Source organism: Parasteatoda tepidariorum, chromosome 3 (assembly GCF_982258835.1).
Source record: "Parasteatoda tepidariorum strain Cologne lab strain chromosome 3, Ptep-v5.0, whole genome shotgun sequence".
Classification (NCBI taxonomy): Eukaryota; Metazoa; Arthropoda; class Arachnida; order Araneae; family Theridiidae; genus Parasteatoda; species Parasteatoda tepidariorum.
The window spans coordinates 2,305,246-2,358,819 of record NC_141757.1 but is presented as its reverse complement, the minus strand read 5'-3'; the positions used below and the strand labels follow the sequence as shown (position 1 = coordinate 2,358,819).

The 53,574-nt window shown below is 27.9% G+C and overlaps 2 long non-coding RNA genes across 2 annotated transcripts; both read left to right on the top strand.

The window, feature by feature from the left end:
* Positions 1 to 5,274: 5,274 nt before the first annotated feature.
* Positions 5,275 to 8,741, top strand: LOC147812701 (uncharacterized). Its single transcript, XR_015432247.1, has 3 exons — positions 5,275 to 6,280; positions 7,600 to 7,725; positions 7,899 to 8,741. It is a non-coding gene; the product is annotated as an uncharacterized LOC147812701 (long non-coding RNA).
* A 1,930-nt stretch (positions 8,742 to 10,671) lies between these two features.
* LOC147812700 (uncharacterized) lies at positions 10,672 to 33,998 on the top strand. Its single transcript, XR_015432315.1, has 4 exons — positions 10,672 to 10,883; positions 15,444 to 15,521; positions 24,944 to 25,043; positions 33,866 to 33,998. It is a non-coding gene; the product is annotated as an uncharacterized LOC147812700 (long non-coding RNA).
* The last annotated feature ends 19,576 nt before the right edge of the window (positions 33,999 to 53,574 follow it).

Below are 53,574 nucleotides of genomic sequence, written 5' to 3'. Positions count from 1 at the left end.
CTTGGCTAGAAACTAAATCTGTATATCATGTTGCAAAATTTTAAAATCTTTAATACAAGTTAATCAATTTCTAACAATAACAATTTCTGCAATAACAATTTAATTACAAGAGAATGTATCATTAAAAATATTCACTCTAAAATATAGTTCCATCAGTAGACCAGAGTTCATCAGTAGTCTACTGATCTTGACTGATAATTGTCTCAATTAAATTACAATTATTACAATAATGAAAACCAGTGTTTGTTTTTTTGTTAATTTAATTTGTATATTAAAATAAAATACGTTGAATAAAATTTATTTTAAAATTAATGATAGCTAACTTATAATTGATGTGACTAATTTATCAATCCCATTTGTTTTATTAGATTCTGACGCCCATGTAATTACTGGCAGTTTTTAATTTGTGATTAATTACATAAATAAATTAGTTCATATTAACTTTCTTATAAATTTTAATCAAAGTGTTTTCCCCAATTTACATTTTAATAAGAATTGTGCACAGCTTTCTCTTAGCTTCTTAATATAAAGTTTTATATTAGTAAAATTAATGTTGATAAAAGTTTAGAAATGTTTGTTGCATTATTTCAAAATATCTTGTTGAAACAGACTTTATTAGTTTTCATGCTTTGAAAATTTAATTTCCATTTTTGTAATATTTTTTCTATGTTTTTAAGCTATATTTAATGTCCATTATTTTTTATTATTTTTTTAAACTTTTGTTATACTCTAAAAAAGATGAAAATAAGCATAAACTTATGAATCACAAAGTAGTTGGTTGATTTTGATTTACTTATTAACATAAAGTTTTAAGAAATTTTGTTTCAAAAGAAACTTTTTACTTCCATTCCAAATAATAGTTTTTCCCTAGATAAGAAAAAGAATGTTGGATATTTTTCGACAAAAGGTATATTTACTGAGTTTATTTAACTAAAGACTAGAAAATTTATGGAAGTGGAGAAAAATTTCTAATTTCTTAAGAAGTATTATGATTAAGTGAAAATTTGATTCAATAAAGAAGAAGAAAAAAACTAGTGAAGTATTAACATTATACATTATTACATGTTATTTTTATTCATGTTATATTACATGTTACTTTTTAAAAGCTTCTTTTTGGCCTTTTTTATGAATTTTTTCGAACAAAATATGAATTTACTGCATTTTGACCTCAAAAGAATAAGAAAAATACTAAAATATAAGAAATGATTATTTCGTGCTATATATGAATGAATAAAGCTAAACAATACAGAAAAACTTATGATTTTATTTCAAAAGTCCTTTAGGAATTTTTGTTTGTTTAATTATATTTTTTGTGATCCTAAACAATTGGAAATATTTCAGTGAAAAGTGAGTTAAAGATGATATGTATTTGATACCTTTCACTATGACTGAATTGACATTATTATCTGACTCTAAATAATTTTCTTTAATAAATTTATGTCTATATGCATAAATTTATAGATATTTTTTAAAAATAATGCTAACCCGTTATTTTAGTGTGTTATTCAGGATCTCCTAGTGCTTAAAAAATTTCAACATTTTAGTAAATGCCCTGCTTAGCATGTTGGATTAAAGAATACATGTCTGAATGAGACTTTTGCATGCACCAACATCTCTTCTTAATGCCCATTTAAAATATATGAATGTACCAGTTATTAATATGTTAAAAAGATAACATTATTGTATTTATTTCGGTATAAATCAGAAATATCAAGCATTGTTATCAAGGAATTATTTGACATGAATAGGTATTGAAAAAGAAAAATTATAATTTAAACCACTTGGATTTTTTTTTAAAAATGTCACTGATTTAAATTAAAATTTTTTTTTAATCTAATATTATCATTTTTGAGTAAAATTTAATGCTTCTTAAACCTATTTATCGTTTATATAAAATCTGTATTTATAAGTTTATATATTTTTGGAAGGTAGGGGAAACCATTTTCAAATTTTTTATGTTCAGCGGCAACAAAATACCTTTCTCTTCATGTGTTCTATTCCAGCAGTGCCAGAATTGTTCCTTTTCATTTGTTGTTAACATACCAGAACTGCTCTTCACTGCATATAAAAAAGAAAAAGTGATAGGACTTCTATTTCTTAGCCTTTTATTATAATTATTATAATTAGTTTACATTTCAGAATTAAAAGGAAAAATTTTTTTTTAACTAAGTTCACAAGAAATATTTTAGTAATTTCATGACATTAATTATGAAATCACAATAACATTTATTATACAGATCTTTTCTATGAATATTTCTGAGGATGTTGTTGCATCTCAGATGCTTCCACTTTAATGATGAACCATATACACTGGTTATCATAAATTAAGGAAAATTCACAAAAATCGCGATAACTCAAGAAATTACACATGGAATTTTATGAAACTTACCCACAATATACAACACATAGTAAGGTATTAAACAACATAAAAAGAAATTATCAGACATTAATAGTAGTATAGAAATTAGCACATGTATAAAATAAACAAATTGGAAGTATCGGTTTGCAATAGAAAAAGTACCTTTAATATGGAATATGATTGCCTCTAGAAGCAATACAGCACAAACAGCGATGTGTGATGCTTTCAATTATGCGGTCTATCAGTTCAATAGGAAGTGAGAGCCATTGCTCTTGTAAAGCAGTTGCAAGCGTGGCAAGGGTCTGAGGGGGCGGATTGATGGCAGATACACGCCTCCCTAGAGCATCCCAAACGTGCTCGATAGGATTCAAGTCCGGGGATCGAGCTGGCCACTCCATGCGAGTAATTGTTTCCTGTTGAAGATAATCATCAACAATGCGAGCTCTGTGTGGTCTTGCATTATCGTCCTGTAACAGGAAGCAATCACCAATTGCCCCGGCATATGGGCGCACATAAGCATCAAGGATGTTGTCTCGATAAACCTGAGCATTCACGGTTCCCCTTGGAAAGACATGGAGGTATGTGCGCCCTCCTAAGGATATGCCTCCCCAAACACAGACACTGCCTCTTCCGTATGCATCTCTTTCACGGATGTTTGATGGATGATAACGGGTCCCAGGTTCTCTCCATATCAAATAACGTCTACTGTCACTTTCTAGACTAAACCTGGACTCATCCGTAAAGAGAACAGGCCTCCATTGATCTGACGTCCAGTGGACATGTTGTCGGGCCCACTGCAAACGGTCTCTCCTATGGCGTGATGTGAGCGGCACGCAAATGGCTGGTCGTCTCGCATACAGACCACCTTCGTGGAGCCTTCTGCGCACAGTTGACGTTGACACCAACCTTCCGGTGGCTGCAGCAAGAGAGGATCTAAGATGTGTCGGAGTAGCGGTTCTATTCCTGCGTGCACTTAATGTCAAATATCGGTCATCGGCACTGGTCGTAACAGTTGGCCGTCCTTGACTGAACCTCCTAGATGCCGAATCTGTGGTTTGAAATTGCCTCCAAAGTCTATGAACCACAGATGGACTCACATTTAGCCATCTGGCCACTTCTGATTGACTCTGCCCTGCCTCTAGTCTCCCGATGGCTCTCCATCGTAGTTCTTCAGGCAAATGATGCCTAGAGGTCATTATTACGAATTGGCTATCTCAGATTTTCAATGTCGCAATCACAGTAAAATTTGTGTGCTTTCTCTCAAACTTGGACTTTTATGCTCCAGGCAGATGACGTAAGCCGAGTGCAGCGCCACTAATTTGCATATTGCAATTTTACTCAGCTACTCTTAGTGGACAACATATGCAAATTTTGCACGGTTTGGCTTACTTTTGAAAGAGTTATCGCTATTTTTGTGATTTTTCCTTAATTTATGATAACCAGTGTATTTAGCCATCTAATATTGAACAGATAACAGAAGAAAAGCTTACTTATGTCTTTGTGAGAGGCTTGCTTTTTTAATTTTGGTGACTGTCCTAGTATACTCAAATGAAAAATAAAGTGGAAAAGGAAAAAGCCAGGAAGTTAATATTTTTAATTTAAAGTCCACTCCTTAATTATTTTTAGAATAAACTAAATACATCTGAATTATTTGATTTGCTATGAAATTTTTATTAGTTTTAATCAATATTGCAAATGACATATTGGACAATAATTATTATTATCAAATAGTTAATTTTATAATGTGATATTAAAATTGTTTTAATACATCCATATTTAAAAGAAATATTATTTCTGAGACTGTTAGGTAATACTTGAAATTTTAGTCAAATATTTCTATTGCATTTAAAATACATTTATTCTTTTGTGTTCATTACTTTACATTTCAATCACATGCTTTATGTCTGCAAAAAAATTAAATATTTTTAAGGGGTCAGAATGCCCAAAAAATGACCAAAATATCGAATTTTTTTTTATTGCTTATAATAAAACTTAAAACTATTTCAAATTCACTGAAAAAAAATCATCACTCTGTCTACATTTTTAAAAAAGTTATGAATGATTTTAGATTGTCCTAATACAGAAACTTGCACAGCAGACAGATTTTAGAGTGCTTTTTCTCATCGATGATAATTTTGTGTTTTAATCTTAATTAAATCCCTAAGGAATTTTTTCTATTTAAGATAAAGCTTTGAAGTAAACTTATTTATCTTACGTGTAATACATTTATTTTAACTGTGCATGAAATAAGCATTTTATGAGGTATTAAAATTTTTACAGCATGTTATATATACCTAACAGGAATTTTTCACCTTTTTTTCTACATTTTTACAAAATAATCTATCCAAAATATGCTAATTGATATATCAACAAATGAATTCACAAAATTGTTAAGATGAATATTGTAAGCACTAAGAAAAAAATGTTTTTGAAAATATGTTCAAATAAAAAAGCCTTAGGGATTTAAAAATTTTGAATTTTTCAAAATGTTAAAAAAATTACAGTTTAATTACTTTTTGAAGATAATTTATTGATTACAAGTTAAATGAGCATGTAAAGCATCCACAAAATGAATGATTATACCTTTATTTAAAAGAATTGTTGCAAAGGTACTGTGACCCCTTAAAAACATACTAGATATCTAATAAAAATTAAAAAAATAATATCCGGCTTAAATAAAAAAAAATCTGATTTGAATAAAATTAATCTGACTTTTTTGATTTTTCAAGCCAATTGCAATTTAATTTGAAGAAAATGCATTTGTCAACAATACTTGATAATTCTGATAACAGTGAGTTTTGAATTCTGCTATCAGAATTATCTAGTATTATCAAGCATAGTAGAAAGTATAGCGTAAAGAAATGTGTGAAACATTAAGAAATGTGGAAAGCAGATAAACTGAAAATTTAAGTGAAGCGTGTATTATGCAGTAATGTGTTAAATATAAAACAAAATGTAGAATAATATAAAGCAAAAAATTTTATAAAAGTGTGTCATGTAAAATATAGAATAATTAAGCTTGAATTATACAGTAACTTGTAAAGCAGAAAGTATAAAAAAGTGTAAAATATAGTAAAAATAAAGTGTAAAGTAAAGAAGACACCAAAATAAAATATTGTAAAAAGCACAGCCTAGTTTAAAGTTTAAGCGTCAAGTAAGCTAAGCATAAAGTAAAGTATGAAGTAAAATAAAATGTGGAGTATAAATTAAATCAAAAAATGTAAAGTAAAAAAACAGCTAGTAATGTAAAGCTTAAAGAAAAAAGTGGAAATCATAATGTAAAAATTGTGTTAATTAAACAGTAAGCGTAGAATTAAATGTAAAGAAAATGCGTGTCAATTTGAAATTACAGTCAACCATAGAATATAAATTATAGAGTAAATTAAAGCATAATGTAAGTTTTGACTAAAAATAATAAAAGATCAAGACTAAACTAAAATTAAAATAACGTGAGAAATATAAGGGCCACTTTTTTAAAATTTAAAACTATTGAAATAGCTATCCGTATAATTTATATACCTACCAACATATTCTGGAAAATTTTGGTGGCGCAAACTACTTCTTGGAGTTAATATTTGCTACTGCAAGTAGTATTTACTAGCTATTCTGGTGGCGCGAACTACTTGGAGTTAGTATTTGCTAGCTATTCTGGTGGCGCAAACTACTTGGAGTTATTATTTGATGCTCCAAATAGTATTTGCTAGCTATTCTGGTGGCACAAACTACTTGGAGTTAGTTAGTAATAAAATGTTTCTTCGAACAAATAAGTAATAGTGACCACATATCCATATGTGTCATAAATTTATTATTATATTAAAATGCTGATATTTTATGCATATCTTATTGATTGATTTGAATTTTATAGAACAGGATGTTGTCTTTATGATGGAGAATAGTATTGTGTGATTCATCATGGCTCTGGTAAGAATTGTATTGTAGTGCTTTAATAAATTTTTGGGCCGTTCAAATGTAACGAAAGCACTAAAGGCATTACAGCTATATATTACTTTGAATACCTAAAACTCTCCTAAAAATTTTTATATCCCTCTTTGAAAAATATATTTTTTTATATATTGTGTATTACATGATTGCGATTATTTAAAAATTGAAATATAAAATTTATGATTGATATTGTAAAAAATTGAGAATTTTATGTAAAAGTAAAAATAATTTTTAAACTCCATAACATTGGTATATATTACAAATGAGAAAAAAATACTTCAAATATAAAATGCTTGTTTATTAAAGTAATTGATTTACAGAACTGTTAATAGAATGTCTTATTTTCAACCAGAAGCTTGATAAATTCATTAAATTACTATTATTTATATGTTTTGCATTTTTTATAAAGAAGGAATTTGGGACAATATAGTAATAAGTTACGCTTTTTTTATCTTCCAAATATGATATTTTTGCTGTTCCTGTTAACTGTTCCAAAAGATACTTTCAGCATGCTTGCTGCAGTTCCATTAAATGATAAACATTCATGATTTTCTATAATTTAAGCTGAAAATTACGAGAAAATAAATAATGAAACCTTTTCTTTTTCAAAATTTTTTCAATACCTTTTTTTTTTTAAAAAAGTTACTGGAAAAATAACTTTAGAATTTAAAATCCTTTAAAAAATTCATCAATTATACCCTTCAAAAAAAAGAGAAAATTATAAAAATTTAACCAGTTGCAAATTATCCTGACAAAAGTAATCAGAATTAAACCTATGTATGCAGATAATTTTACCTGTGTAAAATTATTGTTTAAACAGTGGACAATGTTTTTAAGCGATGATGGCTTATTATAAAAGGTCAAGGAGGGCGCATGAAAGGATAGGTAGGCTAGGGTGCCCTTCTCAAAAGACTTAGGGCAAACACTGTATACATGAAAGAATACTTTGAGGACTAATAAATGGCTTCTTCGTCCTTAAAATTTTGATGATCATTTGATTTTTATGTTTATTTATTTTTGAAACACCAATTTTACTGACTATGCTGAAGTGTTTTAGTTTAAATATAATTATTTATGTTTAATATTTATGTTTGCAAACGTGAACTATTCCATTAAAAAATATTTGAATATTTCTAAATTTTCAAATGTTTAAATTTATTGATATTGTAATTAAAAAACTGTTTTATTTTTAGTTTAAATTTTATGTTTTTGTATTCTAGAGATAATACCGTATTTCCAATGCATTCTAACTTGCAAGCTAGGTTTTTCTAATTTTCTTCTTTTATCTTTTTGCAAAGATTAATAACAAAGAATATGGAGAAGCATTGGCTCTTGTTCAAACCTATAATTTAGATACTGATCTTGTGTACCAGCGTCAGTGGAGAAAAATGCCAGCTACTGTTGAGACTATTCATAATTATTTAGTAAGACTGGTATTATTTACCTTCAATTTGTTTCTCTATTTAACACATTATAAGTATTTATCATTATGTTTTACAGGAATCGAACAATAAGATTTTAAATCTAGAATGTATAAATCTAACATTTCAGTACTGAGTACTCTTCTAAGGATGTAGATCAGCTTTTTCTCTTTCAGAAAACTTGATCTGTTAAAAAGTTTTGAAGAGTGCAGAAGAAAGTTTTTCATTGGATCATAACAGCTTGGGGTTATGCTAGAAAATAGAATTAGAGAAGACATTAATGTTATATGCTAAAATTGGAAATTTTGACTGACTGTAGATGAGTCGAACAGTTGCAGCACAAAATCTATGGAACTTTTATACTGTTTCCCCTGCTCAGTAACTCTTTCCAGGGTTAGCTGTTTTTAAACCACAGTTTAAAATCAACTCTTTTTTCTAAAAAGAAACCAAGATTAGTTTTTTTATAGAAATAATTTAAAATAAGTGATAATATAAGTAACTTAATTTTCTATTACTTATAAAAATACTTTAATTTAAATTTCATCTAATGAAAAAATAGTAAGTATTCCAAAAATATATTTTATAATGAGTTTATTGCTAATATAAGTTTAATAAACAATTGTGGTTTCTTAATGTTTACGTATTATTGCTCTACTACAAAAATATATTTATAAAATAAATTAACGTGTGTAAATTTAAAGCTAAGTCATAATGCTTCTAAAAAGTCTTAAAATAATACAGACCATGAACAACTGCATGTTCTGATAGTTTTTAAAATTATTTAAGAAATGTAATTATAGAATGAGTTATATTTTTTTTCAATCTTGTTAAATAATTCATTTGTATTCTACAATCCAAGGAAAAGAGGTCCCTTTCTGAATTTTATGTTTTTTATTTTTCAGATTTTTTAAACTTTTTCTGTTACCAGTGTAAACAAATTCTTATTGTATGTATGCTGTATTATTTTATTTATGATTCTAATATTTTCAAAATAAAATACTTTTATAAAAGAGTATAATTCTGGAAGATTAAAAAATATTTCAAATTAATTTATATTAACAGTATATATTTCTTTAATATTATATTACTTATAAGCATTTTTAAGGTTAAAGCTTGATTGTGTTAAAATTAATTCTCAAAAAGTAGTTTATTATTAAATCATTAGTGCTAAAACATATTTATTGCTTCAGTATTTTATATTTATGCTACTATGACGTTAATAATAGTTAATTATGCTTATTAAGCAATAAAGCATTGAAATGCAGTTAATAATTAATTAATAATGCTTAATAAGTAATGTTCATCAAACTGACTCACATGAAGATCTCATTCATTATTAATATCATCTTTTATGCTAAAGAAATGAATGAATAATGATATAATTATGATACTTTGATATCAATATTTTTATATGTTTAGTTGAAATGTCATTAAAATTTTGATTGAATTATAATAATTTGGTATTATTGTTCTTCGTTCTCTTGAATTTATAATGCATGATTAAATTTTGGATAGTTAAAAAGAGGTTAATAAATACTTTATCATGTTTCAAAATTTGTTAGTTTTTCGTGTTTTTAATGACGCAAAAACAGTGTATTGATAAACATATATTATTTAATATTATATTCTTTGGCAAATGAACTATTTACTTTGGATTTGAAATATGTTTTATAATACTGTTACTCTTAATAAATTTAGGTTAAAATCTTTTAAATGTTCTAAAAATTAATTTTTGTTGAGAATGTTAGATAATTTTATAAAAAATATATTGTTACATCTCCTACAACAGTTTTTAAATCAAAAAAGGTTTCTTTAAACGCAGATTTTTGGCATCATTGTCTTATTTATCATTGTTTATTCATCATTGTTATCATTGTTTTATTAATTTTTTCAAAGTGATAGTTTCAATAATTGCATTTGTAGAGTAAAATCAAAAAGCTATCCTGGGTTCTCCATCAATGCCTACAAAGAGTGTCGTAGAATTTTGAAGCTGCCAAAGAACTTATTGACTATGGTATGAGAGGCACAGATGTAAAAGCACTCGTTGCCATTGGCAGATGCGAGGATCAAAAAAGATATTAATTGTACTTTAAATCACATAGTATGTTACTATACTCTGGGGTTTGTAAAATCTCAAAATATTTCCTTTCCTTTCTAAAAATCACATAGTATGTCACTTTTCTCTGGAGTTTATAAAATCTCAAAATATTTACTTACCTTTTTAAGTTTGTTAGTGTTCAAAATACATACCCAAAAGAAATTTTTACTTGTCTTAAGATGCATATTTTTTTGAATGCTTACTAATAAAAACATAAACAACCAAAGTTTAATTACAACTGCTTTTGTGCTTCGTGCTTTCCTTTCATGCTTTTGTGCTTGCCTTTCACATTTAAATTTTAACCTGTATATTTTTTTTTATGCACAGTGATTGACTGTTGTAATAAAAATAAGCACAACAAGCAGAATAAAAAGAGAAACTTTATAATTTCTCATTTATATTATTAAGTTACTAAGTATCATTTAGGTTTTATTATATGCAATAGATTTCTTTCCTTCTCTTTGGTACATTTTATCCAGCATCTTTGCAATTTTTTGTCAAGTTGAAGGGGTACTAATTCGGTATTACAGTTTGCACAATTCCTGAATAAATGTTTTCATTCCTGGTCGGTAAAAAAAATATAGGCATGTTCAGAAATTTTACATAACTTGGGCAAGTCAGGTATTAAAATTTTTTAGACCTCTCTTTTGTTTGGTTGATGTTTTTAAGAAAAGCATTAATTTTATATTTTATGATTGACATTAAATAATAAATCCATAGTGGATCTAATAGACTTTTAATTTTAAAACAAACTCCGAAGACAAGTGAACACTTGATTCAAGCCAACTCCCCCTCACAAATCACTTATTGAGAAGGACACATATCACATTAGTTTATATATATAATGTATGAATAGTTTATTGTTATGAGTTAGTTGGAAAAAAAATTTCCCTTGCTGTTTGCTTTGTGGAATATATTAAGTACATATAAATATTTCTAGGTTTATCTTACCATTTTATGATGACTTTGATAATGAACCATTTATGACATCAATTATGATGCTGGTGAGATTTATGAGACGAGAAACAGCAGAAAAGCTATTGAAAGAGGTTACTCTTACAAAGTAATTATAGCTCTTAACTCCTCATACTTTTCTTATAGTAATTGATATATAATAATTGACATTTGAAATGATTAAAATGATGTAAGCTAGAATTGACATTAAGATTGATATTTAGATTATAGCTTATTGTAAATTATGTTGTTTATGGTAAAATTAATGTGAAAAAAAGGTTGTACAAATATATCATTGTATTGGCATAGTCAAGAAATTTGTTTTTAATTCACAAGATTGTAAAAGTTTTTCTTTTTGTGTAACATTAGTTAATATCTACTAAAATTTTCATTATGAAGAAATTTGCATGTTTTAGTTAAAAATATTATTCATTTAAATTTTAAACAATTGTATCGTAATTAGTGTTTTATAATATGCTGCTTTACTTAAAATATACCTTAAAATTTAATTATGCCCAATTTTAAATAAATCAACTCATTTTTTTTTTAAATCCATACAATTTTGTAACCATTTTAACGAAAACAATATAAAAAATTATCTAAGCTATATTATTCAGAAGGTGTAGAAGTAATCATAGTAAAGCATTGTTTTGCGCACATTTTTCAAAATTACTATAAAATAACATAAATTGATTAGATGAAGACCTCATAGGTTAAAAAGTGATAAATCCATTTTGCTCAAGTAATGTTCGGCAATTTCTAAACAATTAAGTTTTCCTTGCAGAAATATGTTATAATGAATATATATTTTAGGAAAATCTGCTTTATCTCTAAACTATTATGACTTTTTACAACAGGGTTCCCACATAATCAGTTGGTAGCAAAATATCTGTTATTAATTTTCAGACTTAATCTGGAGCAGAAGCTTCTAAATTATGTTGACAGGCTATAACTACTTAAGAGGTAGCATTGGTTTTCTTTTATTTCTACATTTGTTCTTAAATTTTTTCTCATAATGTTTTGTCTCTTAATTTATGTATTTCTAAAGAAGTAATGAGTTTCATAAATTTTAAAGTGTCATTTAATGTTTGATTAAAATAAAATTTTATTGTTTTCATTTAGCATTTTTTCTCTCTTTCTCTTAGTAGTTTAAAGGCAATTAAACACATGTTTACACTACTCAACAAATTATTTCTGCTTTTTTATACTAATATTTATACTGATATATTTTATCATGTCTAGAGCCTAATGTAAGAATAATCATAACAATATTTTAAAATAAAATAAACTAAGGATTTTAAATTCTTGAAAAAATCTTTTAATTAGCACTACAAAATTTAATGATATAACTTTTCTAGTCTGACTTTTAAATTTGAATTGTTTGATTGTTCTTATCTATAAAATTTCGCCCTTTTCTACTGAAAGACATTACATTTTGTCAAAATTTAATATTGATATATACTTTTGGGTGTAATTGTTAATACAGTGTTATTGTTAATTATACGACTGCTATGAAAATAGCGTAAGAAGTAATTAAAAAGAATTTGTACTCTTCACTTGCCAATCCCTTGTAGGATTTAGCTATATTTACAGTAACTGAGTTATGTATATTTATTCCTTTCGAGAATAGAGGAATCAAGTTAATTTTTTTTTTATTTTCTGCAAAAATGTAAATGACTAAAAATACTTAAGCAAATTTTGCATTAAATATTCCTCTATTATCTTTTGTTTTACTGGTCACTTTTATTTTGAGCCTCTAAGCATCATTGTTCCAATCAAAGCCATACATATTTTTTCCTGCTTTACTTTGATAAATAATGTAGAAACGATTTATTTCTTGAGAGAATGTAGGCAACTTAAAGTTTAAAAAAAGGCAAAATGAGCTCTCTGAAATAAAATAAAGCTCAAGTACGGAGCACAAAAACTACTCACCTTGAATTAATCTTATGATACGAAGATGCCATCATTGTATGTCATAGAAAAGTATTTAATATTAGTTTGTAACCTTTTGGTGTTTGATATTGTAATTTAATATATTTTCAGCACTTATTGTATGGAATATCTAAAGTGTGTCCCTCAAGATAGCCACAGTGGCTCAGGAGATAGAGCGCTCACCTCCCAATGAGGTGAACCGGGTTTGAATCCCAGTAATGACTGGTCAATGCAAATTCTGCACCCGGCTCTCACCGACCACAGTGCTGATGCAAAATATCCTCAGTGATAGATGGATCATGGGTTATAGTACCTATGCTGTCAGGCTAACTCTGGGAGATTTTGTGGTTTTTCTCCTCATGTAATGCAAATTCAGATTATTCCATCAAAAAAAGTTCTTCAGGAAATTTTCTCCCAATATTTGATCCAGGAGTTCCCTTGTCTTCTGGATTGGGATCCAAATTACAGGGCAATGGAGTTGAACATTGGTAATTGTAAACCCAAAATTGGGTCCGCTGTTCAACTCGGTTATAATGCAAGATAAAATATTCACTATGTTCTCAATCGATGTCATCTTTCATTCAAATTTTTTAATTAATCAAAATTTAACAACTATTAAGTCAATAATATTTTATCTTTGATTATGAGTTCGGGCTTACGTCAAAATTAACGATTGCCACAGGGTGGCTAACTATTACAAATAGTGATTAAAAACTTGTTTGCCAGTCGCCACCTTTTATTAAAAATGTGAAACATGTGCACTTTATTATTGTTTTTTTTTTTTGTTAAATAAATCTGGAATTAATGTGAATATTTCATAACACTTAGGAAATTATTTTATTTCACACTTGTTTTTTAAAATTTTTCTTCATTTTGCAATTGTAATATTTACCATATTTTAAGAGATGCTTTAAAAGAAATGCCTGATATTATTATTTATTGACAATTTTTAACCATTTAAAATTTTCTAATTTTGAAAAAGTTTCTACTGTTAAAAATGCTACAACTGGCTGTTGCCAAAGTTTCCTAATTTTGCCCTATACCATCTAACAACTCCAGAGTATTTTATGCGCATGAGCCTCAAGAATTAAAAATTATATTGATCTGCATATCCTAGGTTTGATAAAAAAATTTATTTTTTAATAAAATTTTAATTTTGAATTTTTTTTTCATTTGTTTAGAAAATATATGTCTAGGTATGTAAATATATTAGACTAGATAGTTCAATAAGAATACCATAAACCTAGGATTTACCTGACCGAGGAATACCACCTAGGATTCAATCAGAATACAATGAAATATCAATTAAGGGTGCTTCAAATTTTTAACTAAAATTTGCAAGATGATGCTGTGGGGAAGTTCATTATATTAATTAATGAGTGTGAACATCGTCAAGCTTTTAACATTTTTTAAGTTTTTTTTTCTCTAGATAATTCTAGGTGGTGCTGTTGCAGCACAACAGCATTTTGATTCCAAGTTTTTCAATCCAGTGTGACCTGGAGGCGACCATTCAGTTTGCTTTTCACTCTACGCTTTTCACTTATATGGGAGCAGAAACATTGTCCCACCACCTGGGAATACTCAGTTATTTTCTTGAGACCACTTCACTTCCAGTCTCTGTTACCTCTTTACAAGAAAGTTACTATTGTGAATCCCTCATAAATTTATAGATTAAATGTCTGTTAATACAGTGTACTATGTAAGGTGTGCAATATAAAGAAGCAAGTACCTTAATAACATTTTATCTAACGGTTGGATTTTCATGCTCTAAGGGGTGATCTTAATCAAATCATTAAGATAATCTCTAAGAGGCTATCTAATTAAGATAGCATCTTAATAAATGAAGATCCAATCATTAAGTCAAAAAATATTGAAGTGTTTGCTTTCTTAATATTGTTACTTTAGGAATGAAGCTGCAAATATTGGTCTAAGTTCTTTTTAAAAAAGTAAAAATTACAAGTGAGTTCCTATTGTGAATCCTTCATAAATTTATAGATTGAATGTTTATTAATTTGTTTGTTAATAGTGTGTTATATACAATGTGCAAAATAAAGAAGAGAGCACCTTTATAATTTTTCATGCACTAAGAAGTTATCTGAATAATTCTATTAATTTAGCATCTTAGCACATGAAGATAAAATCGTTATGCCAAAAGGTATAGAAGTGCTCATTTTTTTATTTTGCACACTATACTGTTGCTTTTTGTATAAAGCTACTAATATTAGTACAAGTTCTTGAGAAGAAGAAAAATTAAGAGTATTTAGTTACTGATTTAAAGGACCGTTGACTAAAAGATTTCACTTGCCTAAGGAGGCTCTACCAACCTGCAGGCCAGGGGCCAAGTTAGCCTCACTGCCTTAACAAGTGGCAATCATTTTGTGCTTTCAAGACAAAAAATGCTTCTAATGACAGTTAATTATTGTTTTACATACTGTATACAAATAATATATGCATTAACTTTTATATTGTCGATTATATTGTTATAATCTCTAATAATTTTTTAGATTACCATCAATTCTATTAAAAAGAAAACTTTGTACCAGAGTAGTGCAACTTGTAGTCCTGAAAAAGTTATTGTATTTAATTTTTAAAAAAATATTGTTTTTATTTTGTACTATAAGATATTTTAGTCTTTTCCCAGCATTTGGAAATATTTGTCTTTTGAGCTAAATTATTGATAAATGAAGTAGTGATAAATGAAATGAATTTTTTTATTTTCTTTTAATTTTCTTGGCAGTGACTTAGATATGGTTTTTTATCCGTGGCATGAACAAAAACTTAGAGAGCCTGACTGGTGTGAAAATGAATTTGACAAGTAAGTGTTCTCCTTATTAGTTGTCAATTTAAATTCAGATTTTTTAAATCAAAATTAAATAAACCAGTTTTTTAATTTATAACAATTTTCTTTTAATTGTTTGTAAGCTGTGCAAAAGATGAAGTTATTATATCCATCTTTTAACTGCCTGGTGTGATTTTAGCTATTTGCCTAAATCACCCTATTTGCTCTAATTCACAAAATCAGGACCCTGGTTTAAAGAATGTGACTTAACGTTTATTTTGAATTCACAAATTACGAGTAATTTTTTCACAATTTTACAGAAACGGACCTTTTACAAAATGTCTGGACACACCTCTGACATTTATCCCTAAGATGTGCAGCATTAGATTTATCATATTCTTGAAAAGGGACTTCTCTATCGTGTACCTTTAGTCTTGAGCTGCAAAAGATTTTTACTCTGTATTACTTACGTTAAAACTGTTTTATGAGTAAACTACAAAATTTGAGAGTTTTTATTTTTTCATTTATTTACTTTTTTTAAGGAAAATAAGTAGTTTAATTTCGTAATGATACCTAATCACAAACGATTTAAAAAAAGTAATTTCATTAAAATGTTAAATAATAATAATGATCAGCATCATTAGCAAAGAAGTAAAAAATGAAATGGATGTTTAGGGGAGCGTCATTCAAAGTAAAGTATAAGAAAATGAAACAAAGTGCCGAAAAAGCCCAATTCTTCTCAAGAACTACCACCAACAGGGAGGGATGAAAAACGCTTAGCCGGACATCATTAATTTTCCTTTTTACCCTACAGAAAGGGGATCTACAGCTGCACCCCATCAACAGCTCATTCCTATAAAAAAAAAAATTCAAATTCTTATTCTAAAACAAACGTATGTACTTCTTCTAGCAATCAATATTTAAATATCATGACGGACACACTAATGTACATACAAAAAATTTTTTATTCCTAAAATTGCATTGCGTAAAATTGATCCTTATGATTCTCATTTTGACATTACATAATAATAATGTGCATACTTGCATACTGATTAATTCATATTGATACATAAAAAACTTAACATTTTTAGATGTGCAGAAAAACAGTTCTAGTTCTTACCACATACAAAAGTGTTTAAACTACAAATTACTAATTTTAGAGCATTCATTCCTAAAAATATTTAAATTTTTATAATTTTATCGTTGACCAGTCTGGGCAACAAGGAGGCAGTGGGTAAAATTTGTATCTGTTTTTATATAAATAATTTGAAATAATATTTTCATTCAAGTTTTTTGAACAATCTATGATTTACCAGACTTGTCAATAAAAACTCCAATAAAAATGCATCATTAAAGCTTGCAAACATTCTCATCAATAACAATGTTATTTGTTTTACAGTAATTGTTTAAGAGTTAACCTAAATATGTTTCCTAGGAAGTTACTAAATTCTTTTCCTTCTTCAGTATTCATATTTATATAAGAAATGATTTATATAACAAAGGACAGTAATTATATATAAATTAACCATACAGGAATATAAAAACACTTTTAAGATAATTTCATCTAAAAATATTAAAATCACTCCCTGATGATAAGAAAAAGTAAAAAATTCATCTTGGAGAAACAATCAACTACAAGTATAAGAAGATCAAAAATTATAGCCTGATTTGATCTTTGTGTGTTGCTTTTTTATTAATGCTTATCTTAACCTGATTTTTTTCTTTTCTTTTGACTCTTACTGATTTTTACTTGAGAGTATAGTGTTGAAGTTGATCTAATTGATTAAGTTGCTCTCTGACCAATCCTAAAAATTTCCTTTCATATTAACTTAATAAAAAAGGCTGCCGTGCTCACCGAATTTGATATTTGCTTTTTTTCTATATCAAATAAATTTTTAATAAATTTCTTTCTATATCAGAAAATTAAAAGGGACACCGCTTGTTTTGGGAGTTTAACTTAACGTTTGCTATTCATTTTGCATTTCTGCTCACTTAGAACTTTAAATTACTAAGGTGTGTAGAAAACTATACAGGGATTACAATGGAAGAAAAAAATTAGCATTCAATAGGTAATTTGAGAATTTGTAACTTCTAAACTTGATGGGAAAATAAACCAAAGTTACTCTGCAGGCTGCAGGAATTTGGCATGTTGAAAGGACCAAATTTAATACAGAGTTTTTTTTTTTCGCTTAAAGATTTTTTCCCTATATAATAAATATTTTTCCATTGGAAATTCATCCATTGGAATGTAGGAAAATTTATCTTTTACGCAATTTTCAGAACTTCAAACTTCCCTTGACATAAAAATTTACAAAAAAAGAAGAAAAAAAATTTAACAAATATTACCAAGTATAAATCTTAACATTTATATAGACGTTTTAAAAAATATTAGGAAAAAAGAGAGATAAAAACAGTTTCGAATATGATCCGATATATCATATAAGATCATCATTATATATTATTAACAAGAAAAATTATTTCTTGTTTTAATTGCTATTGTATTGTCTCGCACATTTTGTTCTTAATTTAATTATTTATTCAAGTACATTTGATTATTTTCAAATCAGCTATCATCTAATTTTTGTTAGGATTCTTAAAATAAAATATGCTTACACAAAAATTATAATAGTTATATATTTTACAAACAAAATGATTTTTAATCAACTTTTAAGAACAAGGGAAAGAACGGTTCATGTCCACTGCTTCTGGTTCTATGAAGAAAAAAAAATTATGCACGGGCAGAAACTGCATCTTTATTGTGTAATAACTCTCTGCGAGAACCAATTTTTTCCTTGTTTTTATTTGCTAAACTAAGTGATCTTCAAAATACAACTAATGGCAATACAATAGTAATTTTATAAAAGAAAGGGGGAACTAAACAGTTCTCTTTTAATCTACAATCATGAATGACGAGCAACTACTGGGGCTGATGAGCAAAACGAACAGGTAACGGAGCCTCCCAGTAGGAAAAAAAAGGATGCTTACAAATAATCTATGGCGAAAAACTATTATTTGTGAGTGTATGATGCACATTTAGAATCATTCCAAAAGTCGGACTGTGGAGGCTGATGAACTGTAGGCAAATCATTTGCTGCAGTCAAGGCATAAATCATGTCACAATCTAAAAATCATTTTATTAGTGAAGTATGTGTATGATGAGTAATTTATCTACTAAGGCGTGTTTTTAAAAAAGTTATTATTAGCATTAATTATTATTATCAGAATTCTACTTGACTAATTTTAAAAGAGTTCTACTAATTAAATGGGTGGTATGAAAATGATTTTCTTTTGTAGCATGAAAATTGTCATTTATAGGCAGCAAGAAATACCGCTTTATTTTTCACCTGTTCATGATTTAAAGATCTCCCTTAATAAGTCCTAATTAAAAAATAATTTTATTTCATCTTAAACAATTATGCCTTTTCTGAAATATTGAGATTCTGTATCTTCAACTATAAATTGGAAACTATACTAATATTTCAACTCGAACAAGTCGAAATTTCAGTACTCTTAACGTTCTTTTTATATTTCAAACAGGGTTCTCCCACTAACTCCAGAGATTTAAAACATTTTACACATCCTTATAGTTGTTAACTCCCCCAAAAAATTAGTTGCAAGAATTCTTTTTAATGCATGCATAGGAAACATTTTTTCCAAATCAGCATTGAAAATGATTAAATGTGTGTTTATTATTTTGTGTTGCCACTGCAAATTATGTTTCTTTCATTATTCAATAGTTACTGAGAAAGGAGTAATTTTTTTTTTATATGTCTTTTGATTTGAATATTAAATTGATTTAGTAGCAGAAAAAATTGGTAGCTTTTTTTAAACTGTGCTATGACTCTTGTACTATTTTCTGCTTTAATGTAAGTTTTGAATTAAATTTTATGATAAATTTAACTATAAAGCAAAATTGAAAGGGAGAAAATTTTAATGTTTATTTTAGTCTAATTTGCTATTAAAAAAAATTGAATTTAAAATGAAATAATTCTAGTTTAAAAAAAATATATTTTGCTCTTTAATTGATAAATGATGTTGCTTATTTTTGTATTAAAGATTTTCCGAATGACACATTTTATGCTATCGCAACACATGAGTTATAAATTTCTTCTCTGCTTGATATGGATAGCGAAAGCTTAAGGTTTGAAGGTCAAGCCCCGGGGGATGGGGGTTCCCTACGAAGACCTCCTCTCATTCTCTTTTCAAAAGCCACACCGATCAGTTTACAGACACCCGTGTAAATGTTTTTTGGCGAGATTCTAGAGAATCAAAAGCAAAGCAACCCTACAAAACCCCACACCTTGTCTTAGAGAACCATGCTGTTTGGATTTTTTCTCACTTGAAAGTTGTGTTTTATTGCAAAAAATATATAATTTAAAAATTTTTCAACAGCAAGATAAGAAGTATCGGATCTTTCGTCTATAATTTTGTGCTTTCATCATTCGTTCATACATTTTAAAATATTATATATCAAGCCGTAGACAGAATTTTCTTTCAGAGGGGATTTAAATTTGTAATATATAATATCGCATTTCTTAACAATTACAAATTCGTAATTAACTTATCTTGCATTTATCTTCAATTTATAATGTTATACTCATAAAAATTTTTTTCCATATGTAAATCATTACATGCAAAATATTTGGTTTGCATTTTCTGTCAAACCTTTTTTATTATTTCAAGAATAGGGAAAATTTCTTATTTTACAAGGAAAATTATTTTTTGTCAATTATTTTTTTTTCGGGAGGTGTTTAAGCCCCCCTCCATATTCTATTCCTTGCTTACAGCCCTGTAATAAATGATAGGATATTGAGTTTTAAAAGCGTATTAATATATTTTAGTTAAGTTTTTCATAAAAGAGAATATTTCTTTAAATAGTGATAAGTCAAGGAAACGTTAGTGAAAATTTTACTGTAAATTAGAAAAAGAAAAAAGAGAAGAGCAGGCAAAAAAAATCATCAGAACATCATGAGGGAAGCAGTACTTTCATATAACATATAACAGTTTTATATAACAGTATTTTCAATACAACTTGAGGTTAGTAAAAAAATATGATTATACTTGGTACAATTATTATATATTTCCTCAGGAATGTTTAAGAAGCTCACCATAAATTAAGTAATTGATTTTCAAACTATTTTACTTTTTTTTAATTTTAGTCATAGATTTCTTTTCGAATTATAGAGTTCTTTTTTTAAAGAAATTCTATTTAAAAAGAATGGTATAATACAATACAGAATATTATAAAAAAGAAAATAGATTTACTCAAATTACTCTATTTATCCCAAGATCATGGAAAAATTTACTTAACTCGCAGCTCATTTTTTGATGCTTTCATATGTAACACTCAATCTCTTACCAGATAAATGTCAAGTACCATAAGAAAAACAACATTCATTTTAAAAGTAATTTTCGTTTGAACTAGAAAGGGTTACTTATAAAAAGGCTTTATTCATAAAAGTTTAAAGTATTAAAAATCAACTTTCTTTATTCATTTTTTAAATAAAAAAAGAGTTTATAATTAATTAAAATAAAACTTTATTTATTTGTTCTATAACATTTTAATTTGTTAATGTAAGATTTGTCGTAGTGGATAGCATGGATTAGCTGTCCCCATAAAACATAATTCTATAGTTTCAATTTTTCCCCTTCATAGGAAAAAATTAAACAAACTTTCCACTGGCAAAGAATAAGAATACTTAAAAAAATGATGGCACGAATTTTTTTTTTCAAATTTAATTTTATAAAAATAACATTAAATTTTAAAAAATAACATATTAAGTATAAAATAGGTTTTATTTAGAGTATTATTGACAGTATTAAGTCATCTGTGACTGAAAAGAGACATGAAAAAAGCTTTAGTTAGCAGAAATTAATTTTATTAACCATCAGTAAGCCATGCTATTTTATGGAAAGGGATTTCCATTTTCTTTTATACTGTTGTTTTGCCATAATATTTTAAAAGAAAATAATCTTTGATATAGTTGTTCTTATCTTGATTTTTAGCGATTTGATATGAAACTGACTGTTCTAATCTTTTCGAATTCTGAAGAAAATAAAGCCCTCTTTCTCCCTTCGCTGAGGAGGTATATGATGTGAAAGCTAGAAAAATAATTTCCCTGCCATCTATCGGAAGCTTTTGAAAACACGTCTAAAATAATAAACAGCACCCTCTTTATATGGCATTTAAAAGATTTTTTTTTATTATTATTTCAAATATAAATATGATGCTACATGGAAAAATATTCTTGCTATGTAAATGAAAAAGAAATATGTTGAGCAATTTTAAAGTATAATTTTGATTTTCATTTATATTCTATGCAAAAATTTAAAATAAAATCATTTTATCAGTAAATCGTTTTATTTTAAATTGTCTAATATTTTGAAATTCAATTAATAAAAATTCCAAATATTTTTTTATTATTTAAAAATGTATTTTTAAAAACAGAATTTCTTTAGCAATTACTATTTTCAAATATTGCCCCCAAATTTTTTGAAAAAAATATTATTGAGTTTATTATACTAGAGTTTTGTTCTAAAAATTCAAAAAATTTAAACACATTTTATTTATGCAAAACTCTTAAAACCCTTTTTGAATCCTGTTTTTAAAAAGTAAGTAATTAAACTGAGATTTTAAGTTAAAATAAACATTAAATATTGAACATTTAAATAGATTAAACCAATTTATGTAAATTAAAAATGTCCTATTTTAACATTTATTATAACATAATACTTAAATTGTAATTAAAGTTAGCAAATTAATAAAATAAAAAAGTATATTTCATAAAAAATCGTTACTTTGAACTAAAAAAATGTATGATTAAAAGGAGGATTTCAGCAATTTAAAGTACTTTTTCTTTTTATCTATAAATATATTCATCATTTCTGAATTGCGTATTAATTTTGCTTTTAAAGAAGGCTTAAGAAAAGGTAATTATATATATATGTATATAGTTATAAGTAGTTATAGTAGCTCATTTCAGGCGTCTTCCTAAAATGGCATAATACAAGCAAGAACGAACCTTTAGCTTTTTCCTGCTATTATATGACATTTTTTAACTACATGTTTTTGCCATCTATTTTTAAAATAATAAATTTTTAGGAATCATGTAACATTAAAAATAAATATATCTTTTATCTAATAAAAGAAAAGTCTTTATTTTAAAATATGTGCTTAATACAATAAATTAAACATTTTATAATAAGCAATTAAAGTAAAAACATTTTTCAATAAATTTAAGAATTGTTCTAGTTATAAGTTATAATAATTTTATTTTTAAGGGAAATAGTATTAAATTTCATCAAAAATATTTACTTCAAAACTAAGAATATAAACGAATTTAAATATTATACTGCGAGAAATGCTTTTTAGAATAAAAATTCTTATAAATATTTATTTAAAAATTTTAAAATATTTAATTTCAAATCGAATTACTTTTTAAAAATATTTAATAAGCAATTCCAGAATTCATATTTAGGTTATAGCAAATTAATAAAATGCTAACTTTTTAATGTTTTATGTAAAATTTCTGCAAATTTTAAAGAATAATGAAAGTGCATTTTTTAAATCGTAATATGCTAAATATTTTATGGATTTTATTCTTCTATCTTTTTTCATATTTTCAAGTTAATAAAAAAATTTTATACCAACTCTACACTTTCTCATTATTAATCAATCTATTCATTGTTACTTAAAATTAATAATGGCATACAATGAAGGTCTTGCAACCAATTAATAGTAGAAGGCCAAATGACACTTTTAGCTTTCGGGCCTGTATAAGTGACGAATTATATCGCCGCCTCTTTATGCTAAAAGATAGGAGAAAAAGAAAATCGATAAAATATACTTAATATTTTATTCTTCGCTTATTTTTTTATTTATTTATTTTTCTTTCTTCATCTTTTCGAGTTAATGACTAATTTTTTTACCAGCTCTACACTTATTCATTATTAATAAAATAATTCATTGTAACCTTACAATTAATTTATGGTATACATTTGAAGGTCCTGTAACCAATTAAGTGCAAATGGCCAAACAGCACTTTTATTTTCTGGGCCTATATAAGTGACGAGTTATACCGCCGCTTCCGATCATGCCTCAAAAACAAAGGTAACTGACCCCATTGTGTTTGCCGTTAACGTTCCGAAAATGCCAGCTTACGGCCTTGCGTTTGCCGTTAACGTTCCGAAAATGCCAGCTTACGGCCTTACTTTTGCCGTGAGGTGTGTGCTTACTAGGATTATTTATTTTCTTAATCTTATGATAATTTTTACATAATGAAAATAACTTAAATGAAATTATATTTGTTTGATATTAAAGCGTGGATCTGCTTAGAGTATTTAAAATATGTGAACAAAATGTTGGTTTATTAGAATAGTAGCATATAATAAGTTGTTGAAGATCCTGCTATGTTTTTTTAAACCACGTTTGTAATAACTTTTTTTTAAAAATTCTATAATGAATAAATTAAATGTTAATTTAGTCAAAAGTGATTTTTTTCTCCACAAATACAAAATTATTTTTAAGTTAAATAAAGTCATTTCATGGATTATATTTAGCTAAAAACAAATAATGAACTGAAATATACGCAACTTTCATATTAATTTTTTCAAGGATTATGGCTTTTAAAGTTACTGAGATTTTTGTAAAATAAAATGTTTTAAATAAGTTATAAGTTAGTGGTAGAAAACAATTGCGTTGTAACTTACAGTAGGGCGAATTTTTTGTAATAAGTTTAACTAAGTTCCTTTGAAAAGTGGTTCAGCTAATTAAACTTCTTTTTTGCAACTAAGTTTTATTGTTCTTATTTATTAAATATTGAAAACTGATTTAGAAATCGGTGGTAAAAATAGAAAATCATCTCAAGAAAGATAAATAATTTACATTCATATTAGTGCAATTTTCAATTTAATTTAAAATTTGCATTATCATTCAAAACTTTACATAAAAATGAAAAACATTCTTATATTATAAAAGTCAATTTGTCTACTTATGAATTACATTTGGATAGTTTGTTCAGTGTCTGAAATAATGTCAAAACATACCTAAATTATTTTAAAAAGCTTAAATTGTATGAAGCAGTGTGACATGAATGCATAAATTACATATTAAAGATCTAAAACTTTTATTTATTCAAACTGTATTCTTGTTTTATCATTTCTAATAATCCAATTTTTTTTATGTATCATTTACTTTATATGAATGATGCTTGATAAAAATTTATAAGAAACAATATTTTTTAAAATAAATTTTTTTTATTGAAATACAAAGTTAATGTATAAAGTGTAAGTTAAAAACATTTTTAAATAAACTTCATAGCTTATTATAAAGATTGTATCAATGCTAAGAAAAAGTTTATGCATATTACAAATAATTTAGTATATTAATTTTATTGTAATATTATATGTGTTTTACGAAAATATTATACTAAAAAAGTAAAAATTATTTTCTACCTAAGGCCAGACGGTATTGGAACTGTGACTGTCGAAAAGAGATATTTTTGCCAATATTGAAGTACAATTACGAATACTTCTTGAAAACCGAATTACTTATTTTAGGTAAATATATTACTCTTTTCTTTATAATTTACTCTAAATTAGCTTATTATTTAAAATCCACTTGCAAATTTGTTGTCATAAGTTTTGGTTATCCTCTTAGAGGTTGTCTCTAATGCAGTGTTCCCCAACCTCCGGTCCGTGAATCAAATGGTACCGGGCCGTCCATTTCGTTGAAACTGAATTTAAATTCCTAGGTTTATACCCCAAATTAAAAATATCTGTTTTCCATTAAGATTTTATTTATTTAAAAAAAAGTGGCCCCCGAAGGTAGTGACATAAATTTTTTAATGTTTGTAATGTATCGTTGTCTCCGATTACTCCCAGATGGAACCGCCTCATTGCAAAGAAGCAAGCTCAGGGTTCTCATTAAATTTAACGTTCTACTAAGTTAAAATGTTAAATCACTTTATATTTATTTTTGGTGTAACTGTATTTTATTTTGAAGGCATTTTTAAATACAATTAAATTAAAATTAATAAATCAAAAGAATCTAAAATACAAACAATCAATGCCCCCCCCCCAGCGGGCCGCAGTGAAATTATCAAACGTTGACAGGTCCGCGGTGATAAAAAGGTTAGGGACCACTGCTCTAATGTACCCAAGTTCCCTTTTTTTTTCTTCTTTTTCTTTGCTCTAGACTTAGTTAATAGCAAACTTTTATCAGTTTATCTGAAGCAGATAATATTGTTTACATTTGATGCAGTATGGCCAATTTTTGAAGCTCTACTCTTAACTCAACTTTTTTTTAAAATTTTTTTTTAATATTGTTTAAATCTATTCATTTCGTAGATTAGTGTGTGTAATTAAATGCTAAAGTTTTAATTTATGCTTCTAATATTCATTTTAATAATGTTCCTTTAATTTTTCTTTCAATGCGACTTGAAATAAACTGCCTTTTTTCTTTTTCATTTTTTAATTTTAGTTGATAAATATTCATCATTTCAGGACATTACCATTTAATTTTTAAGAGGTTTTTAATATTATTTTGCTTACTTAAAGTTATTTAAAAAAATTAATGTCAAATAATCTTTCAAAAAATGAAAGAAAAAACATCATTTATAGAGCGAATTATCTTTTAAACTTCTGTGATTTCAGAATTTTTTATTTTATCAATTTAAAATTTCAGCTGAAGCAAGCCAGTCATTGGCAAATTGTTTTTATTCTGAAATGAGAACAGAAAAATCAGAAATATTTATTTCATTTTGGATAAACAATAAAAGTATCTATAGAATATAATTCTGCAGAAAAAAAGAAAAAAATTATTTGCATTTCTGTATTTTTCGTCTTCGGAAATGCATCTGACATTATCGACGATTTCCGAATCTGTCAAAGTTCCACATGTGGCCAAGGCGTCATCCACTTGCAAAAATTCTTCAAAGGAAATGTTCACATTTAATCCAGATTTTATTGCATTCCAATCTTGTGAATTTATTTCGATCATTTCTTCATCAGTGATATAAGTTTCTTCAGCTTCCTTTTCGGAAATTTCAGTCTCTTATTCAATAATCCCCATCTCTTCTTCACACTCATTCTTAAACCCAGCTTTTTTAAAACCATTTTGAATGGTCTTCTGTGTTACATTTCCCCATGCGTGGTCTGTCATTCTGATAGAATCCAGTACATTTATCTTGGAAAGGGTACTTCCTTCATCAATTGCATCTACAAGTTTGCAGATCAACTGTTTTCTGTAGTTAACTTTAAAACTTCTGATTACTCCCTGATCCATAGGTTGAAGCTTTGAGGTGGTGTTTGCGGGAAAATACTTAACACAAACATTTTTCAGTTCAGGCAGATTGTTATGCGCACTACAGTTGTCTATAAAAAGAATAATTTTTCTTTTTTTTAATCACATGGATTTGTCTAAGAACTTTAACCAATTTCCAAAGATTTCACTCGTCATCCAAGATTTTTTATTTGCTTTGTATGGAAAAGGGAAGGATTTTACTTTAGAAAAGCATCTAGGCTTTTCTGAGCGTCCGATCATGAGAGGAGGAAGTTTCTCTGTGCCTGCTTCATTTGCAGCTAAGAGCAATGTCAAATGAGCTTTACTTTGTTTTCCTCCCCTGCATGCTTCATCTTTAAATATAGCAGTTTTGTCTGGCAAACATTGATAAAACAGTCCTGTCTCGTCAGCATTGAAAATATTTTTTGGCTCATAGCCTTTCACTAAATCAGGAATGTTTTTATCAATGGGGTTTTCAGGAATGTTCTTCGCTTGCACTTTTCGGAACAGATGCACTTTCACCACAAAGTTTTCGAAAAATAATACCGTGCCTATTTTTAAAACTTTCTATCCATTCGTTACTACCTTTAAAATTATCTTCATGGCCAAGCTCTTTAGCAAAATCCTCAACTTTTCGTTGCATTATTTGTCCACTGATAAGAATACCGCTGCTCCTGCATTGTGTAAACCATTTTAAAACACATTCATCCACGTCCGGAAAAGTGCATTTTCGGCTTTTTTTCACATTCTTGTTGCTGCTATGAAATTTTTGCTCCACAGCTTCTCGATTCTTAATAATTGTAGAAAGAGTGCTTTCTGGTAAACCGAGCTTCACTGCAACTTCGTTTTTTTTCATTAATGGGTTTCCGTCCAAGAATGTTAAAATTTTCATTTTTTCTTCAATGGAGAGAACATTCAATTTACGTTTAGCCCCTGCCATGCTTAATCAAAAGTCAATTGAACAATGTTTAAAAAAAAACTGAGACGCTCAAACCAACGACCTCCTAAAAAAATTCTACTGATAAAATGAATCTCTATTTGTGTTGTTCTTATCCATGTGTGGAAACTGATGCCCAGTGGTGACGCCCCCCTCATCAATCAACTTTCCATTGTCCGAATACACTTAATTGGTTGGAGAGTGTGATGATAGTAACCGGAAATTCCAAGAAACGACCCCCCACTCTGCTCATTCTTACTTCCCGTGGGGCTAGGGAATTTTTCTGTTCTTCTAATGTAGCTTGTTTGAGCAAGTTCTGCTGTCCAGGCATCGGTTACGATGATGTACATTCTCCTTCAAAATTCGATAAACACAGGTTTTGAAAGAAATTCTTTCGAGATAAACTTGAAAAAATACATTAAAATTAAATAAAATTTGAGAAATACAGGTTTTCGAGATAAGCAGGTTCGAGATAAACAGGTTCAACTGTATATGTAAAGGAAATATGAGAGATAATTCAGAATTAATTCTATATAACATAGTAAAAATAGTTTTTGAAATGAGTAAATTGATACTGAGTTATTCATACATATCTTATAGTTTATAATGCATAAATATTTCACATTCAACAAATGCCCAACTTTACTATAATTGGTTCACCTAGAGTTGGCACTTGGCTCCACCTACTCGGGCGCATAGTTAATTTTAGCGTAGGATAGGAGAAACATTTTCGCTGACAACCCTTAATGCGCGCCAAACGCAAACAGTGAATTCTTTTTCACTTACTTACTTCTCTTTATCATTCGCTATTATACCTTTCATTACTCAGGCTAATTGAAAAACTGCTCTTTTCCCAGCAAAATGTCTCAAAAGGGACTATCTTTTCACTCAAAAGAGAGAAATATCAAATCAGGGTGGCCACCCACCTGGAAAACCTTGAAAACCTGGAATTATCAGGAAATTTTTTTTATACTGGAAAAAATCTGGAAAAATCAGGGAAATATGGATAAAAACCTGGAAATTTTAAAGAAAAGCTGGAAATTTTTTCTTATATATTTTTTTTAATTTCACTAATTTAAATTATTTGCTAATTTTCTTAATTTAAATTGTTTCATCCATTATACCCACATTTTTTAGACGGAAATGTATCTCCAAACAGTTAAAATATCATCAACTTACTTTGCTTTCATCAAAATTTGCTCCATTATAACCCTGTTAAACTAGAATACAACATAAAATTCTCCCATGGTTGCTAAGCAAATGTCTTTGATCTCTATGCAGACTATGGGACTGTGCAATTTAGGAAGGACAAAGATTATGGTGGATGTGAAAGACGGGGTTAGGATTCGGTTTTTGAATTCTGTCCGTGTTCACACAATGATTCAAGTTTGTTCGCAATTGGGAGCGGTAATTTTTTTCTATTTTAACAAAATGTTTTTGTATTTTTAACTTTATTAAATTCTCTAAAAATTAGTTGGTTATAATTTAATAACAATAGATTTTATAATGCACTCTTTTTCTGAAAGCTTTTGAACTCCCATTCAAAGAAATCTGTAAATTATTTTTTCTCAGCAAACCAACCAGTCACGCATTTCATTTTAACCTTTTATAGTATATTTTTATTTTGAAAAAAGTTTTTTTTTAGAACTAACTATATATTAATATCAAATTTTACAGTTTTGTTGGTAAATATTAGTTTTTTGATTCAAAATTTGAATTGTATAGTTATCACAATATGGAAAGTTTGTAAATGTTGCTTGCATTCCAGAGATGATATTTCAAAACTATTCATCTTTTTACCTAAAAAAGCTGACAATGACTAAGGAATATATAGGAAACATATTAAATGATGTATATACATAAAATATAATTTTTTTTTATTCATATGTGTTTAGTCAGAAGAAGGAAAACGAAACTTAGTGTTTTAGTTCTGCACTGTACAATATTCCAGTTGTTCAAACAAAAACAATTAACTATGCTAAACTAAAAAACTATGTGTTTAGATTGGAATTCTTTAAATGTTTTAATTTCAAATAAGAAAAAAAAATGAAAAAAGTATAAATTTAAAGGAATTTTTTCTATTTTTTTTCTTCTATAGAGTATAGAACTGAAAATTAGACAATTTTACAATTCTGACATTTATTTTTTTATACTGAATCCCTTAAAATAAAAATGTTATTTTAAAATACCATTATTTAAAAATTTGACTTGAGATATTGGTTTAAGGAAAATATGATCAGTGAATTTTATAAAAAGCACTGGTAAGATGAAATACAGTATACAGTACAGCTTTATATTGAAATGTAATTACAGTGATTCACAAAAGTGTTGATACACTTATGACTTTCAATGAAATAAGACTACCCATTAATTAAAATAAATGTTTCAGAATATATATTTAATGATAAAAAATGTGTTCTAATCTTAACAAAACTGAAATATTTTAAATGACAATATGAAATATTTTGAAAACAAAGGAAAAGTTTATTTTTAAGGAATCAATCATCAAAAAGGGACAAAAACTTTATCCCACAAAAGTCATCATACACTTTTAAAGAAAAAACTCAGTCTATTAGTAAATCTAATTTTTCGTTAAATTAATATTTAGTGGAGTTTCTTTTAACATTTACAATAGCTTTTAAAGGTTGAAAATACGTGTAACTAGTTTTTTTTTTTGTCAGGTGAAATTCGTGCAGAATATTTTTTTAAAATTTTTACAGAAACTTTTACAACACTCAATTGCAAATTTATGAATTTTTCCACAAAATTTATAATTTTAATCTCTGATTTGAAGTCCTTCTATTAAGCATTTTATCACATATTGCGCAGTTCAATTGAATACAGTAAACTAATTTAACATATTCATTACTGATTTACCTCTTATGAAGACAAATAATCAAATTTGGTCTATTCTATTATGACCACAAGTCATTTTTAAATGATAAAATAAAATATTACGGAGTTAGCAAGCAAAAATTAAAATATAATTTTGCTATTATAGGTTTGATACTAAATTGCTAATAAAGAAATAAAAAATAATTAAATAAAAAAAGCAATTGACAATAATTTTAATTCTGAGATCCAAAACATTTAAATGTACGATGACTTTCGTGGGGTAACATTTTTGTTACTATTTGATAAAAAAATTAACGTTTGCTTTGTTTTTAAAATATTCCGTGCAGTTTTGCTAAGAATAGATTATACATCTTATTATCAAATACCCATTGTGAAATATTTATTTTAATTATTGAATTTTTATTTCCTATTTCAATATAAGTTATAAGTGAGTGTGCACTTTTGGGAGCCACTGTAATTATTAAAAATTATTAATATATAATCACCTGAAACGGTTTTCTTTTCCTTAATGAAAATATATTAAACAATACTTATACAAGGTTTTATTGGTTATTCTGATTTTGTGATTTTGTAGGTACACTTTGAGCAAATACTACTTAAAGTAACACATTAAATTCAATAAAAACAATTAAAATTATTTAATAAAAACAATATATTCTGCAAGCTAAACATATTATTTTCTCCACGTCTTAATTTTTTAAAAATTAATGTTGTACCGGAACATTAAAAAATAATAAAAAAATATCTTGTAAAAAAAAATTTTTTTTTTCAAGATATGTTTTAAAAAATGACATTTTGAATAAGATATTTTTTAATGCAGATACTCTTCTTGTACACAGCCTACACTTTATAAGAAAAAAGGAAAAAAACACAAACCTGGAAATTTTAAGATTTTTACCTGGAAAAGTCAGGGAAATTTGAAATCTGTTTTGAGTGGCCACCTTGTCAAATTTATGAAATATTTAATGTTAAAAAAAATACACATAAAGATTGCGAAATAAATATTTTTCTCATACGATTACCAAATAGCAACCTTCTTCAGGTTTGTTAACATCCTTTTCCCAAAAAATAGCAAAATAGTATCGTTGGAAAACCACGTGATGGAGGCGGAGCCAAGTGTCAACTCCTGTTGAATGAACTATACCAATGTATAAGTCGAACCCCCCTGATTTTTGTAAAATTTTTGGAATTTGAAAAGTTTACTTATGCACCAGGACATGCAATAGTAATGAATAGTTCTTTCCATTGAAATATTTTATTTTTAAAAAGTGAGTTTTGACAGTTTAAATTTAGAAATATTAGTGTGTTTACTATATATTTTCATATCAAAAGGCCAAAAATGTGTTTATGCATGTATCAGGTCTACTTTGATTTCATCAAGATAGGACTTCTTTTTTTCAGTGCTATTGCTGAAATTTCTTTATTTTATTTTAATGTGTTTTTGGTGAAAAATACTGAAATTTGGTAAAATGCTTCACAAGTATTTTTCTTAAAGCAAAAATATGCAAATTTTTTTTAAAAAAATATTGCTGACTTATATATTTAACAATAATTCTAATTTTTGAAGCTAATTAAGCCTGTGATAATTTTCAAAGAAAACTTTTTTAAAATTAAATAAACCTTTCTTACTTTAAATGTATTTTTTTATAAATTATATATATAAAAAAAACTTTCCCTTGAAATTAATAACTTTTCGCATTTAAAAATAAAGGAATAATACATAAAAATTTTGTCAATCTAATTCATCTATGCTTTATTCATTTTGTTTGCTTTTTTCAAAAATATCCTTTTTTCTTGTTATAGCAAAATTAGGATATAATTGTGAAGAATACAGATGTTTCTATTCTAGTTGGAATAAAATTAAATTTGCAGAATTCAGAAATTTATTTAAACCAAAATGAAAGGAAAGAATAAAGAAGTGTGACAACATGCTTTAAAACTTGAGAAAGTATTCCTTTCGGCCTATCTCTCTTTCTCAAAATAGAATTGTCATTGCTTGGTGGTTTTTGCATTTGAAACCAAGCAGTTTATGTCATGTCCTACACTATGGGGATTTAAAGATTGCTAATTTGCTAAAAAACTATAAAACAAGAAGTATAATATAAAATGTTTTGAAAAGTATAGGATTCTCCAAAAAAATTTAAGATCATCATCACTTAATATAATCTTATAGTGCTTTTTATCTTTCTTTTAAGGGATAATTTTTACTTTAAACAACTTGCTAATTTTTAAACTACGTCCTGAATATAAATTTTCAACCTTCAGTCAATTCTGGTCTACATGTATATTTTCTTTATAATTTGTGTTAGCGCAATTCTTTCTTTCCTCTTTTCTTTTGTTCCTTTACTCTTTGTGCTATATTTGACTTTGTGTAGAAATTGAAGCTGCAAAACAACACCAGCAACACCTCCTGAAGAACAAGAAACTTTAGAGTTTGCTAATTGAGCTTTAAATTTACATTTTTCCTGTTATTCCTTTTTGTGTTGTGTTTATGTAGCTGCATATAATTTTCATTTAAAATAATGTTCTTTATGTCACAAAAAAGTTCAGTTGTTTTGGAATCAAAGAAAATTTGGGTGCTTTAAAAAAATGAGAGTCAACTATATTCACTAAAAATTTTAAACCGATTTCGTTTTTGAATAGTTGAAAAAGTCGTTTGATTGTTATGTATTGATAAAACTTAATAGTTGAAAAAGTTCGGTGTCTAATATTTCCAACTTACTATCAAATTGATCACAACATAGCAAATTTTAAATATGGATATCCTTCTTGTTCAATTAACTCAACAATTCATTTTAAGCAGTTGGTACCTATAATGTATATAAATTTCTCCTCTACAACGTCATCTATAATGCAAAATAAATAAACCTATAGATAAGGGTAAAACAAAAACATAAGAGTAAATTTTTTTGGAGAATCATGAAGTAAAGAAAAATACGAGTTCATAATTAAGATTTCAAAGTTTACCCTCATCCTGCACTCAGGGGTGGAAGATCAAGTTTGTTATCCTAGACTGCTTATTTAAAATATTGCTTAAATCGTGTTGAAATGAATTTTACTTGTGTGATTATTATTTAAAACAATCCCTTTTACAGACAAAACGCATTTGCTTTTATATGCTTTATGAAGTTCTTTTGTGTTATTTATAACTATTATTTGCTATCAATTATTTTTATTATTTACTAAAGCATGTGTAGCTACTTGTAATATTAAAAACAATGTAGCTTTGATAATAATATTTTTAATAAATTATTTTAAATGTTTGGTGAATTCTATTGCTAATTCTTAAATATATTTTAATTTCAGCTGTTGTTGATTTCTTTTAAACTGTAATGTCACATTCTCCAAGATATGACTGCAAAACGAGATCCTGGAAGAAAATGATATGTTTAATTGGAAGGTGTATTATCCCATTTTTGGTTCGACTATGGTCAAAGAAAATTTGAAAATGCTAAAGAAAAATTCTCATGTTTTGCTACTGCAGGATGGGAGGTTGCTGTGACCTTTCATACAGTTTCACTCTTCGCCATTCGTCATATTTATGAAAATTTATTTTCTCATGTTTTATTTAAACATGTCTTTGTTTAAATTTCTAATTTCTTTGTAGAAATTAAATTGTGAAACTCTAAGGATTGGTGAGCAATGAATCGAAGGGGGCATAGCCTTTAATGTAGTTAAAATAAACTAAGAAAAATATATATATAGAGGCATAAAAATTGGAGTATTAAATAAAACTTAGAGAAAAGAGTGAGAAGATCGCTGGAAAAGAACTGCTTTAGAATTTTCAATGACTAGCGTGGTAGAGTAGAACCCTCTTCTGATTTTTAAGAAAAACATTAAGAACTTAGCAGCGATAGAAATTACTCATCCATTAAATTTGTGGGAGACTCTTACAAAATTCCTTCGCTGCCATGAGGAGAAAAAGGTGGTGACTAATTTATGCTGTGAATTATCATTTATTTTAAACTAATCATTTTTCTACATCTGTTTATATGCTGGTTTTATTTTATTTATTGACTTGGAAAAATTAGGCGTAAAGTCACGTTTACTATATCTGTATTTATTTTATTATTCATCACTTCAATTACTTCATTATTGACCATAACAAGCTTATGAATTGTGAAAATATTAACAACAAAATGTCTTTTTTTCCATGTAAGGTGATAATTTTCTTAGTCATTTATAATTCAATCAAATACATTTCATTTTCAATTGCCAATTAGTAGTATAAATTGTCTTATCATATTAAGTAATGCTTTATCATTCTGTATTTATACTCATTTAAATTTTGAAATTGAATAAAAGTATTAGAACAAACGATAAAATTTATATTTAGCTTATTGGTTTTATTTAACTATTTTTTCGTTATTTTATTTCAAAAGCATCTTTTTCTTGTCACACAATATATTTAATTTTTTATATATCTCAATTAATTATTAAATATTTTCTTCAAACTTCAATCTCTGTTTTTTATCCGCGCATTCTGTTAAATTGATTTTAAATAAATCTTAGTTCGGGAACTAGGTTATTATTATTTTGCAGATATAAACTTTTATTTTTCTTCAATAATGTATTTTTTCATGGCATGCATATAAGTAACTAAAGTTTACCATTTACTAAATAAGCAAGTAAGGTTTAAGCAATTAAAGTATATCCTGTCCTACGTTTAAGGCTCTTGATTTTAATTTTTTAAAGAAAAATTTTCTCCCCAGAGAATATTGTTTTTATTTATTTATATTTTAAAAAAGCATATTTTTTTTTTATGTGAGATGCTTAAATCCTTTTTTTCTTAAAAATTTTTTGTAAAATATTCTATAGTGAGAGAATTTGTTATCATGAGTGATATTGAGAAATTTTAATAATTTAGCTTTTTATTTATTTATTTCAGACATTTTTAATAATTTTTTGTGTGGCTTAGTTGTTTTTTTTTAAGAAGATTTTATTAGTAAACTTTAATTCTTCAAGTAAACAAGTTCTCAAATATTTTAATATTTGTTTGATTTTACGCCTTCTTTTAATGGAGTGAAAGGTTTTAATTCTAAATTTTTCTTTAAATTGAGTGGTTTCGTTCCTTTTTTTTTTAAGAGAGTATGTTTTTTATATAACAAGACTTTATTTATTTTTAGCAAAAATTATATGGAACACAGTGAAAGAGCGTCCGGCAACCTAATTCCATGCATTTCCCCATGGAAAGGCACTGCCACGCGTGTTTCGGAAGCAAGGATTGGGACCCTTGGCTAATCTTTCACAATCAAGTTTATTCTAGTTTGATTTTCCATAAGAAAATTAATTCAATTTTATGTCAGAGAATATGAATTATTTATTTTTTGTAAATATTACTTTTATTTTACAAACCTACTTAACTAGCAATAAAATATTTATTTTCTGGGATCATATTTTAAGTTTCATGTATTTTAAATTTGTTTTCTTTGTAACCTATTTATAATTCCTGATTCCTCTTTTTTTATTTTAGCATTTCTTACCTTCAGTCACCATACTTTTACATAAATGAAATTAATTAATAAGGAATTTTGCATACTTTGCCTTATTTTATTTGAGTGATTCTATGTATTCTTTAACCCTGTATTATATGTTTATTGACGAATATAAATTACTCAAAACTTTCACAAGAACCAACTTTCAAAATGTGTAATTCTGCAATATCATGCCATGACATGATGTATCATTAAATTTCCACCATTATTCAACTGTATCACAATTTATGTTGGGATTGGCTTTTCACCAGAAAATTAATTCTTGAAAGCATTGATAGCTCAATTAAAGTAATAAAAATTAATTTACTTTCATTTTATGATTTAAAATTTATTGTAAATATATAATGTTAAAAATCATGTTAAAATGAGAAAAACTAAAACAAAACTTGACATGTAATAAATTTTTTTGCACCATCAGAAATATTCAAGGACAATGATTGACATAACACGAAGTCTAATTGAGAGTATTGACCTGTAGTACACATATAAAAGAAGTATTTAAATAATTTCTGGAATTAAGCTGTGCTCCGTGCTGCACAATTTATTTTCTCATTTTAAAATGAGCTGAAAATTTGTGATTCGTTTATTTTGTTCAGCTTACTTAGTATGTTACCTAATGTATCTCTTATCTTTCATGAAATAAATACTTATAAATAGCAAAACACTATTTGGGCTTTATTTTTTTTAAACTGTGTCTTTAATTTTGTTCAATGCATATTAAGTCAAATGAGTGTTCACATAAATTAGTTTATGTGAAATATTTATTTATACATTTTAAGAAAAATGATGTAGAGAGAATTTCCAAATTTCTGAAAAAATTAATTTATAAATCTTAAAACATTTGCATTACACCTTTTTCTGGAGCCTGTAGTGGAGGACTAATTAGTATATATTTGTACTGGCTTTCACGATGGAAGCATGTAACAAATTAAATAATTTACTTTTAACAAAACAAGATCGCTTTTGTTTTGCATAAACCAGGAAATCCCTCATAGGAGAGAGTGTTCATAAATGAGTCAATTTTCAGTTAGTTTTGTAATATTTTCGATTTGATTTCTTTAGCTCAAAATTTTATGTTTATTTTATATATTTGGTTATCTGAAAAATTTATAAAAATTGGATTAGAAAATGCTTACTGTGAATAATAGATAAACAAAAAATAGAAATTTAGCCCATTCAATTCCAATATGTGAGATTGAATGTGCCATTGATACTTATGAATAGGCCACATGAAATTCTATTAAAAAGTAAGTATCAACTTCTTTTATTGACTAAATATAACAGATAATGATTTATCAAAATTAATTTTACATCTGTTAAAATTTATATCCTTGGTCTGTCTTTGACTTAAAAACACTGTCCATCTTAAACAAATACTTATTTTAATTAAATTTCAAGTAATCAATTTCTAATAAACTAATATTCTGAAGAATTTATCATCAGGCAACATTTTTCTTTAGAAATGAATATAAATTATGCCTTTTGAACTGCCATTTAATCTAAAATCTTTAACAGCCATTTTAATAGTTTCATACATCAAAAAAAAAAAAAAAAAAGAATTCTAAATAGGAGAAAAAAGCAAAATTGGGAAAATAATCTTCATAATCAGGGCAAAGGAGGTCCATTCAGTCGAACATATACTTTTTGTATATGTATTCAGAATTCTGAAGATCATTTAAATTCAAACATTGATACATTTAAAGTTAGTCTACAAAAGGTTTTCTAGTTGTCATTAAGTAACAGATATTTTTTAGGTAGTATTTTGTTGGCAGAAAAAAAAAGAAGTCACAAATTTTTCACATTTGATGTGTTCGACAGAGCAAGTAACTCCACTTATCGGTAGCATTTAAATTTATTTCATGTAAATAAAAGTACTTTTTCATATATTATTAGTGGCCAATTCATTACCACACTCCCCAATTTTTTATGTATATTAATTGTCACTTCAAAAGTGATATCTTGGCAAAAAAAAACAAACAGCGATGCAAAAAAAATAGATTTTGTTACATTTATATACAAAGTGTTTTTCATCAAATATTTAAATGCTTATATAAAAAATAATCTTTGAAAACTTTTATGAAAAAAGATTTTAAGAATAACAGGTTTAAGTTTAGAAAACTATTTTTAATTGAAATCACAAAACAGAAGCAGATTACATTAGTCTAATAATAAATTTGTAGCAAGTAATATGTATGCATATACATATAGTATATATTCATATACAGATGTGCAAAAAACTACATTTTTGTACTTAATTACAACTACTTTATTATAAAAATAGTTAACTACAACCACTTATTTTAAAAAAATATAGCGATTACTTTCCTATCTTTAGAAGACTGACTTTGTTGGAGAACTTAAATCACACACATGTTGAAAATGGTTTTGAATAAGGAAATTGTTTATTTAAATATGAATTATTATGAAATATTTATTCATGTTTACACGAGCGAGTATGTAATTCTAAACCATTTTTAGCAAATTACTTTAACCTTCAGCTTTATGTATTTCTCAACAGTATTAAAAAATCATAAATTATTTTCAATTTTGATAGGTGTTTAATGCTTTTTTATTTACTCTAAAATACAAAGTGATTCAAAAATTACACAGAATGTATATATTCCCTTCAAATTAACATTTCGTGGATGTATAATGTCAAGGAGAAAAATATTTTTTTGACATAACAAGATTTTCAACATATTGAGTGTATACTGTAATACACAATTCTCATTGCATCCTGATATATTTAAGTAAAAGCTTAATCCTTAATTAGAAAATATTCTTTGATTGTTGAATAATTTTCCTTCTATGCATTTTTTAAGAGATATGTCTTAACAAAACAAAAATAAATTATATAAAAGCTGACTTTTTTTCATTAGAATTTGCAAAATCAATAATCCTGCTCGTAAGTCAAACATTTTAAAAAGGTAGACATTTCTTTATATTACGGACAATTTTAATTACAACCAGATATTATAATAATAATTTTTATTTTTATCCAACTTTTATCTGGGGTAGAAAATTCTTCATTGATGATGCCACTACAATTCATTTATCAGTAAAAAGAATTGTGACAATTTATTTCAAGTTTCCAGTCAACATTAGTTTCTATAAGTACGTCTTAGTATAAAACAGGAACAGAACCTAGAATAACACAACAATAAAACAACATATTAATATATACATAACCACATATATTTGATAAACAGATTAAAACTACATCTACTAATCAATAAGAACGCTATCTAAATTAATTTGATTTAAATTGTTCGATTTTAAATATCAATGAAATTTTCTTTCAAACAACTAAGCTTGATAAAAAAAAAAAACTTGTTTAAAGAATGAGAAAATAGATATATAGTTTTTTTTTTTTAATTAGGAGCAGAAAATTGTTTTAATCATTTATGTACTTCAATATCAAATTTATTTTCGAAGGGATTAGCATAGAACAATTTTAAACTATAGCTATATCAGATAATGGACATAAAGAACATATAGCAATTATTTTATACCAATTAGTGCAAAGCAACTCGTTAAACCTATTTATTAAATAGAAAGATATAATGAAAAAAATATACATGCTTCAAATTGTCTGATCCACCTTCATAAATTTTTTTTGTCTTATTTTATACTTTTTACATATGCTGTACTCTTACTTACCACTAAAAAATAAATTAAAAGGTAAAAATAAAAATTATCAAAAGAAAATGTATCTCATTTATTTATCATTTCTTGAAGATACATATTAAGGGAAAGCTGCTATTTTATAGAATATCTATCCAAGGTACTTAATTCACTTTATATACAAGCTTACTACTATTTCACTGCAACTGTTACAAGTTTAAATAAATTTCAATTTAGAATTTAATGCTACTGTATTTAATTAAAAACTTCTTAAATTTAGAAAATATGTCCAATAGTACGTTAGTAGAAGTTATTTGATTGAAATACTCATAAGTATTAAACAAAAGCTAGCACTTGACTTGAAGAAAAGCCGCAGTTTTGGGAAACAACTTTTATTGAAGAACACAACGATTTTGTGTCACTTTGATGATTGTTCTCTCTCTAAAAATTAAATATTGTGTCCTCTTTCCCTGCCTAAGACCTGTTTTTATCCTTCCTCTCGGCAACGACGTTAGATCTATGTTACGGTGAATGACCGAAGTCTCGAAAATGTCGACATTCACCTATGAATGTCAACGATCACATAGTCGCTTTGGTGAATGTCCGAAATATTTATTACATTCGATTTGATATGAATTTATTCGTGGATATAATTACATTTATTCGATATTTTAATACTTACTGACGATAGATCAGAAGAAACATCATTGTTTGGAGTATCAGACCATACATTTACATTTGCTCGGTATACCCCTACACTGATGTTTTATTAAGGTTAAGTGCCACTGCCCGGTATACCCGACACTGATGTTTTTTTAAGGTCAAGTGACATTGCCCGGTATACCCGACACTGATGTTTTTTTAAGGTCGACCTTAGCACGTGCCATTGCCCGGTATATATTTGCCCGATACTCCAAACACTGATGTTTTCTTCTAATCTATCGTCAGAAAGTATTAAAATACAGAATAAATATAAATATATCAAATAAATATAATAATATCAACGAATAAATTATTATTAAATTGGATATGATAAATATTTCGGATATTCACCAAAGCGACTATGTGATTGTTGACATACACCGGTGAGGGTCCGAATGTACAAGAATGTAATGAAATATTCGATCTTTCACTTACGTGTTTCTCGACATTCACCGGTGAAAGTTAACAACCACCTATTTCGGTCATTCGCCGTAACATATATATATATATATATATATATATTAAAGAATGCATCAACGTGACACATAAAAAAAAGCAAGACACTAAAGAAAGAGCCAAAACAGATTTACAAAGACATATTGTTAGCTCAAAAGACATAATATAAAATTTATCATTTAATTCAGTCAATTGAGCATAAAAATATTATACAATCGTATAAACTTAAAATACAATATTCTCTTAATCTTTAAAGACATTCTAATTTATAAAAATTTGCAACACAAGAAAGATTTTTTTTTTTTAAAGTAGCTGACTCAATTTTAACTGTTAAGTCTTTAAGATGACTTTAATGTGCAAGACATTCCAAAGATTAATATTTTTCAGAAATATTATTTCAATGCCCACCACTTTTGTCAACATATGGCACGTGGACAGGCACTATTGTTTATTTCTGTTTTGTAGGTCCCATTAAGGTGGATCAACGTCAACCCTAAAAGGACAGATAGATTACATCTATGCACTAAGCTGGATTCGAACCCAGTACCTTCCAGGTACAAGACCAATTACAGGGTGGTCAGCACTTTAAAAAACATAAAACACCATATTTGAATTAATTGTATTAATTTATTAACACAGAAACTGTTCTACACGAACAGTTTCTGTGTTAATAAATTCGATTAAAAGCACAATAAAATTGGACATATATCCAAATTTTAGTGCAGTATTTATTTCAAATCAATGCTTGAAATTGGTTAGGATCAGTGACTTACATTTTGTACCAATATGATATTTAAACATAAAATGCCAATTCTATACGTGTAATTATATTCTTCTCAACAAAAACTACAAATTCAATAGTATACAAATCTTACTTTCTGTTTTAAATTAATTATAATAAAAAAAGTTGTGTTACTTGCAATAGTAGGCAAAAAAGAACGAAACTTGATTTACAGCATTTTTGAAAACAATTTACAAAAATAGCACCTTTTTTTAAATTAACTTTTATTTAGTACACACTTAAGTACATTAATATTGATAAAAAGGATCCAGAAATTAAGCATTCAATGTACTTTTTATTCCCATTTAAATTATAATTGATTTATTCTAAGAAGAAAGAATACAGTTTTCCACTTGATTAAAAGAACAAAGCACTATTAATTCAGGTTATAAAGTAGCAGTAAAGCATAAGCAAATTATTCATATAATGAGGATTAAACGGTTTAACTCGATTTAAGTTGATTTGAAATGAGGTCAGGAATCTCCAAAGACAGTATTTGGCCGCTTTTAATCAAATAGTAAAGAAATAGAATAAAAATGCCCTTTTAACACGAAAAAGACAGTCTTACAGTAACAATATTTTACGAAATCAGACACAAAAATGCACTTTCTCTGAGTAAACCAACCTAATTTTTTTTAGTGATGTAGATGTCTAACCCCCAAGATATTGAGGGCAGCCGGAACTCTGGAAATACGGTTCCAATAGTTTGGACAGAAGATAATTCCAAAATTTGGATCCCTTCATGTTAAATTTTTTTTGTTGAGTACTTTTTAAACGAATTGAAAAATTTTGTTCACAATAGTAAAATTCCTTTATTTAAATTTAATTCCACTCAAAATATATCTAGTAGTAAAGGATATTTTCTTATTTTTTTATTTAATATAAGTCTTAAAATGTTTGAATTGTATAGTAGATATTTTTTTTATATCATTTTAAAGAATGCAATTTTAAATAGCAAAATTTCAGTAAAATCGGTCAATTAGTGAAAAGTTAAATTTTGAAAAAAAATTTCTACCTTGCAGTTCAATTTTTCGACTATTATTAAATAAAATAATTAGCATTTACTAAAAGTTATATTTTGCATAGAATTTTCTTTTGGATAAACGAATTATATAACTGAGAGCAAAAATGTTTCAAATTCTTTTTATAATTTTTCGAGATATGGTGAAATACACAAAAAGTAAAATTAACATTAATTGTTCTAAACATTGGACATTACCTCCCAGAACTACAACGTACTGCTGTGCTAGTTTTGGAGCTCCGTCTTTCGATAGCGCTATGCATACTCTCCAGAAAAACTTTAGTTAAATAGCAGATATATGAGAACGATAAAGTCTAAGCTCGGACACATTTTCATTATTTATTTATTTTGTACACGAAACTAGCGCTAATGTAACATATTAAACTTTTTTAAATGAAAATGTACAATCCAAAAAGCAGAGCCGTTTAGTTGGGCCCTCGGCCTGTCTTCATTAGGGGGCTCTTTATGAGTAATTTCAAAGAAAAATTTAACTTTTGAATAATTTTTATTTTAGGAAAGTAAAACATTGATACATTATTATAAAAGCTTTATTTAAATTATTTTCATCAAAAGTTTAAGGTAGCAATACTTTTTACGCGCTTTGAGAGGATAAGTCTTCTATCACATTGCTAAAATCAATTTCCTGCACATCATTTTCAATGCTCATGATGACTCATTTTTTCTTAAGTCATTTTTTAGTTCATTTTTAATCAAGTTCAAGATGGAGAATAAACGTGCGCCGCTACATATAGTTACCATGAGTGACAATTGTCCAATGCCACGCTTGAAACAAATATGATAACGTCAATGTATGGAAAAGTGTCTTCGAGATTGTTGTTTTTTACTATTTTATGCATCTATTCCAAATTTATCTAACTTATTCTCCTAGGCCAAATCATGCTTTAAATGTTCTAATTATAGATCTAGTTCTTTTTCGTTTATATCACTGGCATAAAATGTTCAAAATTTGTAACGGAGAAGCGTTAGTTAATTGGACTTCATTTTTTATTCCATTTTGCGAACTTTCACTAAGAAAGACACTTGATTTCAAACACAGAACACATTTCGCATGCTAAACTATCTTGAAAATATTGCAAAAGAAATTAAAAAAAATAATATAATAAAAATAAACTAATTTTCCTGGATTTTTCCTGTTTTTAAGCATTATTTGAAATTTCCCGAATAAAAAAAATTTTTTTTTGCATATAGGATCCTTTAATATATCGAAAAACACATTAAATATATAATATAATGTAAAATAAGCAAAAGAAAAAAAATTAAAAATTTTAAACACTAACCTTAGCCGGGGTTTGAACCCGCACCCATTCGCTTAAGGCGTAAGTCGCTAACACGCAGTCTTAACCTTTGAACCACGCTTACACGGAGATCGGGCTACTACATAGATTAAAGTACCTTCTCCCGTCTAGCTAAAGAAAACACTAAAGGGGCGTTTGCAGCCCCCCTAATAGGTCTATAAAAGTTTTTTTTTGTAAAATGGTTCGGCGCATAGAGGCCAAATTTCAGTCCGAGTTTGAAATTTATAATTTAATAATAAAGGGAGTTAGATGGGCTTGAAATATGAACCTTTTTCCCGTAATTTTATTTTATTTTTTATTCTATTATGCGTTCTTTCACCAAGAAAGACGTTTGATTTTTAACATGTAACACATTTCGAATGCTAAACTATCGTGAAAATATTGTAAAAGGAGTTTAAAAAAATAATATAATAAAATAAACTATTTTTACAGGATTTTTCCTGTTTTTAAGACTTATTTGAAATTTCCCGAATAAAAAAAATTCTTTTTTTGCATGTAGGATCATTTAATATATCGAAAAACACATTAAATAAATAATGTAATGCAAAAAAAGGAAAGAAAAAAATATAAAAAATTTTAAAAGTTGACCTCTGCCGGGGTTCGAACCCGCACACATTCGCTTAAGGCGTAAGTCGCTAACACGCAGTCTTAACCTTTGAACCACGCTTACACGGAGATCGGGCTACTACATAGATTAAAGTTCCTTCTCCCGGCAAGCTAAAGAAAAGACTTAAGGGGCGTTTGCAGCCCCCCTAATAGGTCTATAAAAAATTTTCTTTGTAGGGTGGTTCGGCTCATAGAGGCCAACTTTCCGTCCGAGTTTGAAAATTATAACTTAATATTACGGGGAGTTAGACGGACTTGAAATTTGAACCTTTCTCTCGCCATTTTATTTTATTTTTTATTCCATTATGCGTTCTTTCACCAAGAAAGACGCTTGATTTTTAACATGTAACACATTTCGAATGCTAAACTATCGTGAAAATATTGCAAAAGGAGTTTAAAAAAAAATAATATAATAAAATAAACTATTTTTGCAGGATTTTTCCTGTTTTTAAGCCTTATTTGAAATTTCCCGAATAAAAAAAATTCTTTTTTTACATATAGGATCATTTAATATATCGAAAAACACATTAAATAAATAATATAAAGCAAAAAAAGGAAAGAAAAAAATATAAAAAATTTTAAATTTTAACCTTAGCCGGGGTTCGAACCCGCACCCATTCGCATAAGGCGTAAGTCGCTAACACGCAGTCTTAACCGTTGAACCACGCTTACACGGAGATCGGGCTACTACATAGATTAAAGTACCTTCTCCCGTCTAGCTAAAGAAAACACTAAAGGGGCGTTTGCAGCCCCCCTAATAGGTCTATAAAAGGTTTTTTTTGTAAAATGGTTCGGCGCATAGAGGCCAAATTTCAGTCCGAGTTTGAAATTTATAATTTAATAATAAAGGGAGTTAGATGGGCTTGAAATATGAACCTTTTTCCCGTAATTTTATTTTATTTTTTATTCTATTATGCGTTCTTTCACCAAGAAAGACGTTTGATTTTTAACATGTAACACATTTCGAATGCTAAACTATCGTGAAAATATTGTAAAAGGAGTTTAAAAAAATAATATAATAAAATAAACTATTTTTACAGGATTTTTCCTGTTTTTAAGACTTATTTGAAATTTCCCGAATAAAAAAAATTCTTTTTTTGCATGTAGGATCATTTAATATATCGAAAAACACATTAAATAAATAATGTAATGCAAAAAAAGGAAAGAAAAAAATATAAAAAATTTTAAAAGTTGACCTCTGCCGGGGTTCGAACCCGCACACATTCGCTTAAGGCGTAAGTCGCTAACACGCAGTCTTAACCTTTGAACCACGCTTACACGGAGATCGGGCTACTACATAGATTAAAGTTCCTTCTCCCGGCAAGCTAAAGAAAAGACTTAAGGGGCGTTTGCAGCCCCCCTAATAGGTCTATAAAAAATTTTCTTTGTAGGGTGGTTCGGCTCATAGAGGCCAACTTTCCGTCCGAGTTTGAAAATTATAACTTAATATTACGGGGAGTTAGACGGACTTGAAATTTGAACCTTTCTCTCGCCATTTTATTTTATTTTTTATTCCATTATGCGTTCTTTCACCAAGAAAAACGCTTGATTTTTAACATGTAACACATTTCGAATGCTAAACTATCGTGAAAATATTGCAAAAGGAGTTTAAAAAAAATAATATAATAAAATAAACTATTTTTGCAGGATTTTTCCTGTTTTTAAGCCTTATTTGAAATTTCCCGAATAAAAAAAATTCTTTTTTTACATATAGGATCATTTAATATATCGAAAAACACATTAAATAAATAATATAAAGCAAAAAAAGGAAAGAAAAAAATATAAAAAATTTTAAATTTTAACCTTAGCCGGGGTTCGAACCCGCACCCATTCGCATAAGGCGTAAGTCGCTAACACGCAGTCTTAACCGTTGAACCACGCTTACACGGAGATCGGGCTACTACATAGATTAAAGTACCTTCTCCCGTCTAGCTAAAGAAAACACTAAAGGGGCGTTTGCAGCCCCCCTAATAGGTCTATAAAAGGTTTTTTTTGTAAACTGGTACGGCGCATAGAGGCCAAATTTCAGTCCGAGTTTGAAATTTATAATTTAATAATAAAGGGAGTTAGATGGGCTTGAAATTTGAACCTTTTTCCCGTAATTTTATTTTATTTTTTATTCTATTATGCGTTCTTTCACCAAGAAAGACGTTTGATTTTTAACATGTAACACATTTCGAATGCTAAACTATCATGAAAATATTGTAAAAGGAGTTTAAAAAAATAATATAATGAAATAAACTATTTTTACAGGATTTTTCCTGTTTTTAAGCCTTATTTGAAATTTCCCGAATAAAAAAAATTCTTTTTTGCATGTAGGATCATTTAATATATCGAAAAACACATTAAATAAATAATGTAATGCAAAAAAAGGAAAGAAAAAAATATAAAAAATTTTAAAAGTTGACCTCTGCCGGGGTTCGAACCCGCACACATTCGCTTAAGGCGTAAGTCGCTAACACGCAGTCTTAACCTTTGAACCACGCTTACACGGAGATCGGGCTACTACATAGATTAAAGTTCCTTCTCCCGGCTAGCTAAAGAAAAGACTTAAGGGGCGTTTGCAGCCCCCCTAATAGGTCTATAAAAAATTTTCTTTGTAGCGTGGTTCGGCTCATAGAGGCCAACTTTCCGTCCCTGTTTGAAAATAATAACTTAATATTAGAGGGAGTTAGACGGACTTGAAATTTGAACCTTTCTCCCGTCATTTTATTTTATTTTTTATTCCATTATGCGTTCTTTCACCAAGAAAGACGCTTGATTTTTAACATGGAAAACATTTCGAATGCTAAACTATCGTGAAAATGTTGTAAAAGGAGTTTAAAAAAAATAATATAATAAAAATAAACTAATTTTCCTGGATTTTTCCTGTTTTTAAGCCTTATTTGAAATTTCCCGAATAAAAAAAATTATTTTTTTACATATAGGATCATTTAATATATCGAAAAACACATTAAATAAATAATATAATGCAAAAAAAGGAAAGAAAAAAACATAAAAAATTTTAAATTTTAACCTTAGCCGGGGTTCGAACCCGCACCCATTCGCATAAGGCGTAAGTCGCTAACACGCTGTCTTAACCGTTGAACCACGCTTACACGGAGATCGGGCTACTACATAGATTAAAGTACCTTCTCCCGGTAAGCTAAACAAAAGACTTAAGGGGCGTTTGCAGCCCCCATAATAGGTCTATAAAAATGTTTCTTTGTAGGGTGGTTCGGCTCATAGCGGCCAACTTTCCGTCCGAGTTTGAAAATTATAACCTAATATTAGACTGAGTTAGACGGACTTGAAATTTGAACCTTTCTCCCGTCATTTTATTTTATTTTATTTTTTATTCCATTATGCGTTCTTTCACTATAGGAAAGGCAGTTGATTTTAAGCATGGAAAACATTTCGAATGCTAAACTATCGTGAAAATGTTGTAAAAGGAGTTTAAAAAAAATAATATAATGAAAATAAACTAATTTTCCTGGATTTTTCCTGTTTTTAAATATTATTTGAAATTTCCCGAATAAAAAAAAATATTTTTTACATATAGGATCCTTTAATATATCGAAAAACACATTAAATAAATAATATAATGTAAAAAAAAGAAAAGAAAAAAATATTAAAAATTTTAAAAGTTGACCGCTGCCGGGGTTCGAACCTGCGAACCCTCGCTTAAGGCGTATGTCACTAGCATGTGGTCTTAGCCGTTGAACCACCTTTATACGGTGATCGGGTTACTACATAGATTCAAGTACCATCTCCCGGTAAGCTAAACAAAAGACTTAAGGGGCGTTTGCAGCCCCCATAATAGGTCTATAAAAATGTTTCTTTGTAGGGTGGTTCGGCTCATAGCAGCCAACTTTCCGTCCGAGTTTGAAAATTATAACCTAATATTAGACTGAGTTAGACGGACTTGAAATTTGAACCTTTCTCCCGTCATTTTATTTTATTTTATTTTTTATTCCATTATGCGTTCTTTCACTATAGGAAAGGCAGTTGATTTTAAGCATGGAAAACATTTCGAATGCTAAACTATCGTGAAAATGTTGTAAAAGGAGTTTAAAAAAATAATATAATAAAAATAAACTAATTTTCCTGGATTTTTCCTGTTTTTAAGCATTATGAGAAATTTCCCGAATAAAAAAAAAATATTTTTTACATATAGGATTCTTTAATATATCGAAAAACACATTAAATAAATAATATAATGTAAAAAAAGGAAAAGAAAAAAATATTAAAAATTTTAAAAATTTACCCTAGCCGGGGTTCGAACCCGCACCCATTCGCTTAAGGCGTAAGTCGCTAACACGCAGTCTTAACTGTTGAACCACGCTTACACGGAGATCGGGCTACTACATAGATTAAAGTTCCTTCTCCCGGCTAGCTAAAGAAAAGACTTAAGGTGCTTTTGCAGCCCCCCTAATAGGTCTATAAAAAATTTTCTTTGTAGGGTGGTTTGGCTCATAGAGGCCAACTTTCCGTCCGAGTTTGAAAATTATAACTTAATATTTGAGGGAGTTAGACGGACTTGAAATTTGAACCTTTCTCCCGTCATTTTATTTTATTTTTTATTCCATTATGCGTTCTTTCACCAAGAAAGACGCTTGATTTTTAACATGTAACACATTTCGAATGCTAAACTATCGTGAAAATATTGTAAAAGGAGTTTAAAAAAATAATGTAATAAAATAAACTATTTTTACTGGATTTTTCCTGTTTTTAAGCCTTATTTGAAATTTCCCGAACAAAAAAAATTATTTTTTTACATATAGGATCATTTAATATATCGAAAAACACATTAAATAAATAATATAATGCAAAAAAAGGAAAGAAAAAAATATAAAAAATTTTAAAAGTTGACCTCAGCCGGGGTTCGAACCTGCGCCCCCTCGCTTAAGGCGTATGTCACTAGCAAGTGGTCATAGCCGTTGATCCACGTTTTTACGGTGATCGGTCTACTACATAGATTCAAGTACCTTCTCCCGGTAAGCTAAACAAAAGACTTAAGGGGCGTTTGCAGCCCCCATAATAAGTCTATAAAAATGTTTCTTTGTAGGGTGGTTCGGCTTATAGCGGCCAACTTTCCGTCCGAGTTTGAAAATTATAACCTAATATTAGACTGAGTTTGACGGACTTGAAATTTGAACCTTTCTCCCGTCATTTTATTTTATTTTATTTTTTATTCCATTATGCGTTCTTTCACTATAGGAAAGGCAGTTGATTTTAAGCATGGAAAACATTTCGAATGCTAAACTATCGTGAAAATGTTGAAAAAGGAGTTTAAAAAAAATAATATAATAAAAATAAACTAATTTTCCTGGATTTTTCCTGTTTTTAAGCAGTATTTGAAATTTCCCGAATAAAAAAAAATATTTTTTACATATAGGATCCTTTAATATATCGAAAAACACATTAAATAAATAATATAATGTAAAAAAAAAGAAAAGAAAAAAAATATAAAAAATTTTAAAAATTGACCTCAGCCGGGGTTCGAAACTGCACCTCCTCGCTTAAGGCGTATGTCACTAGCATGTTGTCTTAGCCGTTGAACCACGGTTATACGGTGATCGGGCTACTACATAGATTCAAGTACCTTCTCCCGGTAAGCTAAACAAAAGACTTAAGGGGCGTTTGCAACCCCCATAATAGGTCTATGAAAATGTTTCTTTGTAGGGTGGTTCGGCTCATAGCGGCCAACTTTCCGTCCGAGTTTGAAAATTATAACCTAATATTAGACTGAGTTAGACGGACTTGAAATTTGAACCTTTCTCCCGTCATTTTATTTTATTTTATTTTTTATTCCATTATGCGTTCTTTCACTATAGGAAAGGCAGTTGATTTTAAGCATGGAAAACATTTCGAATGCTAAACTATCGTGAAAATGTTGTAAAAGGAGTTTAAAAAAAATAATATAATAAAAATAAACTAATTTTCCTGGATTTTTCCTGTTTTTTAAGCATTATTTGAAATTTCCCGAATAAAAAAATATTTTTTACATATAAGATTCTTTAATATATCGAAAAACACATTAAATAAATAATATAATGTAAAAAAAAGAAAAGAAAAAAATATTAAAAATTTTAAAAATTGACCTCAGCCGGGGTTCGAACCTGCGCCCCCTCGCTTAAGGCGTATGTCACTAGCATGTGGTCTTAGCAGTTGATCCACGTTTTTATGGTGATCGGTCTACTACATAGATTCAAGTACCTGCTCCCGGTAAGCTAAACAAAAAACTTAAGGGGCGTTTGCAACCCCCCTAATAAGTCTATAAAAATTTTTCTTTGTAGGGTCGTTCGCCTCATAGAGGCCAACTTTCCGTCCGAGTTTGAAAATTATAACTTAATATTAGAGGGAGTTAGACGGACTTGATATTTGAAACTTTCTCCCGTCATTTTATTTTATTTTATTTTTTATTCCATTATGCGTTCTTTCACTATAGGAAAGGCAGTTGATTTTAAGCATGGAAAACATTTCGAATGCTAAACTATCGTGAAAATGTTGTAAAAGGAGTTTAAAAAAAATAATATAATGAAAATAAACTAATTTTCCTGGATTTTTCCTGTTTTTAAGTATTATTTGAAATTTCCCGAATAAAAAAAAATATTTTTTACATATAGGATCATTTAATATATCGAAAAACACATTAAATAAATAATATAATGCAAAAAAAGGAAAGAAAAAAATATAAAAAATTTTAAAAGTTGACCTCAGCCGGGGTTCGAACCTGCGCCCCCTCGCTTAAGGCGTATGTCACTAGCAAGTGGTCATAGCCGTTGATCCACGTTTTTACGGTGATCGGTCTACTACATAGATTCAAGTACCTTCTCCCGGTAAGCTAAACAAAAGACTTAAGGGGCGTTTGCAGCCCCCATAATAAGTCTATAAAAATGTTTCTTTGTAGGGTGGTTCGGCTTATAGCGGCCAACTTTCCGTCCGAGTTTGAAAATTATAACTTAATATTAGAGGGAGTTAGTCGGACTTGAAATTTGAAACTTTTTCCCACCATTTTATTTTATTTTTTTTCCATTATGCGTTCTTTCTCCAAAAAAGACACTTAATTTCAAACACAGAACACATTTCGCATGCTTAACTATCTTGAAAATATTGCAAAAGAAATTTAAAAAATAATATAATGAAAATAAATTAATTTTTCGTGATTTTTCCTGTTTTTAAGCATTATTTGAAATTTCCCGAATGAAAAAAATTATTTTTTACATATGGGATCCTTTAATATATCGAAAAACACATTAAATATATAATATAATGTAAAATAAGCAAAAGAAAAAAAATTTAAAATTTTAAACTTTAACCTTAGCCGGGGTTCGAACCCGCACCCATTCGCTTAAGGCGTAAGTCGTTAACACGCAGTCTTAACCGTTGAACCACGCTTACACGGAGATCGGGCTACTACATAGATTAAAGTTCCTTCTCCCGGCTAGCTAAAGAAAAGACTTAAGGGGCATTTGCAGCCCCCCTAATAGGTCTATAAAAAATTTTCTTTGTAGGGTGGTTCGGCTCATAGAGGCCAACTTTCCGTCCGAGTTTGAAAATTATAACTTAATATTACAGGGAGTTAGACGGACTTGAAATTTGAACCTTTCTCCCGTCATTTTATTTTATTTTTTATTCCATTATGCGTTCTTTCACCAAGAAAGACGCTTGATTTTTAACATGTAACACATTTCGAATGCTAAACTATCGTGAAAATATTGTAAAAGGAGTTTAAAAAAATATTATAATAAAATAAACTATTTTTACTGGATTTTTCCTGTTTTTAAGCCTTATTTGAAATTTCCCGAATAAAAAAATATTTTTTACATATAAGATTCTTTAATATATCGAAAAACACATTAAATAAATAATATAATGTAAAAAAAAGAAAAGAAAAAAATATTAAAAATTTTAAAAATTGACCTCAGCCGGGGTTCGAACCTGCGCCCCCTCGCTTAAGGCGTATGTCACTAGCAAGTGGTCTTAGCCGTTGAACCACGTTTTTACGGTGATCGGTCTACTACATAGATTCAAGTACCTTCTCCCGGTAAGCTAAACAAAAAACTTAAGGGGCGTTTGCAACCCCCCTAATAGGTCTATAAAAATTTTCTTTTGTAGGGTCGTTCGGCTCATAGAGGTCAACTTTTCGTCCGAGTTTGAAAATTATAACTTAATATTAGAGGGAGTTAGACGGACTTGATATTTGAAACTTTTTCCCGCCATTTTAATTTATTTTTTATTCCATTATGCGTTCTTTCACAAAAAAAGACACTTAATTTCAAACACAGAACACATTTCGCATGCTTAACTATCTTGAAAATATTGCAAAAGAAATTTAAAAAATAATATAATAAAATAAACTATTTTTACAGGATTTTTCCTGTTTTTAGGCCTTATTTGAAATTTCCCGAATGAAAAAAATTATTTTTTTACATATAGGATCATTTAATATATCGAAAAACACATTAAATAAATAATATAATGCAAAAAAAAGGAAAGAAAAAAATATAAAAATTTTTAAAAGTTGACCTCTGTCGGGGTTCGAACCTGCACCCTCTCGCTTGAGGCGTATGTTAGTAGAAAGTGGTCTTAGCCGTTGAACCACGTTTTTACGGTGATCGGTCTACTACATAGATTCAAGTACCTTCTCCCGGTAAGCTAAACAAAAGACTTAAGGGGCGTTTGCAGTCCCCATAATAGGTCTATAAAAATGTTTCTTTGTAGGGTGGTTCGGCTCATAGCGGCCAACTTTCCGTCCGAGTTTGAAAATTATAACCTAATATTAGACTGAGTTAGACGGACTTGAAATTTGAACCTTTCTCCCGTCATTTTATTTTATTTTATTTTTTATTCCATTATGCGTTCTTTCACTATAGGAAAGGCAGTTGATTTTAAGCATGTAACACATATCGAATGCTAAACTATCGTGAAAGCGTTGTAAAAGGAGTTTAAAAATAATAATATAATAAAAATAAACTATTTTTACAGGATTTTTCCTGTTTTTAAGCATTATTAGAAATTTCCCGAATAAA